Source organism: Rousettus aegyptiacus, unplaced genomic scaffold (assembly GCF_014176215.1).
Source record: "Rousettus aegyptiacus isolate mRouAeg1 unplaced genomic scaffold, mRouAeg1.p scaffold_m13_p_8, whole genome shotgun sequence".
NCBI lineage: Eukaryota > Metazoa > Chordata > Mammalia > Chiroptera > Pteropodidae > Rousettus > Rousettus aegyptiacus.
In genome coordinates, this window is record NW_023416311.1 from 52,524,594 (window position 1) to 52,596,682 (window position 72,089).

Genomic DNA, 72,089 nt, shown 5'->3' on the forward strand with positions numbered 1-72,089 from the left:
ACAGCTCTATCATTCCAGTTGTATACATTAACTGAGCTATCAAACATTAGTTTTACTTTAAGGAATAGATAAGAATGATTTTAATATATACAAATATATAAATTAGATTTATATATTTATTTTGTAAATGGCAATTATACTATGTTCAGAGTGTTTCTAAACTGGCTGTAAGTAGTTTATTAATTAAGTAGCTGTGCCATTGAAATTTCACTTGCTATTAATTTTCTTAACAAATTTTTTTCATTGAAAGCATAAAAGTAAATTTCAGTTAAGCCTCTTTTAAAATTAATGTAAATTCATAATTAATGAAATTCTAAATAAAATATTTTGTATATTAATAGGACATTAAAATAAGAAAAATCAAGTATGGGTAAGGATACTTATTATAACATTTTCTAAAATGAAGAGGGAAACTTAAAGAAAAGAGCTTGTAAACAAATATATCCTTTCCATCAGCCCCTTGTCAACCCCAATTTAAGTCTTAGAAAATAGATCCATTATAGCTCTTCATATATTTTAGATAAAAGTAGAAGAAGAAAACAATGGAGAGAGGCAAATAGATGGGCTGGATAATATATAAGCCTCCCAGCTTTGAATGTATGAGCTTCCTTTTTTGAAGTTTCTGTTTCCCATGTAACTGTCTACCTACCTTATATTACAGTCCAAAACAACTATATCATAAAGCAGACACCAATTCTCACCTAGATTCTTCCACCACTACCACCAGAAAAAAAAAAAAAAAAAAACTGTAAAGGAGATTCAACCTTAATGCCACTATTGGTCATATATTGGGAATGAATTTTGAATAAAAACAAAAGCAATGATTTATCTACCAGTCAACTTATCCCTGATGCCATCGAATCTAATTGATGCTTATCTGACAAATGTTAAATTTAATCTTTCTTTGATTTAACCCCTTTTCTATCCTGGCAAAGTTAGCATGACATTGGAAAAAAATTATCATTCACATTTTTTTTTTACAAAATAGAAATAATATCCAAAAATGGGAAAATAATTTTAGAAACAGGAAAAGATTTTTAAATTGTAACTTTATCAAAAAAACAATGCAGTCTCTTTATTTAAACACATACTTGTGTTGAGTTACTAACAGAATGACATAAAAATATGATTTAAACAATAATATTCATCATCATCAAATGGACATATACTGATCCAAAATAATTGTCTCTATCTCAGTGTAAATGTTCTTAAAACAATCACAAAACATTAAAAGTTTTTTGTGGTTTTTGTTTGGTTTGGTTTGGTTTGGTTTCAGAATGTTTTTTGCCCACATATAATGGAAATAAGCAATAAATAAAACATGAAAATTTAAAACTGAAACTCCACTTTAAAATTTATTTCTATTTTTAATATAACCAGAAGACCAAATTGTTCAAACACCACCACCATCACTTTCTCTTTAGAATGTCAAAGTTTAACCTCAATGTGGAGGTTTAGGAGCCATTTCACCTCTCTGCCAGTTATGTGGCCGTTAGGAAAGAAACTGTTAGCTTTTCTTTGACTCCTTCCCCTTTCAACTCCTCCATAACTTAGTCTAAACACAACGGCATGTCTCTATAGAAAAGAAGAAGTCATCATTGAAGATATCTGATGTGAAAAATTGAAGCGAATAAGATGAGAAAGATTAAGGAATTTTTAGTAACCCATCACCTAGGAACCAAACACGAGTAAATGAGTGAGTTGCGAAAGGGCTCTGAAATATGTGAAGACAAATGGTTGTAATCCTTGGAATTTATAGATTATATTTTCAAGCACAAGAAAGTAATGCTTCTAAACTCACCTCTTAAAACTAATTTTAGAGTTTCCAATATATTCCATTCTGGATGTGTCTGGTAACTGTTTACATGTGTAACAAAGGGATTGTAAGTAGCTCTTTCCACATCCCAGCCAGAGTTTAGTGCTTTTCCAATGCTGGTCCCTTAGGGACACTGATCAGTTCCTCCGGCTTCTCTTTTCCCTTAAAAAATAGTATACACCACAATAAGATTAGAAGTCTCAATAAATGAGAGACACAGAAGAAAGAGCATCCTTGACTCTTGAGTCATGAGTGCCTCACATTTGATCTATTAATGGGTAGTCTGATTTATATTATTTGAGTTAGTCGGTAAGTAAGAAATAAAATTTTTTAATTTATATTTTAAGTGTTAAGATGTTATTGTTGCTTAGACAGAGAAAAATGAGAATAATAAAATCCAACCCCCTCAGCTTTACCAAGCCACAGAAAAATACCAAGCCAGACTAAAATAACAGCCAGAGACTAAAAGTGTCATCTCCCAATATAAGTAATGAAATTTGTAGATGCATTTTCTATATGGAGAGGACTTAAGAATGCATGTAAGTATAATGGCAAAATAATATATAAGAGCTCCTGAATCTAATGAAATGTTATGTTAAGGGTTCTATAACACGGTTAGATGTATTTTAAGGTCTAATTTGTATATAAAACAGACATGTCATCAATTTCTATATAACTCCTTGCAATACATTATATAATAATTGTGCTTTATTATATTTTTCATTTTGTCAACAAATGTTTTAAAGGTAGCTATTGTCTAAGCAGTGTTCATAGAAACATTGGGTATAATGGAATGCCTCAAATAAATTGCATAAAAAATGTTTTATGAGGGAAAAAAAAGACATAAAGATTAATATATGTACCTGAACAGCATTCTTAATGCACTAGAAAGATGCTGTTATGTACATGCAACATCTGAATTAATAAAATTAATATACTCCAAATATCTTTATGTAAAACCAAACTTTTGATAACTAGCCCTGAAGACCTCTATGCATATCTATGCCTATTATACTATTGTGTACATGAAAATTATTCTACATAGCACTGAGAAATCTGAGAGCCTACTTTTTAGAAAGACAAGAAACAATCACACTCAACAAACAGATTAAAAATGACAATAGTATTCCCTTTGGTTATTCAATGTATTCTTGCTGATTAAGATATAGAAGGAAGATAAGATAAACAAGTCCTTCTCCAAAGATGTTTACTTGCTCTAGAAGCTACTGTGAATTAATTAAATACCACCCACCTCTTTTCTGCAGCATCTTAAAAAAAAAAAAAAAAAAAACTCTTAAAAGGCTACTTAGTTTTCACAGATAAAACCCTTGATAAAGGCCAAGAATGTCACCTACGTTCCTATTATAGGCGTATATAGGAGATATTGTAGGTTCAATTCCAGACCAGTGCAAAAAGGCAAATATCACAGTAAAGTGAGTCATGTGAATTTTTTGGTTTCCCAGGGCATATAAAAGTTATGTTATACTACACTGTAGTTTATTAAACATCCAATTATGTCAAAAAAATCAATGTATATACTATAATTCTAAAACACTTTATTGCTGAAAAATGCTAACCATTATCTGAGCCTTCAACAAGTTGTTATCTTTTTGCTGATAGAGGTTCTTGCCTTAAGGTTGAGGGCTGTTGACTGATCATAGTGGTGGTTGCTGAAGGGTGGGGGGAGCTGTGGATATTTCTTAAAACAAGACAAAGATGAAGTCTGCCACGTGAATTGACTTCTCCTTTCATGACTGATTTCTCGAAGATCACTGATCACAGATCATCATAAGAAATATAATAATCATGAAAATTTTGCAATAATGCAAGAATTACCAAATTGTGACACAGAGACATAAAGCAAGCAAATGCTGTTGAAAAAAACTGGCACTGATAGACTTGCTCAACACAGGGTTGCCACAAACCTTTAGTTTGTAAAAAACACAATATCTCCTTAGCACAATAAATTGAAGTGCAATAAAAAAAAGCACAATAAAATGAGGTAGGTATGCCTATATTAGCTTGTCTCTGTTCAGTTTTTAAAGACTCTCTAATTCTCAAGGGAGCCAGGGATCAAAAAAAAAAAAAAAAGGTGGGAAGCAGAGAACATCAGCAAAAAAGCAAACATAGCAATCTTGAGAAGAATTTAAAAGAATGAAAAGACAGTTGCTTAGAAGTGTATCTCTTTCCTAGTCATGTGTTGCTTAATGACGGGGATGTGTTCGGAGAAACGCGTCATTAGGTGATTTTGTCATTATGCAGATATTACAGAGTGCACTTACACAAACCTACAAGGTATAGCCTACTACACACCTAGGCTAATAGTACAGCCTATTGCTCCTAGACTATAAACCTGTATAGCATGTTAGTGTACTGAGTACTGCAGGCAATTGTGATACAATAGTAAGTATTTGTGTATCTAAACGTATATAAACATAGAAAGGGAACAATAAAAATATTGCAATGTACAAAAGATTTCTTTTAAATGGTACACCTGTATAAAATACTTACTATGAATAGAGCTTATAGTACTGGAAGTTTTTCTGAGAGAGTCAGCGAACGTGAAGGCAGAGGACATTACTGTATACTCCCATAGACTTTATTAACACTATCCCACAAGCCCTCCTCCTGCTTCCTTCCAAGAGGGTGAGAAAAAGAACATCGGAACTGTCAATGCTGCTCCCTGACAGGGGTATGGACCAGATCGACTGGAAATGTCAAGGAGAAACATGACTGAGTAATAGTGACTGTTAGGAGCACGTGTAAGGTGGCCTGAGGGTCGGTACCAATATGAAATCAAGACTGAGCAATAAAGAAACACAGCGATTGTCATAGTGTGGTTTTGGCTGCTGTATATTGGAACAGTGGTCAGATTAAGGAACTTTGTGGTTGGTATTCATAAAAGAAAAGTGAATGTTTACAGCATGGAGAGTGTGTGGAACTGAGGACTATTGCCAAGTCCCACAGGAAAACAAACAAACAAACAAAAAACAAACAGAAAAATCTTCTCGAACCACATATCCTTCCATTTCTTACAGGAAATTCAGCTCCATTATAATTTTATGGGACCACTGTCCTATATGTGGTTCATCATTGACCAAAACATCATTAGATGGTGCATGATTGTACTTTGAGATTACTTATCATAATTTAATTCCTTAGAATCTTACCTTCCTCTTTATCTAACTTCCATTATATTGCTTCTTGGCCATGAGATAATACCTACTCAATCTGCCTAGCATTTATGTCTATGTCAGGTCATTTCATTTCACCCTTTGCCTTCCCTTTCTGACTCATGCCCTCCAGAAGCACATCCACACCCTTGGGCTTTAGGAAGTTGATTAGAAAAATCAGATTAGGACCCAGAGAGAGAGAGCCTGCACCATTGTCTTGAATTTGATTTTCTTCTTCTGAACAAATGTGAGGTTTTAATTTTTTTTTAACATATTGTCAACTAACAGGATTAGTAAGCTCTATCAAGAGAGAGGCCCTAGTATCTCTGGGGGTCACCTTATTCATTATGTCTTCTTAAGAGAATTTACAGAGATATCTCAGTGCAAAGACAAAAAAGAAATAGGGATGAGGAAGACTGGCAATTCAAAAAGCATTATCTAATTATTTTGGATAACAATAACCTCATATTACTTATTTCTCTTTTTAATTGGTTTATTTCCTCTTCAAAATTCATCTTTAATTTTAAAAAAAATTAAAATATTCAGAATTTTTACCTAAAGAAGATCCTATGTGAATCCTTTTTTTTTTCTTCCAGTAGAATAGTAAAAAAAAAAAAATGAGACCCGCAAATAATGATTTAGTCTTTTCCTCACCATTCTTCACTTTCATCCAATGAATTTTTCTGAAAACCACCAGTTTAAAAATATGTAACTTGCATTTAGTTTTTTCTATCTCTATACTTTTCTATATATTATATACTGCTATACATATTAATTGTATTTTTAATTGAAATAGATTCTCTTCTGTTAGGAGTTTAAATTCATGTCATTCATTGTGATTAGTCATTTGAAGTAAACAATTAAGTCCTTGAAATCAGTTTGTTATATCAGAGATTTTTCAGTAAATAGAATTGATAAATATGGAACTGAGGACCTCTGCTGGCAGTTTGGTGGCATTATTTTTTTAAACCATGATAATATTGAAAAGAGAGAAGGTGAAGTTACCTACTTAACATGAAGTATTCCTTTTTAGAATCTTTAATTGTCTTCTTAAAACTTTATTTCTTGGTCCTTTCACATTTTCAGCAATTTGAGTTCTCTGTTTCCGCAGCAGTTGCTTTACTTTTTGGAAACAAAATACATGAAAAATAAGACTTATGATGTATAACATGGAATTCAGTAACAAATTTAATAAAATTTTAATGACATAGTTACTAAGATAGCTCATTTTTCAGAAACAATATTTGTTTCATGTGTAATATAATGCCTAGAAAACCTTGGAAGCCAAGTTTTTATCTAAATGTCCAGGGCAATTTTTTAAAGCTTGAAAATGCAGTTAGAGTGGTAATCCTTCACTCTACTTCACCACTAATGTCACTTACCTGTGCAGTCCTTCTATATTATTTATAAATTATGACTGAAAGAGACCTTAGAAGTCATGTAGTCCAACTCTTTAATTTTACAAAGAAGAAATCTGAGAGCTGTAGAGGTGAACATCGGCCTCTGCCTGTTCTTACCAAGTCAGGGTGAGAAGAACAAGTAACTACTAAAGACATCTCATCTTCTCAGGAGATGTCTCCTCAAGCAAGAGAAGGGAAAGGGACAGCAGAGTTCCATCTCTGAGCCACAATAACTCAGCCCTGCTATGGATGCAGGAAGACCTACTTCAAGCCTGGTTCTAGGCATTTGAGTTGCTAGGAGGAAGTTTGGGTCTTGAGACCAAAAGCAATAATAATATTTATGATAAACGTTATTGAGCACTGAATATGTGCCAGGAAGACACAGTTCTAAGTACTTGACATGGGATAACTCATGTAATCATCATAGCTATCTTATGTAATGGATAAAACTGCTTGTATAATTTAGGAAACTGAGGCACAGAGAGTTTGAGTCACTTTCCCAAGGTCTTTCAGTCAAGATTCAAATCCTTGCAGTGTGGATCCAGAGCTCATGCTCTTAATCCCGCATTATGAGAAAACATAACAAATCCAGAAATCAGTCACAAAGGGTCGACCCTAGAATTTTACAGTCTCTGCCTGACCTTAAAATCATATAGTGGTCTCCTGCTGCCCAATTCCATTATATCTATGATCTGGAAATTTAAGTTCTGGAAAGGGCCTTGTAGAACTTGTTGTCTGATGGTCCTTAATCTCTTTTGGTTTATAGACTTATCTGAAATTCTGCTAAAAGGAATAAAATTTGTCCTCTGAAAAATGTATATTCACGCATGATGACATAGCAACAGACACACACACAATGTTGCATAAAATTTCAATTTGTTTATGGAATCTTTTAATCCTCATTTATAGCTCTTAGGACCCTAGATTTTAAAATTCTGATTTAGTGCACCCTTATCAATTCACATTTTATATAAAATTGTCTCTTTTCAACATGTTACTGTATTTCCATGCTGTGCTTTGCCTTCCTGAATCTAAATTTTTCTGTTTCTTTTCAGTCCTGAACCATTCTTGCTGCCAATTCCACGCCCTCTGATTACTTAGGCCAACAGCACATTCTCAGATCACATTTAACTCTGTCTTCTCAATAATCATGTGAGATAAAGTGAGGCATTATGCATCAAAGTATAATCATAACTTTAGTAATAGCTATTGTTTCGAAAATATAAAAAAGTATGAAGATGTTGCAGAACAAACCTGAAACATATAACTGTTTCATTTGCAGAGATTAACAAGTATATTCCACTGCCAGCAAATACAGACTGAGGTTAGGAAGGGGAATAAAGCAAAGTGGAGAGGTCACTGTTTTGATTTCCACATGTTTCCTGAAGACTCTACTGATTAAAATAAATTCACTACAAGCTACCAGATGAAAGTGGACCTGTAGGATATCAGCTGGCCATTTAGGTTTTCAGTTAAAAAAAAAAAAAGCAAGAGTCAAATATAAAAAATTGTATCACTTCACCCTTCTGTTTATTAACTGCTCTAAATAGTTCTACTAAATCGAACTGGTGGGAATTTATTTATTAAAGGAATCCCAGCCCACTACTAACTTATGCTGATATTAACTTCCCAAGATATCAACTGATCGATATGCTCTAAGTAAGTATATCTAATCAAGTTTTCTGGTCACATATAAAAGCCTTTAAAATCATGCTTCCTGAAATGCATCAAATCTGAAGCTAACTTTCTCTTCATTCTCAATAGGCAGTGGTGAAAATGTAAGAAAGATGGTGTACGTGTGTGTGTGTGTGTTTACATGACTATTGTTCTATGATTAACAGTGAAAATCAGACTTCTTGGCCTATTTGTACATTATTCTAAGTCTTCGTTCTTTCCTAAAATCATGTATTTGTAAATATGGTTCTTCAATTTAGTGGGGGGAGCAGGGAATGTAGTCATAATCTTCCTCAATTTACAGAAGAAAAAAAAACTGACATAGGTTCAAATCTCAAACAAATAAACCAATTGATCCTGTGTCTATATGGTCTCACAATATATACTTAGACATCATTCTATCTGTTTCTTCTCAGACTTCTCAGAGAGTCAATAATAATTGTCTCCATTTTCTGATTTCTTATTTTTCCTTCAGTTCATTCCACTGTGCTTTCTATTTCTTCCAAGTCACTGAAATAATTATGACCTGATTTAACGAGTGACATTTTTTATCAAAAATCCAAATGGAAATTTCTCAGTTTTGAATTACTGAACTTCTGAGATGCTTTTGACAAAAATCGATTGTCGTCATCTTCTTGATACTCTTTCCTTCCTTGGCTTTTGTATTGGGGATGGAGGGGATGGAAAGGAACGAAAAGCTTTCCAGACAAAGACTACAGTGTACGCACACATAAATGTTTGATATAAAATAACAAATTCTAAAATTAATATGCAAATCTTATAGCAAACAAAACTGGGTATTATTTTTTAAAGCTATTATCTTGATCTTAGACTCAAATATATATTAATACTTGTATACCTATAATATTTATAATTTGGCCCTTTTACTCAAGTAATTGTTAAAACGAAATAGTTCTTTTCAGCTTCTTAGTAGTCCATTAACGAAATATTGATGACAAGTTGCATTTTATAATTTGCATAATATTTATAAACCAGCTGTTATTTACAAACTGTTAATGAATAAATCTCAGTGCTAATAATGGCTAATTGTTTAGTTGAATGAACCTGATCAAGCACTTATTTACACATGCCTTGGAACTTGGGCAGACTACTTAACATAAAACATATTCACTCGAGGAGAGTGAAGCTACTCTTTTTCCTTTCTTACAGAACTTTTGTAGTTACATTAGAAGGTAAGTGTTCTAGGAATCCCATGTGTAATAATACACTTTTATTCCAAAATAGTGTTTATTTTAGCTTCAAATTTTCCATTGACAATCTACAGATGATAACATTTATATAATACCTGCCTGGCAGAAAAATAATGTAATATGTGTCATATAATTACCAGATTCTCCCACAATAGTTTCAGGCACTTTATACTACTATAATCTTCATAATCTCACCATAAGACATGTAGAATATTATAAATGAAGAAACTGGAACAACAAAAATTTAACAGTTAGTAGAAAATTCACCAGAAAAAAATCTATTATAACATATTTTCCTACGTCATACTTCAGTTGTCAAATACCTGGCCCCCAAATAGGAAAACGCAATAGATCACGTCCATAACTAGTTCATGATTCTTTGCTTGTGACAGAATTTAAATAGAACTCTATATCTCAGATTTGGAAAATAGATGGCACCAGTTCTGCATTCTTAAGAGAGGTTCAAGATCACCTAACCAGAATTAGAAAATAAAGTGCCTAAGAAACTGTTTTGCTCCCCCACCCCAGGCTCATGTGGGACCATATAGACCCCTTAGCTGATCCATCACTTCCAGAAAGTGGCAGGGAGGAGGGGAACAGGGAGTGGTGAGGGAGAGAAGGGAAGGGAAGAGAAGTAAAGCAAAGCGAAGTGAAGAGAAAAGGGAAGGTAAGATTAGAAGAGATTAGGTGGACCCAGGTTGCTGTGGACCACCATGCATGCACTAGCCACCACCACAAAGGTATTGATGGCCTAGTCAGAGATCTTGACATAGTTCTTCTGGAGTTTATGGATCACAGCTGCCTGATATCAGATTCATACCTAATATCTCTGCTTGGTAGCTGACCATGGTTGGACTCTCTCTAAAGGCAGAGTCAAGAGAGATTGTTCCATTGAACTCAGTATATTCCTGACACAAAAGACAATTGGCCTGGGTGTTGTCCTGCCCAGAAAGATTGCCTTCCCACATGAGGTAATTCAGCAGGAAGTAAACCTTTATAGACCCCTAAGAGCAGAAGAAGGGGATATTAACAGTCAGACAGAAAATATATTCAGCAACATCAAGGATGCGTAAGTGCAAGATCTCCAGCAATGGAGGGAAGGTGTGGTGCTTCCAAAGAGTACACAAAAAAAGTTGCCATGGCCAGAGGAAACCAACACAGACCAGTGCCAGACACGTAGTGCCAATAAAAATATCTGCCCTCCCCACACCTCTTTCAACTCTAGAGAAGGAACAAAAGGCAGCCTCCAGAGTGGGAAATAAAGAAGCTAACCAGGCCCCTTTTTCCACAGATGGTGGCTCAATTTAATGAAGGGAAGAATCTTTAACTGCAATGAACTTGAAAAGTCTATTTCATGCAAATAAGTATTTGAATGACCTGAGATTGTTTGAGGGACCAGAAAATCTAAAAGTAGCCTGAAAAGTCATGAAACTAGCCTTAAGTTTATCCACAGAGCAAGAGGAATTGGCCCCATAGCAAAGGTTTTAAAGAATAAAAGGAGAAGAAACTTAAGTTGCTTCATGATTGCACACCCTCCTTGTGTCCCACTGTTTCAACATAGTGATTCCACTGAAACGAAATAAAGTACTATTTTTATAATGCATAATATAATTTCATCTATATACTATTTGTCTGTCACTTATCAACTAGATATTCACAATATGAACAAGGTAAGTTCTTATTATGGTTCTTCGATTAAAAAGTCATTGTTAAGTAACAGATTTTAGCTTTATTATGTGAATATCAACCAGTCTAAAGGTACTGATTAAACTCCTCTAAACTTTTTCTTTCTTCCTCAAAGGAGTATAAATTCTCATTAAGGAAGCATTAAAATATTTATAAGTTCTGGTCTCAACTAAAAGTACAGCATGAGTTTTGTAATTTAAAAAAATATATTAGAGTCTATAGCCATGCTACCTTGAAAACAAGCCCGATCCGATCTGGTCTCGGAAGCTAAGCATGGTTGGGCCTGGTTAGTACTTGGATAGGAGACCACCTAGGAAGACCAGGTGCTGTAGGTGTAAAAAATAAATAAATACATAAATAAATAAATACATATATATATTAGAAAGATAAATAAAGCTTACTTTATAAAAAGTTGAATTTAAAAATGTGTTCCGTTATTCAAATTAACTTTGTTTTGTTTGAAAATAAATGGAATATTTGATACTAAAAAATTCTGGAAAAGAGCTATCATTAAAGATACCATGCCTATCTATTCAAATCAGCAGGTGGCTCGAATCTATTCATACTTCATAAATATTTAAATGATTAAAACAAAAGAATACAGTAACATAAAAATTTTTTTAAAAAACACAAAAACTACCAACAGCATATGAACCTTTTAACCTCTTCAATATAGATATATATTTTTATACATTTTTATATGTCTAAATGCCTTTAACAACCATGCATTATATTCTCTCCTCAGAGTTCACTAACGCATAAGAAAAAAACTTTTTAAACAATTTCTTTAAACGTATTATTGTGAAAATCACTCTAATCAAAACAAATCTATTAAATTTAATAATTAATAATTAAATTAGTAAAATAATTGTTAAATAATTAAATTATCAACCACAAAACACTTTAAGATTGTATTTTCTTGCTAAATTATTCTTATCTTAAAAAACAAGTTCAAAATGTTAAAAGAGAACCTTAAAAAGCAATAAGAATCACAGATATATAATGATTCTTTTTGAAATGAGATTTTTTTTAAAAGGAAGGAAGAGGGATAGAAAGAGTAGTAGTAGAGAAAAATCTTAAATGAATATATAAACTAATAATATATTAAGTGGTATATAAACTAAAAATATATAAAATGGTTGCAGTTCAACAGAACAGCACATTTTGATTTGCAGAGTCCTATTAAAGTTGGATCAATGAAACTCACTAACTAGATTTTATTGACACTACAGAGGGACAAATCTGTCTATGTCCTATGGTTCCAAAATGGAAAAATAAATCCTGGAACTACTAGAGGTTATCTTGCCAATAGGACGATGAGAGCCTGACTGAGGATAAACAAAGAACACAGGGTTGAAGAATAAAGAGAAAGATTCTTGTTAGCGTCTTTGACCCCTAGAATTCAACAGGCCCTATAGAACATAGCTCTGTGACTTTCATTTATGGGAACCAATAAAGTCCCTCCCTTTTTTTTTTTTTTTTTTTTTTTTTGCCTAAACCAAATTGAGTTGTTGGGTTTTTTAGCACTTGCAAATGAAAGTGTCCTGATTAATACAATTCAAAAGTGAGGTTTATTCCACAAAAAGTTAGAAAATTGAAACAAAATAGCTGAATGTTGGTATGGTGGTAGCTCCAAAGATTGGACTGCAAGGAATATTAAGAGCTGACGCCTAATAGGTTCTGTACTCATGTTTTCTTTGACCACCATAGTTTTTACTTTTTAAACATTATAAATTACTTGTCAGCATTTTAATATTGAGTAGAATGTTTTGAGTACGATCTCAGAAAATATAGAGAAACCATTTTTCTAATTCTATAGCACTTACAAAATAATTATATTATTAATTTGTTGTAGGTTAATCATTTTATCTTTTATTTGATGGTGAATAACTGAGCAGGAATACAATTGCAATTTTAGCTTCCTGTGGGAAAATGCAATGTGTTTAAAATGTATTTTCCAGAAATGAATTGGAAAAAGTGAGAATTATCTTGTGATTTTGTTATTATAAATTCACATGTCTACTAAATTAGATTTAACTCTTGGCATAGTTTTGATTTCAGAGTTTATAAATTTTGCTGGTATGACAAAATTTAGATTGTGGCTAAAGTTGTTACTATTTTTTTAGAAGTAAGTTTGGTAGCTGTGGAATATGAATAGTTGAAATTATATCAAGGCCAACCAAATTTAATTCTGTTTCCTCTCAGTTGTTTATCTTTTACATTAGAAAATAAAGGGAGAAAAAGCTAAAAATCCTAGGAATGCTTGCCAAATATCTAGTTTTCAAAAACCATTCAAATTGGAAAAAAGAGAAATGATAGATGTAAGACGAAGTCTACAGGAAAATTTTATTTTAAAGTTCATCGCATAGTTTAAATGTGTATATAAGGGTACCTGTGGCTAAACATCTGATATATGTTAAATAACATAAATTAGATATACATAACAACTTAAAGTAAATAAGTTGCAAACATATGATTAATGTGATGGTGTTTTTAGGCTTTAAATAGGCTGCCCTCTTGGAATTACAGGACAAATTGTAACTTGTAGATAAAGTTGTCTTCTGAATTAGAATTAAATATACTTCTATTAAATGAGTATTAGTTATCTGGATAAGTAACACTCTGAAATATCATTTGTAATTGTAATTTAGTGAATCTGCATAGTCTAGTAAACTTTCAAGGAAGCCAACAAATATATATATATTATATATCACAAAATAAAACTATAGCCTGCATGACATTTTTAAAAACCAGACCCAGAGTAAAAATTCATTTATCTCCACTTCAGCCCTTTCAGGAAAATGTTTCCAGGTGTGATGTTACCTTTATGTGTCAAATTGACTAGGTCATAGGGTGTTCAGATATTTGGTCAAACATTAATTATCCTGGGTGATTCTGTGAGAGGTTTTTTTGGGGTGAGTTTGACATTTAAATCTATTGTCTGAGTAAAGCAGACTGCCCTCTTCGATATGCGTGGGCCAAGCTCATATAATCCATTGAAGGCCCAAGATCAAAAAAGATGACCCTACCCCAAGAAGAGAGAATTCCTCCTGCCTGATTTAGAAATTTTCTTTATAATATATCTGTTCCCCAAGCCTGATTATGAATGAATGGACTCAAAGTACAAGGTGCTCAGAACAAAGGCTTCAGACCAAATCCTAGGTTCAAGAGGAGTCACCTGGAGTACGTCCTCCAAGTGACCTCTGTGGAACACAATGTCAATTGCTCATTTCTTCTCTCCTCCCCACCACCCTTCATCTGTCCACTCTACCCTGCCACATTGGCAACATCACTAAATTTCAGAATTTCTCACATTATAGTCTTCAGGGAACGGATGGTAAGCATATTATAATCTCAATTTCTGATCCAAATTCATTAATACTGGCTTTTTGTCCATTATGTTGAGAATTAACAAACAAGTGTAAATCATTGATAGAAATTATTAATTAACTATATCTGCCATGGGAGAGGGAGAAAGCAGCGCCTACAAAGTCATGAATTCACCATGCTCACTCCAGAATTTTAAATTGATACCCTTTTAAAATATATATGAAGAACAATGTCATGGATAATTTACTGAGATAATGCCTTATTCTGATGCCTGTATGAGACTCTCAGAAGAAATTCAATTGTGACCCTGAACTTCCAGCACTGTCCTCTGATTTCCTTTACTTGAGGCTTGTGAACAGCTTTGGGTTTCAAAGGCAGAAACAGAGGTTGTCTGGCACCAAGGGCCAAATCCTTTTTAGATTTTTATTGGAGACTCTAAGCACCTACAGTTACTACTTTGGGTGATACCAGTGAGGAGAGGGGATAGAGATTGTGCTTGGACTAATTTTAGAAAATGAGAAGAAAGAATAGCTTCTGGGAGACTAGTGAAGGTACAGGAGGACTTTATGGTTTTCATAATTTGGTGCACATTCACAAACCCTTGCTCACAGTATCATCATCCTTTGATTAGGGGGATGATAGAAGGCTTTTGGACATCTGTGGAATCCTGGCCTCAAAGTCCTGAGACTTCACAGAGAAAAGAGTCTCTGTGACAAACGTTGAGTCAGTATAGAAAACTGGTGTGAAGGCTTCTGAGTCCTTTTGGAGCAGCAGCACCTCAATAATAGTAAAGAGGCAGCTCTTCCCAGCAGCATCACTGAGTAGAGTGAATATTAATGACAATCAACACAATAAACTAGTGACCAGGATCTTCTATTTTTTATACACTTGAATGTTTGCACAACCCTAAAGATAGCCAGTAGTCTACCACCCCCAACCCCCCACCCCCCAAAAAAAAGGAATGAGAAAGAGGGAGAAAAGATTCAACTAAAAGTGTGGGGTGCAAATCTACATTTATTTTGTAAATAATTTGTAAATAAATATACTTATTTATTTATAATTTATGCATATATATTTATATTATATTATATTATATATATACATATATATATAGTTCCCCCAAAATTACAGAGGAAAGCCATACTTAATACACAAGAATTATAAAACAATAGAAAAATACAAGATAATTTAAAATAAGTTCAAATTTATTAGCATCACTAGAAACCACAAAGCTGGAAGAAATGGTGAGAAAATCTCATGGGTAAATGAGAGGGATAAATAATAAGGATAAATAATAAGCACTAATAGTTTAAGCCATTTGTCTAAGATCATGTAGCTAGTATGAGAGCTGAAATTCTAACACAGGTCTTCCGATTCCTGTAAGACTATAAAAAGCCAAAGTGATTCAATATTAAGAAGCATAATTCCTGTTGTAGTATTTAAAACTATATAGGAGACTGAAGGTCAGGTGACTGAAAGTGCTCCATAGGGCCCCTATGCATGATAAGGAGGAGTGAGCAGAGAATCATCAAGAACAGGTAGCACAACCCTAACACCCATAACATGTGCGACAGGTGAGGACTACAAATGATGGAGAAACTGTAGGTGAGATTTGGAGTAAGGCAGATGTGAATTTTTCTCACTTCTTTGAAAACAGTTCCTAAATGCTTTGAGCTTAGGGAAGTAATGTGATGTGCCCAGGACGTGACTAGTACTAGATCGACATATGAGTAGAGGTGCAGTGAGCTTGACTCAAAAACTTAGAAAAGAATCTGCTACAACAGATCTAAACATCACAGCAAGACTAGAAAGTGATTTAGGGAAAAAATAATCTATTAGTGCAGGTTTTTTATAGCTTTGAAAGAAGGTACCTTTTAAACTTTTATTTATAATTTTGTATGTTTATATGTCTACATTTTATATATATTGCAATATATATCAAACTTTTGTTAATTTCCAAATGTCTATGAGATCCTACCGACTCCAGTTTTGTCATGCCCATTAAAATTCAGTAACATAATCTTGAAACTTGGCAGAAAATTAACATGTACCCTATTTCACTGTTCTCCCAGTCTTTTACTAGACTCTTGCTTTTTATATTTGTAGTCAATATTTTTGCTTTTTTAAAAAGCAAGGGAAAAACAAGAGAGAAAGGAAAACGTGATTTGAATTTCTTGTCTTCGTCATGGCACCCAACCAATACCAATTGCCAGTTAAACTATTCTGAAAATCTCTAAAACTAATCATTTTTATAATATTTTCACATCTTTAGAAAGTATTCAGTGTGGTTTACATATATAATTGTGCTTAGTTTTATTTATTTTTACTAATTATGAAATATATCTATATCACAAAATTAGATTAATAATGGATATACACATCGATATGTACTTTATAATGAATAATTGCCATCATTCGTTTAGCAACTTATTATCTATAAATACCACAATATAACTGAGAAACAAGGAGTTTTCCATCTGAATTACTTTTTTCTATTTGACTAGTTTTAGCCACAATACGTAAAACAGATTAGAACATAGCTGAACAGTCAGCTTGTTAATTGCTCTCTCAACATGTTCTAATATGTCATTATTATCTAAATAATGAATTGTGGGTGTGATTTCAATATGGAATAACCTGCCCTTGCCTTATATTTCTTGAGAGGTATAATATTACCTTAATTATTTTCAATCAGATGTGACATCATCTATATATTGATAGATGTATTATTGATATACTTGGTCTTGATGTGACAAATTGTCTCCTTTATCTTTGATTAAAATGAATTATCACACAGCAACAACTACTCTCCCAATTGTCAGTTACATGGCTAGCTTATCACTCATCCACCATGATACTCCAGTTTAAAAAGCATGTTCAGCAAATACATTTGTTTCTATACATGCAACCCAGTTTCCTTTCTCCTGATATACAAGGCATGTAATCTTCTACTCCCTTGCAATGGAAACCTACTGTTTTACTGCCTGACTTCCTTTCCACTTCTGGTCACAGCTGTCCAATTTTTCTTTGGAGAATATCTCTAATCAATTTTCAGTCCTCGTGATATAAGTGGGGCTGATATTACTAGTCCCCCAAAAACACCATCTCTAAGAATAGGCCTATGCATAATTTGGCCAATGAGTTTAATCCATAATCCAGCAATTGGTGGATGGTTCAGAGTCAGGGACATTGCCTGGTCAGGCGAATCAGAATCATCCCCTAGACTTTGCTGGTTAAAAAAAAAAGAAAGAAAAGAAAGAATAAAAGTGTAAGTTAGGCTAAAAGCAAGACCCAAATTCTGATGACAGTTTTTGATTCTTTGGATTTACCTATGACTAAATCTGAAGATCTGCTCTTAAAACATTCTATTATATAAGCCATTCTTTTAAAAATAAATAAATAAATTGAGATGGCTTTTCGTTCACTTACAACCAGAAGAGCTCTGATTAATGTGCCCATGGCCCAATTTTCTTCCACTTAGATAGTATGTTATTCAGGATAAACTCTGGTGAAAAAAATAAAATTTCATATTTCAGTTATTTAACACAATAAAGATTTAATTTGGTTCACATCACAGCCCAATACTAGTTGGGCTGCCTTCTTTCATAGCATAGGTATTTTGTTTTGGCACATGGTTTCCAAGGTCCTACCAGTCTGGGGAAGAAGGAAAGAAGGCATCCTGGCTTCTCAGTGGCTTGAACTAAACATGACAGGTCACTACTGCTCCCAGTGCACTGTCCAGTCTGAACCTTTGGCATCATATTAGCTAAGGAAGCCTGGGAAAATGGAGAGAAACATACTTACATGCCCTGAGCAATAACAATAACAATCAGTCAGGTTTCTCCAAACAAAAACAAAAACAAACAAACGAACAAAAAAACAATAGGTGTGTGTGTGAAGAAAGAGAGGGGAAAGAGAGAGAGAGAGATCTATTTTAAGAAACTGGCTCACCCAATGGGGGGCGTTACTAATAAATTTGAAATCTGCAGGCTGGCAGGCTAGAAACTCAGGTAAAAGTTGATACTACAGTCTTGAGGCAGAAATTCTTCAAAAAACCTCAGTTTTTGCTCTTAAGACCTGTAATTAATTAGATGAGGCCCACACACGTTACTTAAAGTGCATTGATTATTGATGTTAATCATATCTATAAAATACTTTCTCAGCAACACCTAGATTAATGTTTGATTAAATAACCACACACTATAGCCTAGCCAAGTTGACACAAAATTAACTATCACACTATCTCTGCCAAATATAAAATGTCCTTATTTCTTCTTTTCTCCTCATAATATTGCTATGAACATAAACGTCTCTGCTATATGAAGGGAGATTATAATCATGTCCTATTTTTCAATATATGCTATGCAACTCCTCCAATGCCAAGGCTAAATATTTTAACAATATAAAAATATTTCTCTGGTCATCAGGATGCTCTTTTTGAAATCTTAGCTAAATTCCTGCATTATATTTTTAAATGCTTTCATTTATGTATTAATTTAATTTTTCAATTAACATTTTTGAGTACCTACTCCAAGCTTGGTACACAAAGGCCACCTTCTCATTTCAAGTATCTTCATCTTCATAGTGAGGGAGAATAAATAAACTTGGTAAGCACTTAATGCTTTGAAAGAAATCATCCCAAAACTTGGAGGCTCAAAGCAAGAAAAACTATGTTTTATAGTTTCTGTGGGTCAGAAATTTCAGAGCAGCTTGACTGGGCAGTTCTACCTCAGGATCTGAGACCGGATTCAGTGGGTGACCAGTGCTACAGCCATTAGGAGGCTTGACCAGGACTGCTTCTTAGGTGGCTCACTCACTCATCTGGCAAGTCGGCACTGGCTGTTGCAGGAGACTGAAGGTGTCTCTACATGGGCTTCCTCACAAAGTTGCCTATGTATATTAACAGTTGGCTTTCCCCAGAATGAGATATCCAGAAGACCAAAACAGAACCTTCAGTGCCTTTTATGGCCTAGGCTTGGAAGTCACACACTATTGCTTCCTCTGAATTCCATTGGTCACTGTGGTCTGTGTGGGAGGAGACTACATAAGAGCACAGATTCTAGGAGGTAAAGATCATTAGGGACTATCTTGGAGGCCAACTACCATAATAATGTATGCCAGTCCTTTGCTTGAAATACCTTTTGTTTAGAGAGCCAGCTGGCTTACCTTATTGAATATGTGGCTCCACAATTCATATATTCAGGCCTGACTAGATTATGAACTGAGATTTCAGTTAAATTTAGTATGTATATAAAACCCCTGCCTTATATGAGAGTAACAAATGGAAAAGACATACTCCTTTCCTCATCAGACTGGTAGCCCAGAAATTCTTTGAAGAGGTTCAGCTGGAGGCTGTAGATACCAGACAAAAGCACACAAGCACACACACCCACACATACACACACATACACATACATACCAGTCATCTATTTCAGCACCAAAAACACTACTTTAGGACCCACCACTCTTAACGAGTAGAAGTACCTTGTCTTGAGACACAGAAGCAATACAGGTAATAACTATTATTTGGGCATTATACTTAATAGGAAATAAAAAATTCTGTGATATTGTCTTATTTCTATATCTTAGTGTCCTTGACATTTCTATCTCATTGCAATTAAAATATCCAGAATATTCAGTCTCAAAGAAGATATAAATATTAACAGAACATTTCATTTTGTTACAATGGGTACAAAATTGAAATGTGACAATGAAGGTCATGGGAGCTCTTGAGAAGGTTCTAATAGGATGAAACGTATGTTATAATTACCATTATGGGCACAGCCAATTTGGGACTGAATAATGTCAGCAGTTATTTCCAGTTTTTATATTAATCAGTTATAACACTAAATCAGTTATATATTAATTCCTATCTCACAAAATAAATTACATAGAAAAGAATGCTTTGAATTAAAAAAGAAAAATACACATAAATTCAAAGACTCATTCTCGGTTTTCTCCTCCTAATTCTACAAGACTTCTCCTAAATCCATTTACATTTGGACTCTAACCCATGTGTTCAGAATCTACTCAAGTTCAACTAATAACATTGCAGAGACTTATTCAACAAGATGTTTAAATAAACTATTTAGAAAAATCTGAGTTAAATGTTCAAAAAAATGCTTGAAATTTTTCAAAATTAAATTATAATAAAATTTCTTTTAATTTGTTTTCAACATCTTAGTGTACTACCAGATTCATTACTATTGTCTTTACTGTCAATGGTATTAATATTGATGGAATAACTAAAGATAATCAAAATGGAACTCATCTATATTCAATTCTTCTTTTCTCAAGGCATTATGTTATAGGTTTACATTACCTTTGGCCTGAAACCAGAAAATATTTTTCTTGACTAAAAAAATTAGCTTTTCTTTAAAGACAATAATAAAACCATACCCAACTAATCTACTGCCAAGCCAAATACATTTCATGTACTTCAATGTCCAGAACAAAAGCACCAGCACTTCAGTTAAAAGCAAACATATAGCATAATTATGTTGTTCATATGACTACAATAATTAATCCCAACAACTCTAATTAAACCTTAATGGTCAAATCTCTAGGATTTTCTTCAGTGTTCATAACAGGCAAGAATTTTATCTGATATTAAGAAATCATACATAGAAAGCTTATAGTGACACCTAATGCAATGCTAAAATCTGGTGCTGTTGCAAATTTTGGCCCGTGTACCCAGAAGAACCAAATGGCACTCAGCAACTAAGAATAAAAAGAGGTTTATTTACATTGGCGGGCTCAGAGGAGTCACTCTCCAGAGTCTGAGCCCTGAACAAAGGCAGGCAAGTAGATATATACATTGACTACTTCCGCATACTTGGCGGTCTCTTGTTTCGTGCGAGCAGGAAAGGTAGTATTCCAGGGAGAAGAGGTTCAAAAAATTCCTCCGTTACAGGGTAGCCATCTTAGATTTCTTTATGTTTCCCATATCAGTGCTTCTAAACTATAGGGCTTGTCTGAGTTGAATAGCGCCCTCCCCCCACCCCAGTATTTACATCCTTCCCAGCACCTCAAACTGTAAACTTATTTGGAACCAAGGTTGTTGCAGATGTAATTAGTTAAATTAAACTTAAGTCATATTGGCCCCTTAATCCAAAATAACTAGTGTCCTTATAAGAAAAGATACACAGAGAGAATGTCATGTGACAACAGAAGCGGAGATCACAGTGATGCATCTACAAGCCAAGAGATGCAAATGATTTCTAGCAACCACCAGAATCTAGGAAGCAGCGAGGAAAGATTCTTTTCCTAGAGCCTTCAGAAAGAGCATGGCTCTGCTGACAACTTTCTTTCAGATTTCTAGCCTTTGAAACTTTGAGAGAATGAATTTGTTGTTTTAAGCTACCAAGTTTGTCCTACTTTGTAACAGCAGCACTAGGAAATTAATACTTTCATATAGGTGCTAATTTAAAGAATAAATATATATATCATCCCAATAACAGAACTTCTTATTTTGAAGCCAACAATTTACTTCCAGTTAGGCTTGTAATATATAGAGTCCTCTTTAATGAAGAAAACTTGTCATGTATTACCAGTGTAAAATTACTTTCATTATTAATTATTTTAGTTTTGTGTGATAGATGATGTTCCTTTGCTAAACAAACGATAACTGTTGGGTTTAAGAGTAGATTACTCGCAAGTTTTACACTTCATTTATTGTGGAGTGGACAGACTTATAAGCAACCTCAAATACCTGCCTCCTGGTATTCACACCCTTGTATAATCTCCTCCCTTTGAGTGTTTAGGAATCTGTAACTTCCTTCAAACCAATAGAATATGGCAAAGTTAATGAGGTGGCACTTCCGCAATTAAGTATGTCATATAGGATTCCATCTTGATAGAATTTCTCTTTCTCTCTCCCCCCTCTCTGTCACACTGTCCCCCCGCCCCCACCATCACCACCTATGCTGGTCTGAAGAAGTAAGTTGCCATGAATCCTACAGCTGGAAGTGCAGTAACTCTGTGAACGACCTAAGCTTCTCAGTCAAGGCTCCAAATTAGAACACAGGCAAGTGGGAGCCTTGACTAAAGCCTGGTGAATTCTAAGCAGAGCACACAGCAAAGACACTCTCAGATGCCTGGCACACAGAAACTGTGAGATAATAAATATGGGTTGTTTAAAGCTGCTAAATTTGTGGTAATTTGTTATGCAGCAATAGATAACTAATGTTCAATTTGATTATTTTGATTTTAAGCAAAATAATCCCTCATTCGAGCTGTTATATTGCTATTTTTGGAGGGGAGATGTTTTTAATTTTTTTAACAAGACTATTTTTTAGACTAGTATTAGGTTTACAACAAAATTGAGAGGGAGGTACAGATTTCTCATATGCCTTCTGCCCCCGCACACTCATATCATATCCTCCATCTTTGTCAACATCACTCATAAAAATGGTACATTTTATACCAAGGATGAACCTACATTGACACATCATAATCAGCCAAGGTCCATAGTTGACCTTAAGGTTCTCCTTGGCGTTATACATTCTATGGGTTTTAGATAGATGTATAATATCATAGATCCATCATTATTATATCATATAGATTATTCTCTCTACTGTAATATCCTCTGTGCTCTGTCATTATTTTTAATAATATATTTTTTAAACTATCAATTATTTTTGATGAATCAATCAATTACTTAGTGCCAACATTCAACACTAAAAAATAAAATTTTCTATCTAATTAAAAAGTATTTTGTTTATTTACTACTACTCTTAGTTCTAAGAGAATTCTCCAAGTTGGCAGGAGCAGGGGGAAGTGGTGAATAAATTAGAGATTTTCACAATATGATTTTTTGTAATGTAACTAAGATACCATCGTGTACATAAGAAACAATTCCTAGTTACTTTTCTCAATTTAAACAACTCTGAAAATGTAATCAGTACAGCACATGATGATGTCATTTGGCCTGTACTGGGTAAGATGTATGTCATAAACATAAATGCATACTCCACAGAAATCATGAGATCATCCTCAGTTATAAATGTTCAGTCAGGTGACCCAGAACACATTTATTTTTGCTTATATTAAAATTTTAGATTTTTTATAAATAAACTGCAAAATATAAAATTTCTCATTAGTAATTATTCAAAGACATTCAGATCTGTACCTGTTATTCTCATAAAAATAGAATAAAAACAAGTAAAGTGATTTTAAAAGGATAACTTGAATAATGTTAACATAAGGTTAACTTTTATAATATGAGTAATTTGCTATCTTTGTTTCATGTATGGCCACTAGTTATATAACAGGCGTAACTCCCCTTTGTCACCAGCTTGGGACACAAAGATCAGCTCTAATCCTATCTTTAAATAATCGGTGAGCAGACTCTTCCCCATCCCCACCAGTTTCCAGTCATTCTCCAGAGCTTTCCCATGGTCCCAGGAATATCCTCTTGTGGTGTTTAGGCAAGATACTTCACTCACGCCCATATGGTAGGGCACTCTGACCTGGTCATCAGCCCTAGGCTAAGGTGCTAGATGGGTCCAGTCTATGTTCCTGGTAACCCCCTGGTAATACCACAGTCAGTGCCAGATCTTAGAACCGCAGAACTTCTCTACACTTCTTGGAACAATAGGCATGGAGGGGCATGGAGGAAAGGAATACCTTCCAATCTTCACTCATGACTAGCCTATCACCCAAAGACAGACAAAGGGCTTCTTGACAAAGCATTAAAAAAAAAAAAAAAAACATCAGGAAGATTTCTTTGGTGAGACCTTTTCTCTACAATATTAAATGTCTAGCTGTACATCTCAAAGCTGACAACAAAACAATGACATGTTATAATAATGTCATTTTTTAAGAACCATTTCCCAAATATCCACTCATGTTTACTTGACTTTCAGAAAAAACTTGAAATACAGTACTTAAATATAGTCATAATTCTGCATTGCCAACAAAAGTCACACTAAAAATTTTCATTAAGCAATTCTACTTCCAGGTTTTTACCCAAGAGAAATAAATATGTCCACAGAAGTTTGCATTTTGAAATATTGTGATTGAAAATTTCTCTAAGCAGGGGTCCCCAACCTTTTTGGCACCAGGGACAGGTCCTCCTATGAGAATCTAATGCCTCATGATCTGAGGTGGGGCTGAGGTGCTGATGCTAGCACTCGGGAGTGGCTGCAAATACAGATGAAGCTTTGCTGGCTTGCTTGCCCACCACTCACCTCCTGCTGTGCAACCCATTTCCTAACAGGCCACAGATGGTACCAGTCCATGGGAACCTGGGAGATGGGGCCACCTGCTCTAATGGATGTTTGTATTTTGCCTAACAATTGCATCTGTATCTTTGAACAAATGCATTGGATATGTAAACGTATGGTCATTTCCCCATCAATATTCCTAAACAGATAGACTAAAATGTACTCACTTTGTACAGTTAAAGTTCTGAACAGACACAAATGAGCATATTCTAACCATTTCCACTTTCTTATGTATAGTCACTGTGTCAGCTTGTTGAAGCTAGAAGATCTGGAAATTTTTTAGTGATTTAAAGAAACTTTTACAGAGTAAGGTGAGAAAAAAAAAATTTTTTTTTTTGTCCTGGAGAAAAGGCTTCCTATTTTCTGAGAAGATATGTTTTAAGTATCTTTTAGTCAGACAGTTATGACAAGAATCCTCACACAGTCTCAGAGAAATTCTGACATGGGTAAGTAACCGAAAGTTAGATACTGAAGGCTGGTTTTGTGAAACATAAGCACTCTCTGGAGATTCTAAGAAACACCTGAGGAGGACATTAGACTTTTATTAGTAATACGTATGGGATTCAGCTGTGTCCATTGAGTCTTAGAAATTCTCTCCTGAAGGACAGGTATATAAGAACAAACAAGCAGTAATGTGCTGGTAAATGTTTAACGACTATGTTTCCAGGAAAAATAAAAAGCCCTGATTTTCAGTGTTTGCTAATTTTTGAAAGACTTTTTGAGACAGTAAAAATTAGCTCCTACTGAAGAGCAAAAAGTAGCCAGTCTGTTGATCAGACTAAAAGGACAAACACATAAAGCCAATCACAAAGTTGATGGGACAAATCTTGCTTCTCCCAAGATTATATGGCTATAAAATGTCATAACGACCCCCTGTATGAGTGATCACTACGTTCTTACCAAAGATATGCCCTTTGCTAGTCCCAGTTGGATCCCCAACTGCTAAACCTTCCTATCCTCACAACAGCAAGTAAAATCCCCAGTTAATGTCCACTTCTCCTAACCCTGCCTCAGAAACAGCAACCAACCAGAATGGATCTTGCCTTCCCCTACTCTCTCCTCAGAACCCTCCAGAAGTAGCCCAGCACTTACATACATGAGTCTCTGCTCCCTTTGTCCAGGGTGACACTGCACAGTTTTTCTGAGTATTCTCCCTTGTTGTGTATCAGTCAAGAAATCAGATTTTTTTCAGACTACAGACAGAAAGTCTAACATTTTCATGGTGCTAATACTCCCCGGAGGGGTGCTTTTAAGCTACCAACATGATGTCCCCGAACATAAGTTTCAGAAGAAACGAGCACAGTCAGAAATGGGTACGAGCTGGCTCCAACATATCGCTGCCCAGGTTACACTCTCAACAACCATAGAAGAGACATTTTCTAATCATCTTGTAGGTAAAGAAACTGAAGCTCAGAAAGTTTACACAAATTGTTGAAGGTCACACAGCTGGCAGCACAGCCGCCATTTAAATTTGTGTCATTCTGATTGAAAATACTATGATCTTCTAACTAATACCACATTAATATGTTACAATATTATCACCTTTTATAATAATTTCATGAGTATAGACCTTTTTAAAGACTGTGCATTACACGGTATGCATTTTACAATTTTTCTGTATATCTGTCACATACTTTATGGCAGCTATGTAACTTTAGGCAAAATTTTTTATCATCTTTAAGTCTCAGCTCCCTCATCTATAAAATAGGGACAAACGTAGTGTCTACTCAATAAAATTTGTTGTAAAGATTTCTAAAATTAATAAATGCAAACTGTTTAGTATAATGCTAATATATAGTAAGTACTTAATTAATGTTAGCTCTTAAATTATAATGCTGTACATGTAAACTGCTTGAATAAATGTCACCTTATGGGCATTAGACTTAATAAGACTCTATAATTCTCATTCAAATCACTTTCAGATTTTCATATATAGGTGAGATAATTTAAGATAAGCTTTTTATTTCTGTTTTCATAATTTCTGCTCTAGAAACCAAAACTTATTGGTTTAAAGCCGCAATGATGTACTATTTTTCACATTTCTGTGGGTTAATTGGGTGGTTCCATTCTAAGTAGTGAGTGTCAGCTGAGGTCTCTCATATGGCTACATTCAACTGGAAATCTGGCTGGAAAATTTTGGTTTTCTTCCAAGTGGCCACTGTCTCCTCATGGTGTCTCATCCTCCAGGATCATTCCACATGGTGTCTTCCTCTAGCAATATAGCCTAGACTTCCTTACGCTATGATACCTGGGTTCCAAGATGGAGTTTTCTGAGAAGACAACTTGAATATGCAAGCCCTCAACAAGCCTTGCTTGGTCACATTTGCTAATGTCCATTGACCATAACCAGTCATATGGCCAAGCCCAGAACTTTTGTGGAAGGGGGTAACAATTAGTATTGAGAGGCATAGTTTTGTAGTGACCCCCACCAGTGCACCAGTCTGCCACAGATTCCCATGCATATCCAAGTATAAACCTCTTTCAGAATTGATGAGAGAGGACTAATAACTGGTTTTATTGAGCGAAGTTTTAGTCCTGTGAGTAATGAAAGCAGAATTAAAACTGACTAAAAGTTCCTGTCAGTCTGATTCTCTGAGCCATATGTGCATGGCCTTACCATATGATGAAATTTAGAAATAATGGCAAAGTCATTTTAATGAGCTAGGAAAAAGTGAATGAATTATGATTCTATAAAATACTAATTTCAGTCTACCCCCTTAAAGACTGAAAAAAAGGTCACAGATTAGGATAATCATTCATCTAACAACACACATATAATATCATTATCATTAGGGTTGCCATTATAACCATCACATTTTTATTAACATATTCTCCCCAGAATTTCCATTTGAAAGCCAAAGGTAATTTTGTTTTGAAATCACTTCTGTGAATGGCTTCAGTACATATTTTGTTTCTGAAGTCTGCCTCTCATGATAAAAACTGGCCCGTTTCACTTTTTTCTTGTGTCTTCCCTCTGCATTTCTGAGGGTGACAAAGAAAAAGCCATATCCAAAAAAAAAATCTATTATTTTATGTCAACCAAAAGTATAAGCAGGATTTAATTACACTGCTCTAAAATATTCATTGCAAATATATAACTTACAGATATTTCATTTCCTATTTATGTGTGGTTCCCATACTTATACTATAAATATTTACAGTTAATTATGAAAAATTTCACACATTAATCCCAGTAGAATGAAAATATATTAATAAATTTACATTAATAAGTAATTCTTTGAAAAGTTACTTAGAAGTAAGAAAAAGAAGAATGCCATACAACTGTGAGAGCCAGAGGCTTAAGCTTTGGGGACTCTCATTTACCCAAGTCCCTTCCAAGGTCATGGTCACATAATTGTATGTTTTTGTAAAATTTACAAAATGAGGATATTTTATCTTATTATAGGACTTCTGTTTCTTTCCACTCTGAATCCCCTCCATCACATGTCCCCTCACATTGGGTGGCATTGGAGTGGCTGTGGCATTTTTAGACTAGAGTAAGGAAAATTAAGTCAGGGATACATTTAGTTTAGGTTTTATGGGATATATTTATACTGCTTACAGTCACATTCACGTATAGTGAATTATTACCAGTCACCTCAGTATGGGAAAGGCTTTCAGAAATACATCTGTTCAATAAACACTATGCACAATCACACCCTGTGGTCACAGGAAGGTGGGGGTCAAGGTCCCATCTCCAGCATCTGGCATGAAATTTTGTTGGTAGTGCAGGAGAGTCACAGTTTGAAATGTATAGTGTAAATCGACTTTTTATTCTGAAATGGTAATGAAAAATTTACACTATGGGAGGATAATATCAAGGTATATCAGGCAATTAATAAAAGTATATGTTTTCTTTTGTGTATTTTATGATGTTTACAGTATTTGTCAGCTTTAAACTTCTATAAATTGTTGTGATTCTTGTAATTCCTTTCCTCAACCTAAATATATACTCACTTTCATACCTAATTTGGTAGTAGTTCTTTTATCTTCTCCTAAGAAAGCTTCCCAAACTGTATAAGAAAACTTGGATCTGCTCCCAAAGGTAAGTAATGTCTGATACAGCAAAATCTTCTGTTTGAGGAGTTAGCTATTAGACAATGATAAAATCATGCTGAGCAAATGCTCTCCTTGATTCTGGATCTCAATTTTTCTCCTCTTTACCCACGAAGTCTGATTCATTCGTTTAGAATATGTGACTCTAGTCTCTCACTTTAAACTCTAACATATAGGATTATAGATGAATTTTGGCCAGAGGTAGACCATTAATCCTGACTGACTGATCGTGTGAGGGTTCTCAAAAGAAACAGAACCAACAGGATGGGCGGGGGCGGTGATTTATTTTAAGGAACGGGCTCACATACTTGTGGAGGCTGGCAAGCAGGAAGTCTGCAGGGGTTTGTTTTAGTGCCAATCCAGGCCTGCAGGCTGGTGACATAGGGAAGAGTTGATGCCGCACCTTGAGTCTGAAGGAAGACTGCACGCAGGATCTTCCTCTTCCTCAGGGAAGGCAGTCTTTTCTCTTTCATGGCTTTCAACTTTGATGGGATGAGGCCACCCACATTATGAAGAGCAGTCTATTTTACTCAAAGTCTACTGATTTAAATGTTAATCTCATTTAAAAAAAGACCTTCATGGCAACATCTAGACTAGTGTTTGATCAAATATCTGGGTACAGTGACATTGCCAAGTGGATGCATCCGATTAACCATCACATTGATGAGCACACTGTGAAGGCGGGAACCAGCATTGCTACATTTACCAAAGTCATGACACAGAAATATATATGTCATAGTCTATTCATTTGTGGAAGGGAAGGTTCTATGAAACTGAGTACCAAATTTAACAAAGAAGAGATCAGATAAAGTAATCAGAAGAACGCACAAGGGTCTGTCTGTAGATATAAAGCATAGAAAAGATGCTGAGATTTAGGCCAAGTTATGAGGTTGGCCCAATTCCTATGACCACCTCGAAAAAATAGACTACTTTAAATTATATTTCCTCCAATCCCTTAGAGAACTCCAGAAAAACACAGAGTTCACCATGTGAAGCAAGAGCACTCACAGTTCTAATATTCTATAGATCAATTTAATATTATTAAATAAAATTTAGAAAAGACAGGACAAGGAATATTGAAACAAGAAGATTTGATAACTCTATATTAGATGTTGGGGGCAAATGCTACCTTTGGCCTCAAGTTATCATCTAAAAAAGACAGCTTTAAGAAGCAAAGAAGGTTTAAAATCAGACACTTTTATAGTTCCCATTGTAGTTCAGAATTGCTGATTCTTTAAACAATGTTTCAAAGAACTTCTTGTGAAATGGCTTTTAACAAGTGCTAACAGAAATTAATCACAAAATAAGCTCCCCTTTTTATCTAAAACTTTAACATTTTAAAAATGGAGCTGTAGAGTAGAAAAAAAACTCTAAATAAATTTTATTAGATGGCATAGATTCTTAACATCCAGCTAACTGTAAATTAACACTCCAAATTCTAATATTCTTGTTAAGAGATTTACAAGCCTTTTAGTTCATGTTTTTTGTCTTTTATTTTTTTTCCTACAAATATCACACTTTTCATGCCACTGTGCAATTTAATAAGAATACGGCAGGGTCAAATTGCCTATTAAATCTAGCCTCTAAATAATGTTTTCTCCTGTTCATCTCTAACTTTATTCTCCTCTGCATTCTAGTAAAAGTCTGTCTGCACATCTCTTGCCTGTACTTTTATTCACTCTCCAATTTATATGTCCTATTTCTTTATTCTTATCCAAATATAATACCTCATTCAAAGATCAGAGCAAGTTTTGACCTCTTAATAAATATAAGGGCATAGAAGAGAAGCATCAAGACAATAAGGCATTAAAAATTTGTAGCAGTGGTTTTCATCCAATCCTCTTGAGAAACACTGGTTTTCCACATGCTGATCTGAGATATTCTAACTACTAAAGTCTTAATATTGAAAGTATTTTCCCATTCTTCATATTTAAAAATATAATTAGTAGATAAAATTTTCGATGCTAAAGAATGTCTATTTAAAGTAAAGAATTTCCATTTAAAGTAAAACTTTAGTGTCAACTAATACCCAACAGATGACAAAAAATGAATGTATTAATAAATGAATATTAATAAAAATTGAAAATTATTCATTTTATCTTCTAGTAGGTATTAGCAGTCACTAAATTTTACATGATCATTCTCACTTGAAAGGAATAAACCCATGTATATTAATACAACATTCTGATTATGGATTAGTTTATTTTGAGCTGGTTAGAAAGAAAAATTCTCTGATATCCCTATTAGCTAAAGTGCACTAACAAACTGAGTTTCTTTATCCCCAACAAAGTATTGCCTGAACTTTGGCATCACCAACAAAGTACTGCCATCATATGAGACCATGCAGAAACAGTCAGCCAACCCACTATCATCTCTTATTTTAGAAATGCAACACATATTATTTGTTTATCCAATTTTGAGTTCTTCAGATGCATGAACTATGACTTTCACTTCTTTTGTATCCTCCACACCATGAGTGGCTTATCGGAGATACTTAATAAATATTTATGACATTGTTATTTCTATCATTAAATAGCACCCTCCAATGTCAGAAGACCCAGCAGTCTTCACCCCACTACCCACATGCCCGAGTCTTCCCAGTACCAATCCCAGCTGCTAACTTTTGATCAAAGCCAAAGATTAATTAAAGACCAGTGTTTTGCTTTGTTTTGCTTTCCTCCAAGGTATCCAGTTTCTCTCCTCATTCTCAACTACTAAAAAAAGGAGGGGGGCGGTGAAAAAGACAACCTCACCCACTCCTTCCCTGGCAGCTAAAAACAGAAACCCAAAGGGTACGACTGGCTGAGAACAAGAACAGCAGCATCAACGACACTAACAATCATAATTTCCTTTATTAGGTGCTAAATTTGAGTCAGGCATTGTGCTACGCACTCTATATGGATCCTCTTATTTATTCCTCTTCATCTACCTACGAGGTAGGTTTTGTAACTGGATGACTGTTTTCAATAAAATCTAAAGCGGGTCTCACATAGAAGGGAGAGCTCTGGCTCCTGAAGAGGCCTTGCCCTCGGGAGGAGGAAGAAAGAGCAGCCTTGATAACTAAACCCCAGACAGATGAGAGGACGGCCCGGCTAGTGCCAGCAGGAAGATGCTGCCCAGGACCACGTGCTCTTCCCCCTTACCTTAGCACTACTCAGAGGACGAGGACGCTTTGTGTCCATGAAGAGAGGTGAGCTCTGAAAGGACTGAGCTTGTTTTCACCAACAGAGGGATCAGACATTCATAATAGAAATTAATTTCAGTTATGGAAAAATAAATGTGTATTTATTGTATTGCATATCTGAGTTTGTAGACCTAGATAATAATATCACCCCCGTGGTTCATGGGGGAAAAAATAAATGAGATTCAGACAGATTCAGACACCTGTCCAAGATCATACAGATATTTAGTGATGGTGTCTGGATTTGAAGCCACAAGTCTGAATCCAGAGTTCACTCTGTTGAGTATTAGATATATAAGTATGTTACAAATGTAATGGGAATAGTTTGACATTAAAGAGGTAACCTGCCTCGTTATTAATTTTTCCAGAAGTAATGTCCTTTCTATGTATCTCTGAGTGGGCAAGAAAAGACATAAATGTACCTGGATCGTAACACTGTCCTATAGAAATGTCATTCAAGCTAAGCAGATAATTTGCAATTTCTAGCAGCTACATTTAAAAAGTAAAAAGAAACATGTAAAATGAATTTTCATAATATATTTCTTTTAAAAAATATCCAAAATATTATTTCAACATGCAATCAATATTTTTAAATAGCAAATAAACTGCTTTACATTTTTTATACTTACTTTCAAAATCTGGTGTGTATTTTTTTAATTAAGGTATAATCAATATATTATATTAGTTTCAGGTATACAACATAATGATTTGATATTTGTATATATTACAAAATTATCACTATAATAAATCTGGTTAAAATCTGCCACCACACATGGTTACAAAACAACTTTTTTCTTATGATGAGTACTTTTAAGACCTACTCTCTTAACAGCTTTCAAATATGCAAGACAATATTATTAACTGTCGTCTCTGATGAGTATTTTTACACCGACACCGCACCTTAATTCAGATTATCCACATTCAAGTGCTTAACAGCCACATGTGTGAAGCGACTACCTTTTGGACCTTGCTGGTCTAGACAGAAGAGAGTAAAGTGGTGATTCAAATTCACAGCAAAGGTCAATTTATGACTTTGGCCCAGACACTCCTTTCAGCAAGTACTGCAGGAAGCAAAGTCCTTTCGTGTGTCTTTCCCAGAACTTCAACTTCCTATAAAAAAAGAAAAATCACAGATTTTTCAGGAGTCAAGCTTAGCATTCTTTTGGTAAGACAATTTTCATTTAAACCATTCTCTCACTTTTACTAACAGCTTTACTGAGGAAAATTTGGCATATAACAACTTACTTTAATGAGAAAAAAGTTTATTACACTTTTACTACATGTGCTGCACTGTCCTAGCTTTTATTAATAATCTCAGTTAAGTCTTAACGACCTAGAAGGTAGGTACTACCAGTATTATTTATCCCATTTCATGTAACAGGAAATTGAGGTTTAGAGGACTAAGTTTACTTGTCAACGTGATTCATTCAGCTAGAAAGTAGAGGCACCTGAATTCCAAATTAGGCAGGCTGTCTGTCCACTTAGACTGTCCTCAAGGCTACTCAACAGTTAACATCGGGAGGAGCTAGGTTTGTATTATTGCGCCATAAAATGCCAGAGGCAGAGATGAGAGGAGGTGCTAGGGGATTTCAAATAATTACCAAGAAAATTAAAAGAAACAAAAAGTCTTTATGCAGATTTCTGGTTAGTCAAACTAATCTCCCGTTAGAGTAAGCAGTTGCCTGCTTACTTGTATAATATAGGTCTTTGACTACTCAGTCTCTTCTATCTTTAATATTTGTAAACAATGAGCTTACAATAATTCTGCATAATGTTTGCTGAACACATTACAAAGTGGAAGTACTTTTTAAAACAAAATAATGAGAGCATCCAGTTTTTAGTATTATGTTCTCATGATAAGTACAAGAACCTTCGAAATGATACTCAGTTTCCATGAGATGTAGCAGTCTCCCCATCAAGAACAACTGCTGTAATATCTTAGAAGCCTGAGGACTATGAGCATTTTTCATTTAAAGATGTTCCTTTCCCTTAACCTAGCTACCACCATCCACTCTCACGTTTGTCACCGCTAATGAATATGGAAAGAACACCACTCAAGCCTAAATGGCATTCATCCTAGACTCAGACATGTCTGAGCATTTCTGGCTAACAGATGAATCAGAGCCACAAGGAATCTGTTTGGGGGTGGGGAGAAAAGGGCAAAGAAAGATCGAGAAGTGAAACTCACTGTATCTTCTAACAAAAATATCCTGTAAAGAGTGAGAGGAGTCATACTAAGCGAATGTGGTTCGTTTTGTTCTGTGACTTCCATGCATCCTCTCAGGAACCGCCCCCTCCCCCCCATCCTGCACCTTCCCTCCCTCCAGGGCCCTGGGCCAGGACCCGAGGGTTGAGGCCATTAACAGAAATGTAGGAGAGCTGCCTAGAACAAAGGTCTAAGCAATACTGGGCACCCAAATCAGTGCTGCTTCGGAACCACTGAAGGACGATAAAAACAAAGGGTAGGAATTTTCCCCACTTGGAGATGAAGCCAGCACAGGTTTGAGAAATCAGGGAGCAGAGCGAAGCCTCAGCATAACTAGAGCTCTGGCCTGCCAGCCGTGCCCAGGACATTTTCAGCCACAGTGACTTCGGCAGGCCTCAGCGTCTCAGTGGTAGCATCCTCAAGGCCACACATTCATCAGCAGCTTACACGCCCACAAATGAGCCACACCAGGCAGCCTGCATGTCTTCAGAGTCTGGTTAAAGGAAGGAAATGTTTGACTTCGTGATGGTGGAGAGAACTCAGTGTGAGCTCTTATGGGAATTGATGGAAACTCCTAATGTAGGGAGGAGGCAAGAGAAAGTGTTGAATCAAGTTGCATTCAGAGACTGCAATATGCTGATTAGCTCTGCAGCCTGGCCACAGGACACCTGCAGAACAAAGGAAGATTTCTGCTGAGATTGCCAACAACCCATTTCCCACACCTGTGAAAGGGGAAACAGGAAAAACAGAGTCTTTAAGTGGCTGCCCTACACAAAATAAAATCATTCATTCCCTAAGGCTAAAACCATGGGGAACCTACAGATTAAAGTCTGGGAACTGCCAGCAGGCCTTTCAGGCTACATACTCTTCCCCTTCCCCTTCCTCAGTGTATTCGCATATCAAAGGAAATGGGTAAACAAAGTCTTTAATTGTAACTCACAGGAACCAAAGCATGATATATAAACTGAATTCCCCAAACACTTAGGGTCCCACTCACTGTCTTTACTCTCAGTGTTTCTCTTGGTACTCTACTCTGTCTGCCTCTGAGAGACCACACATTGTGGAATGTTACCCCTTTTCTAATAAATTTTCCTTTCAACTTTAACTTTGGCGTGTGTGTTGAATTCTTTCTACATTCACCGCCATAGGACCCTCTTCTCTCAGTGCAGAGTTTGGTCTCCCCGCACTCGAAGAAATTTGTCCTGTCCTCCTGCATCGCTCCCAGAAATACCTGGGATGGGGATACCTGGAGGCAGCCGATGGTTCCACAAAGGCAAGTACAAGCAGAATTAGAAAAATAATCCACATGTTGTGAGACTAATTTAATTCCTAGCTTTGTGTGATCTAGGCATGGCTGATACAATCACTGTGCTATCCCACTACCATTACTCAATGATTGCTTAAATATTTTTTTCCTGATCTCAGAAAAGAAAAATTAATATGCCCGCGAAGGCCACCTTCACTGTGGGATACATCACAGTATTTGAGAGACACCAGGGACGAATCAGGGATTGCATCTGAAGACGCATCCTGCAGATACACCTCCTGACAATGGTGGAGTCCGGCCCTCCCTCTGAGCTGAGAAGGTAAATGCTAAATGAAAGGCTCCCCTTTAGTCATCGGAATGAGGGAGGAAGGGAGCAACGAGAATTGGTATTGTGGTAATTAACTATTATCAATACAGGTGAGAACAAATCTAAAGTTTAACAAGAATTTAATTGCTTTACCAAGTTTTTTTAATGTCTCGTGTTTGCTTTAATAGAAACTTGTGTCATTTCCTCAGTCCTATAACTGAGCAAGGAGTGAGTCACACGGTTTCGGAAATTCAAATCATGTTGATAAATAAATGAAAAATGATTCATCCTTTCAGATTTTCCTAAACAAACTGCAGCTGAGCTGCCAAGATTTACACCAGAAGAATTTCTCCACAAGAGGGCGCCATAAGATGACTTTCCTTAATCTCCATAAAATTGGTGAAGATTTCTTAGTTTGACGACAAAGACAGGAAGGAATCAAATATAGAAAAGCAATAAGCAGATGTATCTGGTTCACATGTTTGCATTATGCTCATGCTTAAAGAGGACCGAAATCTCCACAGTAGTTCAGGATGTTGAATATGTAAATAGCAACATCTGAACAAGGGAGATAGTGGTATCACTTTACTTGAAATTGCCTTGCTAAATACAGTGCGGTTTTTGTTAGTGAATTAATTTTAATAGGCTTTTCTCCAGTTAAAAGAAAATTCTGGATGGCATTTCAATTATTAGAATAATTGCTACGTATCCTTTTATGCAATGGCAAAATTGTTACATTAAACAGTAGAAAGCATAACGAGGTATTTGTCATTGTTAATTTGCTAAGCAATGGCAATTTCAAGGATTTGGGTTTTGAAATGAAGCTGTAACGTAGGATAGAAAGAAAGGGTTTTCAAATATCCTATTATCAAAAGAGAGAGCAAAACAAAGTTGTTTTTTAAAGGGTAAGAGGGGCAAAGATACAATCCAAATTAGAGTAGAAATCGGTTGAAATAAGTGTTTTTAAAAGAGAAAAGAAAGGCTAATGGTACTAAGGAACTAAAGCCCAGATCTTTCAACAGGAAAATGTCAAGCTGATGATTCTTAGGACACACACAGTACAGTTTAATTCAGGTTATTCAGTCTCTCTCACCTCTACTACTCTCACATGTAAACAGTAACAGTATTAACAAGTTCTATTCTTTCATTGTATCCTGACTTTCTCCTTCAAGCACTTAAAATTATAACCTGAACACCACACCCTTTATTATGGAAGGGTGGGGTGGTACAGTACTTTGCCCTAAAGTCTTTATTTGAGCCAATCAAGCAAGCACACACACAGAATTCAAAAGAACAAATAACTCAGGTTAAAGCAGCATGTTCAACTCAGAATCCACATGGCAGTGGAAATTCGGAGTATATTCCATGTAATTTATCACTCAGTGTTTTAGTTATTTATTGCCACATAATTTCCCCAACATGTTGCTACTTAAAACAACACAGATTTATTACCTACAGTTTCTTTCGATCAGAAATTCGGGAGAAATTCAGCTGATAGTCCTCGCTCAGAGTCTCACTAGATTGCAGTCCAGATATCAGCCCAGGCTCCGGCCATCTGAAGGCTTGATTGAGAAGATTCACCTTCAGGATTGCCCACTCATTAGGCTATTGGAAAGAGGCTGCAGTTCTTCATCTGTGGACTTCTCCATAAAGTTGCTTCATAGTCCTTACAAGGCAGCTGGCTTCTCCCAGATAGAGTAATCCATGAGAACAAGACAGAAGCCACATATCATTTAAGATCTAGAGTTAAAGACACAATCATCTCCACCATACCCTACTTTACACAGCTCAGCCCTTTCCAGTGTGCAAAGAGGCTGTATAAGGAAGTGAATACCAGGGGGATAGAACCTTGAAGGCTGGTCTCGTGCCTGACTCCATATATTCATGGCTTCCCCATATGGCCAGCTCAGATGTAGGCAGAACAATTACCTCTGCCGAGGGCCATCTTCTAGCTCCTTCCTCCCACAGCCTCTGTGATTCTCTCTATATCCCTTTTGTCCTCACTCTCACTCCTTCAACCAGACCCCATAGTCTGTCCATGGGTCAATTCTTGTTCAGCTCCTTTATTTCCATTGCCAACTGCTCCAGAGATTTTCACTGCTGAGGGCAGAGAAGAAAGGAAAAATATCTTCACCGAGGTCGGTCTTTTAGATTCTCAGTGTAAAGCCGTCAGCATCTTCATGTTACCAAAATTAACACTGTTTAGTATATCTCCTGCATTTCATTACACTAAAGAATATTTGTCAAATTTCCAAAAACGCTGTTTTCTTGGTCTCAATATGAGTCAGGCTCCAGATAGGATGGGGAAAGAGGTGGGGAATGAGGAATGGGGAAGGGAAAAAAAATATTACCATGTAACAATTGTAATCCATAAATTATTTCTGAATTATTCCTTTGGTATACATCTTACCCAATGAAATAAAAGCTCCTCAAATGCAAACAGTGTCTACTTGTTCACTGCTTTAATCCCAGTACCTACCACAGTGTCTGGCACATAATAGTTACTCTAAAAATCACCTAAAATAAAATAGGCAGTCACCTCAAAGACTTTACCTGAGAGACTAAAATTGTCTCCTCATGATAATTTAAGTAAAAATTCATAAATCTTTGTTAAAATATAACTATGTGATCTCAGACATAATATATTAAATAATGTTAATACATTGACCTCTTAATTAGCTAGCATAAATGTTCATTTCTTGGTATGTATTTATAATGTATCATAATTTAAGAATAAATCTGAACTTTATCATCCATAAAGTCATTTATTGGGCACCCACTTTGTGAATGAAATCTTTTTATGATTGGTCAATAAATAAAGTTACTCCCATTAGAAGAATTCGTTATCGGAGCATCAATGTTGTAAGTATGTACACCCTAATGGAATGATTCACCAAGGGATTCTGCCTTGATTTAAACCCACAGCTAGACACAAAGTCATCACCTGTGATGGGGCCAAGTCCACAAGCATGTTGGGCATTTGGCACACTACTGTAGAATCACACTCAAGAATAGAGGTCTCAGGGGGAAAAAAGGAAAGGAGAAGGGGGGGGAGGGGGAGAGAGAAGGAAAGAAAAAAAAAGGCAAAAAGAGAAAAGAAGAAAGAAAAAACAAAAAGAATAGGGAGTCCTCAGTGCTACTATTCTCAGTGCACCTTTTGTGACGTTTGGCTCAAGCCAAGAAAATAGAAAATATACTACCAGAAATGGTTCACTTAGAAAGAGAAAATATACCACTCTGGGTCACAGCCAGAATTAAATAACATTCACCAGATATAATACAAGGAGAAGGGTTTATTTTAAAAGGGACGAGTTATAAAAATATGGCGGGATGCAAACCAGCCTTAAGAGAAAGTGCACATCAGTGGGGCTATTATTGCTAGACTAGCCCAAAAGGCCTAGAAGGAGGATGGGCTGCTGGCACCCAGATGGTGAGGACTGTTGCCAGCCTTCTGGAGAAAAGCTATGATCTTTCATGACCAGGCTCGTTCTTCCCTTCTTCATTCTCCTACCGGAAGACAGATGAGAGGGTGCCCAAAACAGCTTTATTTTATTCCTCTCTGAATCCTTCACACATAACACAGTGCCAGCCACAACCAATGAGTCCTTAGGATATGTTGTTTGTATGAACTGAACCAAAGCCCCCTCTCTCTCCCCCATTACTCATACCATATCCGCCATAGGACTTTAGCCTCTAGATGCTCAGCTTCCTCACCCCTAGCATGAGAATGATAATAATATAAGAGATTCTTCCTGAAAATAAAATGCTATAATGTGTTGTTAACTCTATATCTCCAGACAAATACATGTCATAGAAGATCTCTAAAGAAATGCTATCTCTATCTTAATAATATTAACATGCTATCACCTTAGGATCATCTTAGTATTGAAAAAAGTGCTGATTTTCTCCTTTAAATTATTCTACTCGATGAAGTAGATAATCTAAAGCAGAAGAATCTATATTTAATTCCATGTTACTCAATCATTCTATTTTTATTTTTCATGGAAAAAAAAAAGTCTTACAAAAGAATCCAAAGTTGTTTAATTATACTTTAGAGTTACCCACATCTGTGTAAAAATAGAACCAAGTTATCCAACATAGTGGCCACTAGTCATGTGTGGCTATTTAAATTTAAATTTTAATTATTTAAAATCAAATATAATTTAAAATTTGGTTCTTCAGTCACACTAGTCACACTTCATGTGCTCAATACCACATTATGTGTTGAACAGTGCAGACAAACATTTTCAACTTTGCAAGAAGTTCTACTGGACAGCACTGAGCCTAGATAAATGACCTCTCAAGATCCTTCCGGAAATATATTTGAAACTCATATGACTAAAACTAAAAATGACCACGCTTTGGTTAGGTTATTCTGACCATGGTTGAGGTATTATTGCAACATTAGATGCAAACTATTAATAATGGCTGTCAACTTGATTGTTAGGAAGACTAGTATTGCTCAATTAGTTGCTGTTAAGTTATATTTAACAGGAATGATGTGAATTTTAAGTTCACAGGATTATGGTGATTTTTTTTGTTTGTTATTTCTCTCTGCTCATATAGCAAGGGTTCTGTAATAAAAATAATGATATTTTGCTAACTGAAATCACACATCTGTGTTAACAACAACAAAAAACAACAACAAACATGATTCTACGTAGTCAGAGCACAGATACATTAGAATTTAATTTGCCACATTATTTAACCCTTATAATAATAGCACAAAGTCCTTTTAGCCTTTTATTCAACTGCTGATGTTAAAATTAAATACCAGTGTTGAGGTTTTTTTATCCGAGAATAACACTTATTATTAGACAGCATTTATATCACCACTCATGCATTTTCTCATTACCAAGGCAGATCTATGAGGAAGAACATCCTTCTTTTACAGACTGGTAAGGTGAGGCTCAGAAATATTTAATGATTTTTCCTCATTGTCAAACAGCATAACTTATAGCAAGACAAACCTTAAATTCCTGATTCTTACTTCATTCCTAATATAAATGTTAACATATACCAGTCAAATTATTCTCACTAATTGATCAAATAAGTATTAAATATTTGTCTTGCACTGTATCATCGAGCCTCATAAGGATGCAAAAAAAGTAACAAAGCATGACCTCATAGAATTTACAGTCTGGTCAGGTAACTATCTAATTTCAGTTAGTGTTATATTTTAAATACAGATTTTTTACTTTTTAAGTTAGCCTTTTTAATAGTATTTCTCACGTGAGAAATACTACAAAACTAATGATTTGATTTCTTCAACAAATGAAAAGCATGAAGAATAGAGAGAAAAAGAGGAAGGGATGTCAAATGATTAAGGATTGTTAAGGAATTTCAACCAAATTTAATGTGTGGGTCTTACAGAGATCCTAATTTGAACAAATCTACTAGAGGAATGTGAAGACTGACGGGGCATTAAATGATAGCAAGGAATTGTTCATTTCTGTGAGAAGTGACAATATTATTTTAGTCGCAGTTTTTTAAAAATAATTCTCAACTTAAAGAGATAAAATTAAAAGGTTAGCAACCAGTTCATAATGGCTAGTTTGTACTAGACATTTCATATGTTCCAAGGACTGTTCTCAGTATATTACATGTATTATCACTCTTAAAATTCATAACACTAAACATTAGTTCTAATTTTACAGATGAAAAAATGGAGATTTGGATTCTTTATGGATAATGCCTCAGATCATAGAGCTAGCAAATGTCTGAGCTAGTGTTTGAATCAGATTTGTCTGATTATGAAGTCTATGCCATATGCACTCTACCTGTAGTTAATTGTTTTTGTTTTGTTTCAATCTACTGCAGCATTCTAAACTATGCTTTTAAAGGTAGAAGAAATAGGGAATTTTGTGATTTTTTTTTCTAAAACCTGAACAATTAACGTTTACTGCTGCTGAGTATGTCTCACAAAGGTAGCCCAGATTCTCCTTTGTCACTGTAAGGAATTTGAGGAATTTCTTAGGAGAGACAGAAACATTGTTCTTCTCCCAAATTGGTTCTATAAATTCAGCAAGTGAATGAACGCATTCAAGAACAAGGGATATGGGAGAACAGACATTTAAATCACTTCACCTTTGAAATGCTTTGTGCTCTCTAAATCCTTTTGATCATGAATCCAGAAGTAAGTGAATGCCTAAGTTAGAACATTTTAGGAATATTTTCCAGAAAGTTTATAAGAAATCCTATTGCTTTGAATTGAACAAATTTTCTCCAGTAATTTATTTGAAGGTAGATGAGTTTCTGCTCCATAGAGATACCCTACTGTCATTAAAGCACTGAATTCTTTACAATGTCTTAGAGAAAAATTAAATGTGTAAAACTTGAGAACAGAGAGATAGGATTGCAGAGATGATACTTAGAGGTGCAGAACAAACAATCTCTCTCAAATAAATATATTTGTTCTAATATTACTCTCATGTGGGACAGTAGTGTGACCTAGCATTAACACATTTTAAAAACTGAGAAATAAAAAAAGAACTATATTTCCTGCTCTCCCATCCTTTCTCTTCTCTACATTCATACTAGAGTGTATACTATTCAGCATAGCAATGCTGTATGTATGTAATACTTTGTGTTTGCAAAATATGTGTAAGACAGGCTTAATAAGGAGAAAGCTAGCAGAAGTGCATTATATCCGTCTTATGATTCCAGCTGCTGGCTCTTATCTCCATCTCTAGCAAAACACTGTCGTAAGTGAATGTGCAGATGAAAGGAAGGAGAAAGAAACTAAAGCTAGTTTGGGAAACTATTAACAATTGGTAAAGCTACATAAAAGATACAAAAGAATTCATTCATTGTACTACATTTTAATTTTACAATTTTACTGTAATTTTGAAATTTTTCAAAATAAAATTTTGAAACAGTATCCTCCTCCGTATATAGCAGAAGAAAAAAGTAAACTAAAATTCAAATAAAGTAATCTAGGTTAAAGCTCAGAGGTGACAGAATTGAGTGATTAGACTGTGTTCATAACTGGAAAGCTTAAACCCAATCAATTTTATTGACATTAAGTATTTAAAAAACATATATGTAACAAGAATGCTGGGTTTCTAGCACCCTCTAGAGGACAGAGGGGTCTGACAGGCATAAAACTTCCCGTTTATTTGGTAGTTAAACATGGAAATGGAAATATTAGGTACCAGCATGGTGGCACAAGTCATTAAAATCAACTAATTTTCTGCTCATAAAGACCATTTTATAAATATTGGTGGGGTAAAGAGAAGAGAGAAACCATGTAGACTAGTTGATAATGCTCTGTCCCCTTAGCAGATGTATTTCTGTTGACATTCTGATTAATATATCAGTCTCCTCTAGTTGTAGTGAATACACATGGTTAAATATGCCTAGGTGATTAGGAAAAATTGTGTTTCTGAGAATTTAGATATGTCAACATGGGAAACAAAACCAGAGGCATGATAGATTCGGGATGTAGTAGTGCCTTTATTCTACTGCCAAATATTTCTGAAGAGACCTTGAAATTTAGTAATAATATCAGTAAGAAATTGATGTTGGAGGATAATAAACAGATCTTTTCATGTTATAAACACCTTCAGGAAAGACAAAAGAACTTTGACACCGTTTCCTGTAGAAGAACACACAGAATTTCAGTTGAGAGAGAATACAAGATAATTTTTCTAACTCTCATCTGTGTGGCTTTAAAGGATCTTTAACTCCAACAGAAATGAGTGACTTAATTCATGCAACGAACATTTGTTCGGTTTCTATTACATGTGAGGCTTCGCTCTGGGACTTCAGCACTGGTCTCTGCTCTCATGAAGGTTTTGTTACATTGTATATAATTTATTTTTAAATTCTTTGACATGGTGAGCGAGGTAATTTTCTTTTACATGGGCCCTTATTTCTCAAACCACACTCTTTATTTCATATGTTACACTGGCCTAACTAGTGTATCAAATTATATCAGTTTTCAGCACAACGCCAGAAGACAAACTAATGGGATCCCCTAATGACAAAACCAAGTATTGTCAAATCTAAGTCAGTCTTACAAGTAACTAAAGTTTTTAAGAGATGTTTTCCTGTCTGATGCGCTAAATCTTTAGTATTTATTCTTTAACAAATATAGGCTATATAAATTGTTTCTGAGACCACCTACAAGAGAGTTTGATGATCTCTTTAGATACCCAAGGAGAGTATTAGTAGTGGTGAATGGGAAGTAACAGGATATCAGCATTGGAATATGCTCAATATATAAGAATCAATTAAGCACCAAATAAATGTTATAAATGAAATCATTAAAACATAACAGAAATTATGGAACACCATGGGAATACCCTGGCAGGAAAAGGTTACAGGAAAAGGTTACAGTAAATGAATCAAGTACATTTTACGAGGAGATATAATGAATAGGATAAGAGCAGTCAGCAATTAACTGCATTTTCAGATACTAAGGGAACTTTACATGACAACAAGAAACAAATAGGAAATGCAATACACCATGATAATTGTTCTCAGATACCCATTCGGCACAAGCACAGTGGAAATTATTTTAACAAGAATAAAAGAATATGCATTAGAAAGCAGCCATGTTGTACAGGCTCAATTAGAATTTAGAGACAGATAGGCCCAGTAAATTACCTCTAAATGTTAGAGGCAAGGGAAAGAGTTAACATTTATTCCACCTTTGCAGAAGAAACTGTCATCTAGAGTAATTTAACAGCTTTAGTTGAAGAAAGTCTACTTGACAGAAGAAAGCCAGCTAATAACTGTGAAATAAATGATAGATTAAAAATAAAACTACTTAGCAAGCCATAATGAGATTATTAATTCAGCCAAGTTTTATCAATTGGTATTAAAAGGATTAGGCAAATGGCTATTGGAAACCCGAAACTTCACATAGTTCTAGCCAAAAAATTTTGGTCACAAACTGAGAAACATAATTTACAATGGAAGAATCAGACTTTCAAACCCATTAATCCTACAGCCAAATTTAATATCAACACTGGTGAGACTACCAGGCATTTGTGATGCTCAGTGTGATGTAATTGAAAGTACCGAATATCACCTATGATTTTAACTTTGACAAAATGTTTAACTTGAATTTTATAAAACCTTTAGTGAAGAGAAATTTTCCACTCAAAAGGCTCTAGATAACAGATGTATTGCCTTTGCTTGTTAAGAGCAGATGTATTGCCTTTGCCTGTTAAACCCTATAAAAGTAAGCTCAGGGCCCAGATCTTCAGCGTGCTAGCTCTTCTGGGACCACAGCATAATAAACCTGAGTTCTCCAACTCTCCGAGTGGTGCTTGGTTTCTCACCTGTCTTGTTTTGCAACATTTCTGCAACATTTCTGGAGGCCCCAGTGAGATTCCAACCACACCGGCCCTGATGGTGTTCTGGGTTCTCTTTCGGACCGGCGCCCCAACTCCCAGGATGGCCAAGCCCCCAACTGGACTCATAGGAGGGACAGACCAACTCACCAGGAAAAGCCACATGATAAGGTAAGGCCCTGGGGCTCAGCCCCCTACTCAGGTCCCATCTCTGGACAGAAGAGGAGCTTGATCACCACCTAGTCTTCAGTTAGAAGACACAGGTCAGGGTCTTCCCACCGAGGGAAGACTTCAAGGTCTTCCCAAGGCAGGGGAAAACATAGGTCAGGGCCTTGGAAAAGGGGGGAGGCAATGTTTTAACCTGATGTGTGAATGAGTGAGTAAATGCGTGTCCTGGCTGGATTGACTTGGTCAGGTACAGATTTGTGGCTCCACAGCTGAGCACCCTGTAGGTCCCCTAAAGGCAATGGAGTTTGAGTGGGCTCGTCTGTAGCTCCATGTTATATGGCATATGGTCTAGGGTGGCATTGGACTAGTGTCTGATAGTAAGTTACAAAGTTGAGTCCACTACCCTATGCTCTTTCGGGATGCCAACAGATGAGTACCTGAGTGGTCTCCTTTCTGGAGAAGGGACCCACCCTTGTTTGTCTTTGCATCACCGACACAGGGTGAGATACACAGGGGAGTGTAATTAATTACCGATTCAACTTAAGAATTGTCTATCTCCAAATGGCTCTTTTGACATAGGGACCCTCTGTCAAATTATTTTGAAATTTTAAGGTCTATATATACCCTCCATCAGGAAGCTCCCTAAGGCAAATATGGGGGGAGGTTCCTCTAAGCCAGCCGTCTTAAATTGTATGTTGAAAAAAAAAAATTTTTAAGGCTTCTCAAGGGATTACAGGGTCAGGTTGACCCCAGGAAAACTTCGTCCTCTTTGTGAGCTTGAATTGCCTGACTGACTCAGGAAAGAACAAGAAAGAGCCAGCAGAAGACATCCAATTTATTTCAGTCGCCTGCTGTACAATCATTGAAAAGGACTGCATTCTAATAGTGGCCCATCAGGAGGCAGTTGAGACCTTTGCTAGGAACCCCCAGTGCCATGCCCTTGGAACAGAGGTAGTACCTTTAGCTGATCCCAATTGGAATTATAACACCCAAGAGGGAATGGTTAGATGCACCAAATTTCTAGAAGCCCTCATGGGAGGAATGGAAAAAAAAAAAAAAAAAAAAAGGAATACAAAAGCCATGAACTATGAGAAGCTGAGAACCATTACTCAAGAAAAAGATGAGAACTCAACCAGCTTTTTAACCAGCTGAAAGAATCCTTTAGGAGGTATATTAATGTAGACCCCACTTCCGCTGCAGAGATAGCTTTGTTAGGCCAGCACATTATTAGCCAGTCGGCCCCTGATATCAGATGCAATCTTTAAAAGCTGCATATGGGGCCACAGACTAACCAAAATCAATTACCAGATATGGTCTTCATGGTCTATAACAATTGAGATCCTTAAGAGGGAAAAAGAGAACAGAATAAAGAAAATGATAAGTCAGGATTATGGCTGTCGTAATTAGCCAGGCCCTTGGTACCTGACAAGTGTCCCTTAAGAGACCGGGGAATAAGGAGACATTGAGTTCTTGCTTCAAATGCAAGAAAGTAGGACATTGAGCAAAGGACTGTACCTAAAAGCCCCTGAGCCTCTGCCACACGTACAAGGAAACGGGTACTAATCCTTGACATTGGAGAGTTGACTATGCACACTCCCAGAGAGGAGGGCAGCCAGCCAACACCCTAGTAGGCCAGGTCCGAGATCTGTGTGACTGAAGGGGCCTGGGGCCATCCTTGCCACCCTTGTCCGGAAATGTGGTCATCACTACCAAGGAACCCTGGGTAACTCTGGATGTAATGGGTAAGCAAATTCAGTTTTTTCTAGATACAGAGGCAATCTATTCTGTTCTCCCTGAATTTGCAGAAAAACCCCCCTCATGAATTGTGCTTATCATAGGAGTAAAAGGGTAAGGCAAGGTCAACCATTTTACTCCACCACTGACCTACTAATATGAAGATCAGATCTCTCAGTAGTTTTTAATATACCAGAAAACATTGACCAACAAGTTAATCGAGTGGCTTATTATAATGGTAAGCCCAGGCAAGCCAGGACTGTACCAGTAAAAGTTCAGCTTCTATGCTCCTTCACCAAGACCCAGACTTATTAGCTGGCCCAATGATAGGAGCGCCTTCCTAGAGATTTCAGTAATCAGGATATTTTCCCCCTTCATGCTTGGACTCTAAGGGGGAAATGAGTTCTCTCGGGACCCCATCTATTTCATCGCAGCCTTATGAAACTAGATACGCACCCTCAGGGAAGTTACAAATACTGATAATGGGAAAATAAGAGTATGTGCATGACCTCTGATTTATATTTGTCTGTTATATGTAATATGGTGGTTCAGTTAAAAATTCTAATGATAGAAAGGAAAATGTTTTTTGGTAACAGAAGGTATAAAGTATGGAGATTTATTTTGAAGGGAATTGAAGGAAAGATGTTTGTCTTAAGATTGGTTATTTCTGAAACAGTGGGAAAGGGCAAACTGAGGGAATGAAGCAAGTGGTAGAAGGTTTGTGAAGAAATCCTGAAGAAATTTTATGTGATTAAGCTAAACAAGATTGGAAATTTAAATGCCAAAAGTAAGCTAATGCAAAATTAGAATTGTGTTTTAACATCTTAGACTATTGGTCTCCTACTGATGTTATGAAAAAGTTTTCAGAGTAGGAAACAAGGACTCCGTACTTCATAAATAATTTCTGTTTTATGTTGCCTTAACCAGTTTTCTGAGAATTTTAGAGAATATACTAACATTGGCCGAAAGTCTGAGGGCAGACACTCCTGGCTATGCATTTCAAAACCTGGTCTGTGCCCAATATTCAAAGGAGGCTCCAAAAGTTGACAAGTCAGAGAAGCTATTCTTAAAAATAGGGCCACTATAGACTACCTATTACTTAGACATAACCATGGACGTGAAGAATTTAAAAGACTATGTTGTTGTAACCTCGCTGACAACTCATTGAAGTTGTGTCCAGTATTGAACAGAAGACAGGAATTTTCAGATTTTCAGTCTTGATCTCGCCCCCTCACTTCCTGGTTGTCCAGTCTCACTGAGCTAAGGGAAGCATTTCGTGTTTTCGTTGTTTACCTTTATAGGAGTTATCTCTTGTTGTTGCATCTAATGTGCTCCCACCTGTAGGTCCGCTGCCAGTTATATACCTAGATCAAAAACAAAACCGAAGGGAAGAATTTTCTTATAGTGGCAAAGCGATCAATTTCATCTTAAGCTGGTCTCATATGAGACCAACATCAAAGAAGGAGGAAATGATATGGGATAGCACTTATGAAATTCTTAATCTTTCAGCAGGAAATGATACAGGACATAATCAAGCCTGGTTTCCTTTACTCAATAATAGAAATATAACCAGTTTGTATCTTTTTTTCCTTGTCAAGGGACTGAGGTGGCACTTCAGCAGGAAACCCAAGACTGCTCTGATTAAGGCAGAAAGGGAAAGACCTCCATGAAACACCAGTAGGCAGGGACTACAACCCTTCTCAGCAGGAAGCAAATATGGAAGAAGAGACCTTCTGTCCCTCAACATTCATACTAATAATAAGGGGGTTCATGACTCTTAGAAAAGAGCCAGGCAGGAAAATCAGTTAAAGTTTTTCTGAGTCTCCTGCAATGACACTGAGGTCATCCTATCCTGGAAGAGGTAGGCCCTAATCCACCAACAAGTAAATGAGTCATGGGAGTCCTGGCCTCTCTCATTTGCAGGTCCTCTCTTCATGTTCTTCATAGCTCTTATTTGATCTCTGTATCCTGAACTGTCTCCTCATGCCTAGAGTCCATAAAGTTACAGATGATTGTGACATCTTATATTAGCCCCTAGGCCACCTTATAATAGCCCCTAGGCCAGGAAAATGAGGAGGTTGATGCCCTACACGAATTTAAAGGGCATCAAAAGGGGGAATGAAGAAGAATTTCCCACTTAAATGACTCTAGATAACAGATGTATCACCTTTGCTTGTTAAGCCCTATAAAAGTAAGGTTACCCCTAAGCTCGGGGCCCATATCTTCAGAGTGCTACCTCTTCTGGGTCCACCAGTGTAATAAACTTGAGTTCTACAACTCTCCGAGTGGTGCTTAGTTTCTTGCAGGTCTTGTTTCACAACATTTCTGTAACATTAGATTTGACTCTTAGACTACAGAAATTACTGGGGATGAAGGAACAAGTAAAACATCACCCTGATACAGGGATCAAACAATAGAAGACATTCTAAAAGACAACTGGGAGGACTTTAGCAAGTCAGAATGTCATCACAAAAGGTACTGTGGGAGAATAAAAGATACTCAGGGTTTAACAATTCATGTTCAGATTAGACCTTGTTTTTTTTTTTTTTTTTTTTCAGATTAGATCCTAAATCTAATAGACCTCTTACAAAGGGACAATAAGAGCAATTTAAATATGGATGTTATGCGCTATTAATAAATCGTTAGTTTTGTTATGTGCGATTTTGGCTATGTAAATAAGTCAGAAGAAGTTGAAAATCATATGATTTCACTCGTATATGGAATATAAAACTGAAAGCAACAAATAAACATGACAAACAGTCTCATGAACATATACTGTGGATTAGTGATTACTAGAGGGAAGGGGAAGAAGGGAAGTAATGGTAAAAGGAGTCAAATATTCGGTATTGGGAAGGAAATCTGACGTTGGATGGTGAACACACAATGCAATGTATATGACATAATGTTGAATTGTACACTTGAAACTGATTAGATTTTATTAATGTCACTCGAATAATTTTTAATTAAAAAAATTAAATTTAGTCCAACCTTTAAATATTCAGAGACTTAAAAAAAAAAATAAACATATTGAGGTAATAGGATGGAATGTTATATTTCTTTAAAATACAGCACCATAGGCAGTATGATATATATGTACACATTAGCTTTAATCAACTTTAATCTACAAAAGCAGAACACATATACCAGGGATAGTTCATTAGTATTTGGAAGACTATTCAAAGGCCCTTTAAAAGCAGCTGCTACGAGCTTTGACTATCTTTATCTCCAGCCACCAAAATATTAATTTACATAATGAATGTTAGAAATTATTTTGCATTAGTGAAATGACTGGTGTTCAATGTACATAGATTGGCTGGAAATATTTTATAGGCACACTGGTTCTGAATTCTGTTGCTCTAATGTTACATCTGCCTTGAGTAAACCTTACACACAAGTCGTTTGTCAGAGGACCCAAAAAGAAAGGGATCTGACTTCACTGAGAATACAGACAGGTCTTATGACTGTTGGAATTCACATGCTAAAAATGGTAGCTGAGATTCAAAATTCAGTCCGAGGCTTGCTTTATTTCTCACATTGTAGTATATTACCACAAATCTAGGTTGAAGGTAAAGAGATCTAGTCTTCACCTACATCTGACTATTCAAAGTCATTAACTACCAAAGGAATTGAATTGTGAAGGAGCACTGTAGCTTCTTCCTTAGTTTGAAATAGGATCTAATGGACTGCAATAGAGAATAACCTCAGCTACCCAGATATGTAAATGCTGTGTTAAGTGCAATAACAACGTTAAGCAGACGGAATTGTTCTCAAGGAGCTTACATTATGTAAAGAAAAAACTCAAGAAATAAAACTTTGATTTTTGTCAAATTAAAGGAAGTTTAAGAAAATGATCAATTATTATTTTATTTAGTTTTTTTTTATGTGAAAGTAACATCTGGATATCTATTTTCAATTCAAAATCAGCTCTGAGTTTAACTTCAACTAGTTTAATTACCAATTACTTGCCTTTTTATTTTACCTACAAATCACATCTCTCCCAAAAATAGATGCTGATTCTTTTTTTTTAATCAATTATATTTAAAACAGTTCTTAAAGTTAATCATAAAACATATTAAACTTATAATTCCTATCAAAGTGGAAAAAAAACAAAGGTTTTATAGGACTTAGTTTCCATCTAATTAATCGATCGCTAATTATTGCTTGCTATTTATATGCTAACTCTAAATGAGGGCAAGAAAAAATTTTTCAGTTTTTTTGTTGTCGTTATTCAAAAAAGCATTCCTGGTACTGAACTTTGTCAGAATAACTCCCTGCTTTGTGGAGGAAGAAGCTGCTTACTCTTACTTAGATCATTCAGGACTTGACACTCTTGTAGATTAAGCAACATGTATTTAAAAATCAAAGGTCAGATGTCAAACCTTCCTGGTTAAATGATGAATCGCTTTAAAATTTCCTAGTCATCATTTGTTAGAGCATTGTGGCTTAACTATATTGTCTACTATTAATCCTTTGTGCATGAAGTAGTTTATACAATTAAGCAACACATTTTATGTTATTTTAACTTGAAGCTAATTAAATGATATTTAAACACAAAATTTTACCTGATTTTATAAAATAGGCCTATTCCTGATAAACTGTCCAAACATCAAATATTTGTGGAGTATATATTTTAACTTCACCTGGAGCTCTTACTTAAAATAATGGCATCTAAAATATGCAATAGAAAAAAGTTCCTTATGTAATAAGAAAACTCATCTAAACTAAATCTGTTTGTGCTTTTAGATGCTAACTTTATGTTTCAGTATATTTCAAGTGCACCTGGAACTTCTAAATAAGGTGATATTTTTTAAAGCTTGTTATTCCAGCACAACAAGTGGGAATTTAAATTTACTGTTATTTCTTATATATGAGTTGTGGATGGAAAAGAGGGAAGGGAGATCTATGGAAAGTAACCTTATAGAGTGATCTGATCATAAATACTTAACTGGGCAGGTCATGGCGGGTAGTCATGCACCAGGCATTCAACTTCTTTAGTAAAATGTTCATGTTTGCCTTAAGTAACCCTTGTCCATAGTTTCTGTGATCCAGGTTAACAAGCCTTTGAAATTAGCTGTTATCACTCTCAAGAGACCACATAATCTTGTTAACAATCCTGTAATCCAATCCCCACCTTGCTTCCTCCTACCTCCACGTAACCTTTCCTAGTTTCTCTCCTTAATTTCAAATGCATAAAAGAAGCTGCAAAACTGTTATTTTCCCAAGCATTTGAGATCTTGCTCCCCAGAATGTCATAAGTTTGGCTCAAATAAACTCAGAAAACTCTCTACAGGTTTGGGTGTTTCTTATGTTGACAGAGTTTATGAGTCAAATTTACAGGTGAATGATCATTAGTTTCTTCTTGTGACATTTGCAAAGTTAGGGTTAATAAGGCCAGCTGAAGAAAGGTTGACATAGTTTCTCCAGGTCACTATCAAAGCCATTCTTGTTGCTTCCACCAGTGAAAGGTGATCTTTTGATATGAACATATACTTGAGTTTTTCTCTGCTAGAGCTAAGAAAGAGCAGGAGTGGCTCACAGGTTGTTCAACTATTTCTATTTTATTGAAAATTTTTTATTCTCCACAGAGTAAATTCTAATTACTAAAATTTGCAGAAATATTTAAGGAAATTCAATAAACGTGAAGCACTATTTCAAGAAACACAGAAAAATGGGTAATGTCTTCCAAGATCACCAGCTCCAAGGTAGACGAACTTTGTTCAACCCGATTCTTTTTTTAAACATTTCCTCCTTCCTATTTTAGTCTACTTTCAGAGAACTTCCTTTTGGCAGCCAATGATGTTAATTGTACTGTTGACTAAATTGCCCTAAGGAAAACTATCATGTGTTTAACTGGTTTATAATCCTTCAGAACCTCAAGTCCCCACCCAGTGTTTGCCTTGAGGAAACAACTCTCCCTGGAGAGTTTCTTTCTCTCCTGACTGCGTCCTGTCCACAGGACTTAGACAAAAGACTAAGAAATGTGTATTATGAGTAAGTTTCCAAATATACCTGTTCTCTTTTTTAAAATCAATACACAGTTATATTTGGTGATAGTTACACGTTCATCATATTCCTGAGCCTTCCTTTTCGGTTCAGTACTCCATTTTCACTGAATAGCTTTTGGCTTTCTACAGAAAAGCCAGGTCTTAAAGGACCCAAACTTTTTTTTTTTTTTTTTTAGTGTGTATGTGTGTTGATTAAGAAAGATAGTGCCTATTTGCTTTTTTTATCATAATATTTTTTAAGGTTATCATAATATTTTTAATTATAAATTGATATACTTCTGGTAAAAAGCAGATAAAAATCACCCATTATCCCATGCTCCAAAAATAATAGAAATAAAATTGTGTGTATCTTCTCAATGTTTCTTATAAATGGAAAGACTTTTTATTTAATTTTTTTCTTTTTAACAATAAAGTTTATATTATACAAATATTTACTTAATCTATTTTTCCTTAGCAATATATTATAATATTTGCACATTTCAAAATATATTTTTGTATAATATGATTCTGATGGAATTATAGTAATAAGGGTATTTTAAAGTAGCTGTACAGTGTTGATCCTATGCCTATCTTTAGAGGAAGAGCAACAGAAAAAAAAATCTAAAATGACAAAAGGAGATTGTTTTTTATTTATTTTTATATATCCAAGCAATTTTTGTCAAGTGCCTACCTACTATTGGCCCCTTCTGTGCTAGGAGAACAAAGATAAACAATGTGTTCTTAGATCAGCTATAACATAGAAAAGTCAGTCAAATATTGTTTTTCCATGTACTGGGTACTATGACAAAGATAGGCTTAAGTAGTATAGGAGCACAGAACAAGGGCATCTAAATCAATATGAGGGTTGCTTGTTAAGTGACACTAAAATTCTGGAGGACAAGAGGGAAGGGTATTACAGAATGAATAAGCGACATATGTAAAAGGACTGCCTAGAAACACTGAGGTACCATTTCGCAAACTGGTCCCATCATAAGAATAAGTAGTGATTTCTAAGCCCAATCTCTGAAGATTCCAATTCAATTCATTTAGAGCCAGGCCAAGAATCTGCAGGTTTAACAATGTTGTCAAGAAATGCTTAGATTCAAAAAAGGTTACAAAATAATTCTAGTTCTTCCAACTAGAAGCTTCGTTGTTTCATAATGAAGAGGTAAGAAATTGTCCATCAATAAGGCTTAGAAAGTGGCCAAAGACAGAATGTGTGGGATAAACTTTGTAGATTATGCTGAAAGTTAAAGGACAGAATCCAAACTTGCAGAATATATTAGTATTTTAGGAAGATTGCTTTGAAAAGTGGAGGGTGACATAGAAGGAAAACTGGTTTTGAGGAGGTTGATGTGACAATCTAAGTGAGAAATTATAAGACCTTCATTAGAAGAATGGTTGTAAGTATAGGAAAGAAAATAATTATTTAGGAAGTAAAAGTCATAGAGTTTAGTGGTTGATGACTAATTAGTGAGTATTAGCTGTAAGGGTGACCTGGAAAGACTCCCAGGGAAGTAGACTGGAAAACTGCTAAAATTGGGAAACTGATTTATCAAAATAGAAGAGCAGATTTGAGAGAAAGAAGAGTGTTCTCTTTTAGATACACTGAATTTGATTGGATATTCAAGTGTATAATTCAGTCCAAACTTCAAGGGAAAGATTTGACAGGGGGTATAGTTTGTAATATAATAATGGTGGGAGTTGAAGCCATGAATTTAAGAAGAATCACAGAGCCATGGGCAAGTCAACATTTAATGTTTAAGCAGGGAAGCTACAATGGAGACCAAAAAGGGAATCAATTTTTTTTTTTAATGGCTAGAACAATGTCACAAAAATCAAAGAAAGAGAAGAACTAAGGAAGAAAATGTTCATCCTTGTCAAGTGCTACAAAGAATCAAACAAGATAAGAACAATGTCTACTGAAATGTGTCATATGGAAGTCAATGGTGAACTTATCAAGAACATCTCCTCTACATGTGTTTCTGGTGGGCTAGGCCAATCAAATAATTCTTTCCTGGATGCCAAATCTTGAGAGGTGACACACAGGGAGGGAAGGTGGCTGAATCTGAGTTTGTAAATATATGTGTCCATGAAGGTCCATAGTTCATTTTCTATGATCTTGAACTTTCTGCCCTCAGGAAGCTTGGTTGTTTAGCATTTTCTTCTGTGTTGTGAGTTATACCAGTGTCTTTACAGTGAATTCCATTTTTTCTATAAATGATTCTAAGTTGGTTTCTTTTGCTTATAGTTAAAAACCCCAAATTGATAAGGCAGTCTTGCTTTTTGTTTTCTTATTTGTCGAGATAAAGCATTGTTCTCTTTGTTTTCTGAAATAAAAGAGAGAGGATGATAGATATATAGTGAACTCATTGAGTAAGCAGGAGGAGATAGAATCCAAGCCACAGGTTGAGAAATGAGCACCTGTTCAGAAGGGGAGGTACAGATGCCAGTAAAGTTTATAAGTAAGAGGAAGAGGAAGATGCAGTTCTCACTTCATACATTGGCTTTTATCAGTGAAGTGGTAGAATTATCGTCTGCTGAGTCTAAGAAAGATCAGTGTCAGGACAGAGATTTGAGAAGAGAGAGAAGATTTAGAATAACCACTGTCAGTCGATTAGACCTATATTAACCATAACTGAGGACCCAACGTTAGAAAGCAGTGATGTGTAGTGACATTAATTGTAATGGCTATACGATTTTTCTCCAGAAACTCTGAGATTCTCAATTCTGGGGCTAAAGAAACAGGATGACAACATTAGAATTGCAAGTAATATTGAAAGCATGACTTAAGCAGTGGACATCAGTGTCTGGGGCTGGACAGGAGAAAATTGGAAGACCAAGGATATGATTAATTAGGAGAAAACGGAAGACTCCAAGCACACTGGGTCATGAGGTCAAAGAGCGAGCGTAGTTCAACTGAGGATAAGAAAGTTGCCGGAAACTAATGGTGGCAAGAAGCAGATGTCTTGCTTAAACATGAGGCCTGACTCTGAACCTCTCTACAGCAGGAGGAACTCATTTCATCCATCTTCTGCCCTATCATTCTTAGGATTCCTAATCTGTTTTTCTGTGACTTTCACCTACAGACTGGATGACCACTTGGTGGGGCTCTTACAAAGAGAATATCAGCCTGTTGGCTGAATGTTAAGATCCTCTGAAAAACTGAGATTCTATGCAATTACACAATTTAGTTTTATCCCTGTACATTAAGTGATGGACTTATTGAGAAGTACTTTTTAAAAAATTTTTTATGAGCTACCCATTCCCTATTGCTTCCCATAGAAAAATAGCTGACTTCCAGGATGCTAAACAACCAAGATTTTAGAAGGTTCTTTGAATCGTACCTCAACAAATACTGTTTCCTGTATTACTAACCTAACCCTAAACCTTTCTTTCTAGTCCTTCATTGGCAGTAGAAATTATTCTTAAGAGAGGATCAAAAGAAAGATCATAAGGAGACATTGCTGTTTTAGTCTTAGTCTATTAATATCTTTGTTATTACCTTGCCAGTTAAAAAAAAATTCTATTTCTTAGGGTCACCTTTCTTTACTGCTGACTATGAAACAATGATAGGTTGCATAAATTGCCACCTACCTTTTACTCTGTAGCAGCCATGTATTAAAATTGTAAGGCCAGCAATTACCAGGAAAAAAAAGTAGCACCATCTGCTGTGACTTTCTGTTCAGTTTTACTCAGGTACTATATGCTATGGATTACTTATTCTCCTGTCTGACACAGTCCCCCAAAATGTGCCTTACCTCTACAAGGAGAAAGTGTGGCTGAATTGCTGCATATTACCCACTATGACAACTCAGACCACAAGTTCACATTACATGCTGTTCATAGTTTCATCTCGCTTTACGACTGACAGCATGCACTTTCAATTGTGTGAGAAAAGCAAGAATATGTAGTTAAACTAGTAACTTTGCAACAAAATGCTTGTGTACTCCTCACAGCTGATATCCGGCAGTCGAGATTATTAGACTGAAAAAGCCACTTGTTAGGTATGCTGTGGAGAGACTTTCTACACGGGGCAGAAGGCTGGATAAGTTTCTCTCTGTTCTCTTTCAGATCAGAGAGTTTACGCTCGAAAATGTCAACTTAATTAAATTACAATTATTGTCAGCAAGCCAAGGGCCAAAGTTTGCTGTAGGCCTACAATCCAGCCTTAATATCTTAAGGGAGGTGTGACAGAATATAATACAACCAATGTGAAAAGAAAGTAAGCCGTATACATGCATGATTATAGGGGTGGAGAAGAAACCTATTACACTCTATTGTGGATTCTTGTTGGATCACCTAAAAACATGTCAAAATTATATTATCTCATCTCCAACTTCTATGATAGATAAAGATAGCTATATTATCTTTTAATTTAAAGAAGAGGGAATTGATTCCGCAAGTTTTAAAATTTAATCTATGTTAGAGAGTTGAACTGGAAGTAATTGTCAGTCTCTCTAACGTCCAAGAGAGGGAATTCTCCAGTTCTCAAAACTTTTCATTTCACAGACCTATCAAAAGGTCTTCCCTGATTACATCAGCATCCAAAATTATTAGGTGCTTAATCGTAGTGTTGCTTTTTTCTTGGAAACGTGCATGTGCACATGCACATGCGCGCACACACACACACACAGAATATTGGGCTGTGTTATGTTATTGTGCAAGAATAAATAAGTCTCATCTTTTCTCTGTTTTATTTTCTTTTCACAAGGAGAATGAGGTGCCTGTCAGAAATAACTGAGGAAAGACAAAGTGAAAATAATTAGTGGGATGAAAAAGCAAAGTTGAAAGACAGGACAGTGAGAAAGAAGAGGAAAATGTATTCAGTAGAGCAGAGGAATTATCTTCATTGAGCCTTTTTTATTCTCTTGCAATGCCCTCAGGGTTTAGTTTGGAAGACACTGCACACTGGTAGGGGATGTGGAAGGAAAAAAATGTGGGACTGGAGAGAAGTGTCAATGGCATATTCAGCCTAAATAGAGTGGCATTAATGTAGAAGAAAATGTGTTTTATTTTGTGGATAAGAAGGAAGTTCTGGTCAGGTCAGTACCTGAGAAAGATGCAACACTCTATTTTGTACTAGAGTATTCTAATTTGTTCCCTCCCTGATCCACTAACCCCAATAACCTGCAGACATAGTCATTTTAGTCAAAGTCCCTTCAGAAAGAGAAGAGAACATGAAACGAGGACTTATATGGAAGGAATCACTCTGGAAAATGATTGTAAGCATCAGGGATAGAGGGATTCGGGAATGACACAGAAGAAAGAAAAGAAGTACATGGGACATTTTCAAGTTGGACATGACCGCAAGCAACTAGGACATGATCCACTGGGACCCTCTGAAGAGCCATGTAGAATGAGCTTCAGAATTATGCATCTAAGGGATAGAAAAGGGTAGCATTTATTCACCACAATCTGTCCTTGTTTTGTCAAGAGTTATCCCCCAGGCATTAATTTTCTGTCATACAATGTGTGTAAGGTAGGTCTCTTACTTGCCACAGGCATCCAGCTGATATGTAGAGGAACAATAGGGCATAAATTTAGAGAATCCCAGTACAGGTGAGGAAAATAAGGTCCAAGATACTATTAGTTGGGGCACACCAGTTGCCAATACATCAATTAACCCCATTGCATATTAAAAAATAAAAAAAAATGCCCTGAACTCTTGAAAAATATCAATATCACAAAATGAAAAGAAAGTGAGGTACAATTTTGGAGTTAAAGAGATAAAAAGATATAAAAATTAAATATAATGTGGGATCCTGTTTGATCCTGAACCAGAAAAATAGTCAAAAAAGACATAATTAGAAAATTTTGCAAACTCTTAATATATTGATCAAAGTATTATATTAATGTTAAATTTCCTAATTTTGATACTTTTACTATGGTATATAAGTGAATACCCTCGTTCTTAAGAAATATACACTGACATATTTAGGGTTAAAGGAGCATGATGTCTCCAATCTACTAACAAATGGTTAGAAAATGATAGACAGAGAGACAGCAGAAAGAAGGCAATCATCTGCAGCAAAATGACAACAATGGGTGAATCTGTGTGAAGTGCACAGGTGTTCTTTGCACTATTCTTACAATTTTTCCATGTTTGAAACTATTTCTAAATAAAAAGTTAAAAAGTAATTAAACTCTGAATTAGATTGAATTACACTGAGGTTTCAAAAGTCCTGAGTTCTAGTCCAAGTCATTGATGCTTGTCAAGTTTCAGCTATCTCATCTGGAACCTTGTAGAACTGTAAGAACTAAATAAAGTAATGCATGCAAAAGAGGTTTGAAAGTTTAAGATAACATACAAACGTAACGTTGTTAGAAATAAGAGTCTGACATTTGAAAGATGGCTTAATAAATGAGTTATCTGATCATGTACCATCTAAGCTATAACAGACATATCCAGAGAAATGAAGAATATGTGGGATACATTTTATAAAAGGGAGCGTTTTAGGTTAATTTCAGTTACCAACTTCCTATCCCTAATTGGTTCCCTTCGACAGCCTTTTATTATCTATTATATACTAGACAATGTGCACATTGTGAGAATTGCTAAGATGTGTTCATATCCTCAATGAACTCAGTCTACCATGGGATAAAACTACAAAAATAATAATAAAAAAAAATCTATAATGCGATACATTAAGAAACTTCCACAGAAACACAAATAAGAAATAATAAATCTCAGGTTTGGAGACAGAGTTTCTGACAGAAAGTAATATTTAAACTGAATCTTGATAAATGAGATCACTTAAAAATAAGAAAAAGACATTTCAGGCAAAGAGAATGGCTGAGGAAGGTGTGAAAGTAACTCACAGGTTTAGTCTCTTGGTTTCCTCTATGACACCTCCCCCACATCACCCTTCCTGACACCTACAGTGACATGAGAATCCCCTCTACTTTCCTTTCTTTTCTGTCACTATCTTAAAGTTCTTTAATTGTATTAAAGTACTGGGTTGCCCACTATAGTCATAAAGAATGAATGGAACCTCTTGGTAAAAGTTTGTTGTTTCGTTTGTTTATTTATTTATTTATTTGTTTTAAGGGAGTGGTAGCACTAATTAATTCTCTTAAATGTGATCCTGGATTTCAAGAAGATTATGGGAATTTTTAAAATAAAGGAGAAGTAAACATCTGTATACTGTGAAGTTCTCTTCTTTGCACTGGGATTTGGGTTATTTCATAGAGCATTTCAATAAAGGTACAAATTAGTATAATTACCAAGTCAGACTAAAGCTCTCAGAAGTGCTATCAATACCTACACATACTATGGAAAGAAAAAGAAGCAAAACTCTTCATAAAGCTTCTAAAAACTATTTTGGGTACCCATAAGATGACTTGGTTATTACCGAAAATAGTGAGCTATATCCTGATTTAGGACATAAGTGAAAGACACCTCTGCGGTTAATCTTTTCACCTGCAACAAAAGTTGTAGAAGCCCATGGCAGATACACTCCACTGGTGCCACAGATAAGTAGAAGTAGAGTTTCAGTTTCAATTTTGTTCTCTCTTTCTTTGAAATGATTCTAGCTTCTGCTTTTGAACAAACAGTAGCAGTTTCTGATCCCTGTTTTACTGCCATTGAAGACCAAATTGAGAATTTGTTTTTGAGACAGGAAATGCTGGTAAAAATCCTAGCTCTGTCAACACTTTCAGGGCAAATTCTGGCACATTGCTTCTATTCCCTGCACTTTGATGTCTTCCTCTCTACAAGACACTCGTTGGAATCTGGAAGCTAAAATAATCCAGACCTGGGCATCAATAATCCAATCTTTTGGTTCACATCTGGAAAACTGAAATCACACTATTTCTGAATTTTTTTTAAGTGGTACAAAGATATACTAGGCAAGGTCTAAGAAGTATTCTGTTCATTTGGAAGAAAATTATGTACTCTAAAATCATAATTTGGAAGCCTTTGTTAGAAATGCGTTCCAACTCTGCAATGTATGGACCAAGAATCATTTGCAGGGCACAGAAAATTAAGATGGGAATTCCAGACCTATAGTTTTGAAAAGTCACCAAAATGCAACTTGTTAGAACGATTTTAGTTCTGTAGCCTTTGGCTGCCAATTTATGCTGAAATAATTCATTTTTTATATAAAGTTTTCCATTTTTTCTACACTCTTCACCTAAGCAATTTATATGAGTAAGATTATACTCAGTTCAGGCCATTTCTGGCTCTTTTGGAATATTCTATTCCCCGCAGGGCTGCCTTTGATGTGCATTTTTAAATGACTTTACCTGTAATGAAAATGATAGCAGCTCGCAGACAGGAGAGGGAGGCAGCAAGAAAAGTTTCTCAAAATCTGGAATGCTCAGGTTCCATCTTTCTGAAATCCTCAGAGAATTACAGAAATTCTCTAAAGGCAGTGTTGTTAACACACAGCCATTTGTAGCCCATATTGTTTTTTCTCCCTTAGGGTGCAAGGCCTTAATTAACACTGTTTAACCTAAATAGTCCCACAGTGCCGCAGCTACACATGCCTTTCCCAGGTAAGCCAGATGGGCTGAGGGGACTCCAGGGAACTCCTGCTTCCTCTTTCCAAGGCCCTAAGCAAGACTCTTCCACAGTTCCCTCTGCTCTACGGCAAATTCTTTTAGTTCATCTACTCATTTTGAGCTTTATGCTTTGGCCTGAATTTTAATTTTTGCTAAAGTTAAAATGCTTTCTGCACGTGTATTAAGTATTTTCACTCTATTGTGAGGGAAAAATCCGAACGACAATTTTGATAGGCGACCACTTAAGACTGAGAGTGAGTTAGCTATTACTTACTGATCATTCTGGAAATGAATTAATGGTTACTACTCACTTATTATGTTATAAGCTCTAGACTGAATACTTTTTCAAAGGTACTGTTGGTATATTACATTTTTTAAGTTTCACAATAATTCTGCCAAGTAGGCACTCTTATCTCTATTTTTCAGAAGAAAAAATTAAGGTTCAGAGGTCAGAAAGGTTTACCCCACCTATTAGTGGCAGCCAAAAACTAAACCCATGTCTGTCTGTCAGGTGCTAAAGCTAAGGCCACTGTTTGGCTTAGACTCAAAATGGTGCACACACATTCTTCTCTGGGATAGGAGCGGGAAGAAAGCGCAGATGGAACAGAACCAGAAATATAGAGGAAGACTAGTCTGGAGCTGTATTGGAGGCAAGACAAGAATAAGATAAAATGGAGTGAGAGAAGTGAAATATGAAAAGAACATCTAGTCACTTAATAACATTTACTGAGTGACTACTTTGAGGAAGGCACTATGCTAACTCCTGGCACAGGCAGGGATAGACAAATGCTTCCAAGAGCTCAGCTGAGCACGGAGCAAGGACAAAGGCAGTGTGCAGATTTGTGGCCCATTCGGTGCTGGCCTACTTAGAGTTTTTCAAATTTTTATTTAGTTGCCCATATTTCTTTTGCTATGTTTTCAAATAAATCATATATGTACATGAAGCAAGCCTTAAAAAGTAACAACAAAGTGCTCCCAACTTTGTTGTTACTTTGTTGTTACCCAGCAATGGGGACATCACAGAGACAAGCCTTATTTTCAGTTTTTTATATTTTTCCATGGGTAATTTTTAAATATGTAAAATATAATAGATATACATATGTATTATATAACATATATAGTACATGTGTATGTATTATATATAATATGCATTCTTTAAGATAAAGCATATACATATTATTTAAAAATTTTTAAAGACAAATGGCAACCTATAATATAAACTGCATATTCTACATCGTGCTTTTCTTAACAATACATATCATGCTAGTACATATAAGCTGTCTTATTCATCCTAATGGCTACATAGCATTTTATTGTATTCATGTACCATAATTTATTGAACCAGGTCTTTTTGATGTACAGTTAGGATGTTTCCAATATTTTACTATTGGATAAGTGCTATAATACGTACCCTTATGCACACATTATTTTGCAAATATGTAAGTATATTTATAGAGTCAATTCCTAGCAGTAGAATTGCCAAGTTAAAGACGATGCGCATTTGTATATATTTAATTTTGACAGGCATTACCAAAATGCTCTCTGCAGAAGTCTTCTCAACTCACGTTCCTATAAGTGATACATGAGAGCCTCTATTTCCTCATACAACATTATGTGACCTTTGCTGATCTGTAGACGGAATACAATGTCTCTATTGTTTTTATTTGAATAGCTAACATTTTAAAATGTAGGGCATTTCAGGAAGAAAAAAAAAGAAGCAGGATTTCTAATTTCTTTTTAAAACATCTGAAACCTGGCAACTCTGGACCACCTTTGCATGTGGTTAATAGCCGAATGGTGACTACTCTCCTTAGACAGAGCATCTGCGCTCAATACTGTGCCCCTTGCTCACCTCCGCCAACTCCATATTCTCCCCTGACACTGAAGTCAAGAACCAGCTACCATTTGTCATCTTTCAATACATCCTCATTTACTAATTTGTATTATTTTCCTAGCATTAGATATTTGAGTTTCCCACTGGTCTAGAAATAGATTATTAATAAAAAGAGAAAACAAATGGAGCAAGAAAATAAGCAGATAAAAGAGAAGGAAAAATAGGTAAATATAGAAAAAAGGTATGTTAACATAGTTCATGAAAAATAAATTTTAAATTCTTCTGAATGAACACCTATGTTCCTAGAATTTATTTTCAGGCTATTCACACAAAGTGAATCCAACATTGAATAACTTTATGCCTCTGGTACAAACATTCAATGGTTACACTGAAAATCTTGGGGACTGCTCAGGATATGAATCTAATCTTACAATAGCCCTGGCCATGGCCTTCTAGAAGGCAAATGTCTTCTAGATATCCAGGTGCTGGAAATAGCACATTGCTTTGTTTTCTTAAATTGAATTACATTAGGAGTCATGTCCACATTCACAAGAGAAGTAAAATTAGCAGATATTAGTTATCATGGAGTGAAGGAGAGGAAGTCCTTCCTGGGGTGGGTTGATGCTGCCCTGATAACTGGAGAAGGACTCTGGTCTGCATTCTGTCATGATGTCCGTCTAATGATGAAGCCACTCCGTTCATGGCAATTACAGGCTCAGGGAACTTTGGCCATGATTCAGTTTACTTTCCTCCTGACAAAGTAGAAGCAGGAAGAGAAGTTCTAGCTCAGTCCTTTAGAAGCAAATTGCTGGCTACTCTTCTCTTGATCGGGGAAAGGGGATGCCTTATTCTTTCCTTTTTAACTCACAGTGGGAGAAAATATCTCTTTGGCTTTAATTTTCTTAATAACTACTCTGTCGCTTAAGGAGGAAAGTACTGCAGTTTAAGAGGAGGCTAGATCTTCTTTAGATTGCAACCATATAACAGATCAGGTCCTAGATCAACCAAGCCCATCTAGAGAATATTTAGATTGCTATAGATAAACCTGACTATTGAGAATTCTCTGATGTTCACTGGGTCCTTTTTCTACAGAACAATTTAGGGAAGTACAACTGGCCTGAACTTGAGTCCCACCTCCTTGGAGTTTTTACAATGTATTAACCTCTTCAGTGCTGATCTGTCATTTTTCTATTCTCTTCATGAGTTTTAAATGGTCTGTTTGGAGTTTAAAAAAAAAATGGTAACACTATCTTTATGCTTTCTGCTCAAGAGAAGGATGGAGGAAGATAGGAGAGAAAAGTTAGATTCAGGCTCAATTAAAACTTGAAAGTAAATATGAATCACAACAAATCACTCATACAGATTTTCCACTACTGATAGACTGCCAAATAAATATGTATCTAAATAAGTCTTTCTTTCTTGTAATAAAGTTATTACCAGGGAACGAGGGCAAAGAATAAGAACATGTCCAGGAGTTTCCCTACTTTTATAAGATTTTGGCAATAAACTACAATTAAATATTTTGCTCATTGCCTGTTTCTGTCAATATTTTGTGACTTTTCTGATAAATAATCTGAAATTTTTGAGGCCAAAAGAAAACAGGCATTTTTTCCAATGCCTAAACATTTATACATTTTCATTTAAACTACTTTTAGTTACAACATTAGTTGACTTTCAAAAGCCAACTTATCGTGACTGTTTCAGAGAGAAGTGTAAAAGGTTGGAATCCTGATTGTTTATATCCCATGTGGGAGAACAGTTAAGCCTCTATAAAAACTCAACTCTGCACCTCAACTAACTCCAGTGTGAGCTTGCACCCAGAATTCAAAATTTGAGAATATAATTAAGTTAGATTTGTACTGATTAAATCTTTAACAAGAAATTTAATATTTTGATGAGAGATTTTACTCTCATCAAATGAAAATTGGCTATAGATAATTTTTACAAAGTGAAGTTTTTCAAAAATAAAGTTGTTTTCAATGAGAATGATGTCATAATAAATAAAGCCGTTTATCAAGAACAATTACCCAACATGTAGTCTGTGAAAATTAAATTCTTTAAAGGTTTTAGGTGATGAATCACCACAGTTATAGTCACTGGACAGTGTCAACAGTGCAAATTTTGAACAGACTTTCCAGTTTATAGAAATTTTGGCACATTTCATACATAAAACATTGCAGATCTCTCCATGCCCTACTTGTTTTGTTTTGTTTTGCTTTGCATGGATTCAGCCTAGAGCTTCTCTAGACCTCTCTAAGGGACAACAGAGCTCCATCCAAGGCTGCTGCAACTTCTCTGTCCGTCTGACACAGTTTGCCTTCTACCTGCCACGTATCACTTATATCTTACCTACATAAGAGAGATGCTATAGTTTCATTACAATAAGTAAATAAATAATAAATAAATAAAACAAAAGACAAATTAAGTTTTCCTGATATTTCAGAGACACCCTGACAGTGAGAAAGTGGGGAAGATACATGAGCTCAGTCCCACTTCTTCAACATTTTCAGTGGCTCTTCATCACCTATTTGGAAAAAAATATTTTTTTCTCAGCCTAGTATTCATGCCCTGGAAGCTCTCTCCAAACTTACTACATTACTCCCAAGCCACTGTTCCATAAAGCTGCTGTCATGAATTCAATTGTATCCTCCCAGAAAAATATGTCGAAGTCCTGACCTCCAGTACCTCAAAATGTGGCCCAATTTGGAAATAGGGTTGTTACAGAGACAACAAAGTTAAAATGAAATCATTAAGATGGGCCCTAATCCAACATGACTGGTCTCTTTATAAAGTGGGGACCTTTGGACACAGAGATGGACATGAACAGAAGGAAGATGATATGAAGATATAGGGAGAATGCTATGTGAAGATGGGAGATTTGAGTGAGGCATCTACAAGCAAAGGAGCACTAAAAATGGCTGACTAACAACCAAACGCTAGGAAGAGGCAATAAAATGTTCCCCAAGAGGTTTCAGAGGGAGCATGGCCCTGCACCTTGATTTCAGATTTCTAGCTGGGACAATAAATTTCTATTGTTTTTAGTACTTGTTACAGTAGCCTTAGGAAACTCAATAAATGTGCAAAGTAAATCACTCAGATGAGGCATGTATTGGCTACAGAACCCTGAGAGGCCCACAAAGCATTGGATGTCTTTTTTAAAGTTAGTAGGTAGAAGATACATCAACTTAACTCTTTTTTTGAAGTAGCCATCTCAGTATATCCCAGGCCTTCGGAGCCCTGGAAATCCACCAACTTTTCAAGGGGTTTATTTCTTACCTTCTGGCACATATATATCTTACTAAAGCTTCCAGGTATTTGCTACTTCCTGCCCAACATCTCTATTAGCATGATTTCATAGATTACATAGCCTAGAGCTCTAGAGCTAAAAGCAACAGCGAATATGTTTTGTCAGTGTGACCATGTGAAAGCAAATTGCTTCTTGGTTGATGTAGGGACAATAAAACATTTGCCAGAGCAATAGCTGCATCCCAGTCATCAAAGATGATGTTGTTTGCTCCAGTGAGAAGATTACATCTATAAAAGTAGCAGCATTTAGAGTCACCATCTGATAAAGTTTATAAAAACCCTTCACTGCTCTCCACAATCCCACTACCGTGTATATAGGCCAAGACAATATTCTTGCACCTCTCAGGATGTTTATGGTGATGTTAATCTCTGCCCATCGCCTTAGAAAAGTAGTGTTGCTTTTGCTTGAATATTTTGGTTGAGCAGATCAATTCCAGTGGTTTCCACTTGGCCCTTCCTATCATAGCCCTCGGTCCATAGGCCAGGGAATCAACATGAAGAGTCTGTTGGTTTGCAAATGTGTTCTTGAGAACTATAAATTCAGGTACAAAGAGAATTACTATAGGGCTGTACATGTGACCCCACTGTCAGAAGGAATCAAACCAAAGCTCCATTTGTCATCTAGTCTCTGTAAGTCTTCTCTTCTAATATTTGACCAAAGATCATTTGGGATTCCCAGGAATTAGCATCAACTCCAAACCTATTTTAGTAATTCCAAAAAATTTGAATGTTTTCCTCTTTCCAGTGCACAGAGACCTTGGTAAATGGTCACTTTCAGAAAGGCAGAGGAAGATTTACAGTACACTCTAGTGGCAGAGTCATAGCTTTCTTCCTCAAAGAAATATCACTCATATTTCAATTTTGGATATCTATTCTTATACCAGTACCAAATTGTTTCTACTAATACAGCTTTATAATGTGTTTTGAAGGCTGATAAAGCAATTCTCAATATCTTCAAAGATTATTTTGGCGTTCTTATACATTTACTTGTCCTAATGAATCTTGGAATTCGTTTGTCAAAACCCACCAAAAAAAATCTATTAGCATTTTTATTGAGATTATTTGGATTTATAAATTAATTCAGGGATTATTAGAATTTTTATAACATTAAGTTATTCCATCAATCAAGATGATATATCTACTTATTTGGATATTTTATATCTTATACTAAATTCTGTAATTTTCTTATTAGAAGTCTTGCACATTTTTATTAGTTTTATTTCTAACTGGTAGTATGTAAAAAAATTAAAATTTTATAGACTCACATTCTCATCCAGCTACCTCCCTTTTCCTCTCTATAGCTAAACTTCTGAAAAAGTTATCTATACTACGTGTTTACATTTACTCACCCCACTTCTTGTTAAACATCATGTAGTTTGGATTTAATGAGTCCTACTTCACCAAAACTGCTCCATTGGAACCAATGGCATTCATAAAGAAACTCAACTTTTTTCTCAATCTTTATCTTGCTAGGCTTTGAAAATTTTTACATGTTTTGACTTCATTTCAAGTTCCATGTGAAGGGGGCTTATAAATTGCCACTCTATCATGTTAAAGAATAAAAATTCAGCTGGGTAATTTCAGAGATCTAATTGGATTTATTAAGCAAATAGGGCAGCATCCTATCCAGCAACTAGAAGAGTGCTCTGGGGGATTGTTCAAAATGGAAGGCTTTTATAGGAAGAAGGCTGTAGCAAGGAAGTTGTTAGTAAAAGGAAAGAAAGAACAGGTCCTCTTCTTTGGGGAAAAAAGAATGGCAGGGGTTTTATCATGCAGATTACCTCACTAGCATTGATCAGGAAATTCTAGACTGATTGATTTGAAATTCCACTCCATGCAGGAGCCTGAAATTAAAATTAGGTTAGTTATTAAATTTTGGTTTGTCGATGCAGTTTAGCAAAAGTGACTCCATGTTCGCCTTTTTTAAAAAACAATTCTATTAAAAAGTACAAAACTAAACAGACTGAAAAATCAACAAGTCTTCTTGGATCTTTAAGAGAAGGGAGGACACAGAGCAAACTGCTGCCTGCCCCAGATTAGACAGATAAACAGGTGAATATAGGGTGCAGCAGCTTACCAAAGCGAAGGTTTGGGAACCAGTGCCAGAGTAGGAAAGCCTGAACTGTAATGGACAAATTGCTGGAGGCTCAGTGTAGACAACTCTCAGTTAAAAACTCCAGAGTGATCCAATTCTAGATGGGTCCCCCACAATACTGTGAGATTTACCTCTAAGAACTCAATTGGTTACAAGTTATCAGAGTAAATATCTGACAAAAATCCTCTTGTGCTTCTGGAAGGGAGTGGGGAGAAGAAACCATTTTTAAATACTCCAAAGTGTTCTTTTTCATCAAGGCCTGCCCTTAAAGGAAACTAGTTAACTGAAGCTGGGGTATTATCAGAACCTAACTGACCTAGGGGAAGAGAAATACCCACCTTGAGCCCACTTTAGCCATCCTGTCCCACCTGAGGGAGCAAAAAAATAAAAAACCTGAGAAACACTCCTGAAGTCCAGAGGCACAGGCTCACTAAATGGCTGAACCCTGATCTAGACCTGAGGACTAGAATGCTTTCCCTCTTTCACACATTATCACATCACTAAAGGCCTATTTACAGCAATTCCTTTTACCTAGTACACCATGTCCAGCTATTAAGAAAAATTATTGATGTAAAAAGGCAAAAAAAAAAAAAAACAAACAATTTTAAGAGACAGAGCAAACATGAAAGGAATATGAGAATTATCAGAACAGAATTTAAAACAACTCTGGTCAATATACGAAAAGCTCTAATGGATAAAGTAGACAGCATGCAAGAAAAGATGGATAATATGAGCAGAGATGGAAATCCTAAGAATCAAAAAAATGCTAGAGCCAAAAAAATCACTGTAACAGAAATGAAGAATGCCTTTGATAAACTTAGTAGACTGGACCTGGCTGAGGAAAAAAATCTCCCAGCCAGAGGAAATATCAAAAGAATCCCTGAAAACAGAAGAGCAAAGAGAATAAAGACTGGAGGAAAAACAAACAAACAAAGAAATATACAGAACATCCAAGATCTATGGGACGACTACAAAACATATGTATAATGAGAATACCAAGAGAAGAGAGAAAGAAACAAAGAAATATTTGAAACAATAATGACTGGGAATGTCCCCAAATTAAAGTCAGACCCAAACCATAGATCCAGGAAGCTAAGAGAATACCAAGCAAGATAAAGGGAAGAAGAAACAAGAACAGCAACAACAACAAACTGCACTGAGAAATATCATCTTCAAAGTATAGAAAATCAAAAATAAAGAAAAACATCCTGAAAGAAACCAGAGCAGAAAAAGACCTTACCTATAGAGGAACAAAGATAAGAATTACATTCAACTTCTCAGAAACCGAGCAAGTAAGAAGACAGTGGAGTGAAACATTTAAACCATTTAAAGAAAAAACATCAGTCTAGAATTGTATACTCTGAGAAATTATCCTTCAAAAGTCAAGAAGTAAAATCTTTCTTGGGCAAACAAAAATTGAAGAAATAGAATCCCAGTAGACCTACTTAACAAAAAATATTAAATGAAATTCTTTAGAGAAAATAAAAATAATATAGGTCAGAAACTCAGGCCAACATCAAGAAAGGATAAAGACTAAATATGGAATAAGTGGAGGTGAGATTAAAACTCTTATTCTTCTTATTCTTAATTGATCTAACAGTTAACAGTTTGCTCAAGATAATAGTAACAATATATTTGATTATATATGCTTATCTATATGTCATATATATATACTTATGTATGATTAATACATAATTGAAATAAATGATAACAATAATACTAGGAACAAGAGAAAGGAATTCAGGTTATTTTGTTATTATAAGGTAACTCAAATTAGCCAAGAAGTGGTATAGTGTTATTTGAAAATGGACCTATCCTACTTTAAAACCTCATCTTTATTCGTCTGTAATTTCAGATGGCATAGAGAAGAAGAAAAGTGAGGAACAGAGGTGAAGGGGCGTTGTTTAAGATGCCTACCTAGAGTTTTGGTAACTGATACACATCCCTTCTCTTTTAGTCCTCATTTTCAAGGGCAATTTTGACATCTTAAGCCTGGTTAAAAAAAAAAAAAGTGGCAAGTAAGAGGAGAAACTGATTCAATGTATATATAAATTTTAAAATACCTTAGACAATCCCCTATCAATAATCAAAATATAACACCTTACTCCTGTATGATGTTTACAACTTACAAAATATTTTTCACTTCCTTTATCTTATGTTATGCTTTATGACAACCTTGTAAATTCAGCAGGGAAAAGCAGGATGGGCAGGACAGCAATCATTATTCCCATTTCACACAAATATTTTTTGAGTGTCTATGTTATAAGAGGAATAGAGTATTGCATGTAGAAAAAGGCTATAATCTTCTAAGCATTTGAAAGAGATAAAGTTCTAAAACTATGTGCTCAGGCAAAGAGTTATTAGACTGAGTTGGAAAAATATATTATCTAGATATTTCCAGGATATCAAATTCTTTTTTTCCCATCACAAATTGAGAGTTATTTTTTTTAAAGTTGCTACGTATCCCCTCTTGATTCTTTAAATTTTAATTTTGAAATAATTCCAGATTGAAATTTGCCCTCCATATATTAATTGAAATTTTTCTATAAGGAGAAGCTGTCCCTCCTCCCGCAATTATTTATTTATTTACTCACTGATGCCCTTTATTTTTGCTCATGTGTTCTTTCTGTTTCCCTTCCTTGCCAGGCTAGTAGGAATTCAGCAAAGCAATATAAAAGTCAATACCATTTTAAAAAACGACTCATAAAGGTTTTCAAAATGTTCACACTATCCTCTCAAGCCAACTGGATTAGTGGGGGGAAAAAGTTAGCTTACGGTCAGACACATGAACACTATTGATTAAAGCAACATGAATCCATAAGAAACAAATTGACCACAGAAAAACAAAAGCTCTTACTGACTCTGTGTGCGTGCGTGCGTGCGTGCGTGCGTGTGTGTGTGTGTGTCTTAAGAGCAAAGTTAGGTTGATGCACTTTGATGACTAATGTTCATTTTGTTCTTTGACTCTCTTACTGGGTAAAGTTTCTAAATAAAAGAAGAAACTAATAACTTTATTTCAAAATGGATAGTGGTTTTTAATGGTTTATTTTGGTTTGGTGCTTTTTCTCTTCAAAAAGGACATTTATTATTTTTCTGAGAACAATCCAGCAAATAAATTATTGGTATTGTAGTAGTATAAATACTGATACCATCAAATGTTTCTACCTTAAGAAAAATTATTTTTATATCTACATCAATGAGATGTTGTACAAAATCGGTTGTTTTGCAACAGATTAGTATATGGTGAATCAAAAAATTTGTTTGAGTGTGATGAGAATAAGCATTAATTCTGGAAATAAGCCACCATTCATTCCTTGGGTGGCCTAAGAACAAGTTGCTGAACTCGTCTAGACCTGATTTTCCCATCTATAAAATAATAATAGTTTTTATCTACCACATTAAGAGATGTCAGGCATTAATTAATATTCATAGTGGGCTTAAGATCTGTGATTAAAAGCTGTTATCCTTGATGGAAAATAGAACCATTCAACCGTTGAGGAGTAATAAACAATCAGAGATGTGTAGTCCCTGAGAAGAAATATCGAAGAGAGAAAATTTAGTCAGGAATGAGAAATGGGAGCTGGGACGAGAATCTCTTTTGATATATAAATATTAGTATATATTTTTT

At 35.5% G+C, this 72,089-nt stretch overlaps 1 long non-coding RNA gene and 1 pseudogene across 3 annotated transcripts; one reads left to right on the top strand and one right to left on the bottom strand.

Annotated features, from left to right (window-relative positions):
* Positions 1-1,194: 1,194 nt before the first annotated feature.
* Positions 1,195-48,172, bottom strand: LOC107504024. 3 transcript variants are annotated; one of them, XR_001595357.2, is made up of 5 exons: positions 48,031-48,172; positions 36,986-37,215; positions 32,711-32,863; positions 5,999-6,111; positions 1,195-1,978 (listed from the first exon to the last, which is right to left on the bottom strand). It is a non-coding gene; the product is annotated as an uncharacterized LOC107504024 (long non-coding RNA). The 3 variants fall into 3 exon arrangements; XR_001595356.2 differs by lacking the exon at positions 48,031-48,172 and having other exon boundaries at positions 36,986-42,325; XR_001595358.2 differs by lacking the exon at positions 48,031-48,172 and having other exon boundaries at positions 5,995-6,111; positions 36,986-42,325.
* Positions 11,175-11,295, top strand: LOC118607249 (annotated as a pseudogene).
* Positions 48,173-72,089: the final 23,917 nt, after the last annotated feature.